The 66545-nt window shown below is 37.6% G+C and overlaps 1 pseudogene; it reads right to left on the reverse strand.

Annotated features, from left to right (window-relative positions):
- Nucleotides 1-27196: 27196 nt before the first annotated feature.
- LOC143412090 (squalene synthase pseudogene) lies at nt 27197-57020 on the reverse strand (annotated as a pseudogene).
- Between the last annotated feature and the right edge of the window lie 9525 nt (nt 57021-66545).

Here is a 66545-nt window from a genome sequence, read left to right on the forward strand (position 1 = left end):
ATACACTGATTCCTCAAAATAAAATTTCCCAACTACTACCTATCAAGCACTATGTTTCCTTTGGAGTAGATTACAGAGGACTTTTTAAACCAAGCCAAATATCTTGGACCTTGAAGCAAGTTATCAGATTCTGGTTCAGCCATGGAGAATTTGCATATGGATGGGCGAAGATTCACTTTTACTCACCCATGAAATGGAAGCAGGAGGAATATCTACCCCAATGGGAGTTTTGTGGTATTTGAACAACAGAATGTATGAAAGTGGCTTAGCATAGTGCTGAGAGCATGGAGTATGGTCTATAAAGTCCAGTCAACAGAAGTGAAATGTTTCTGAGACGCATAGAACATAATCAGTGAGTCTGGAGTGGGGAGAGAAGGAAGCCATAGGAGCTAGACAGAAAGCAGTCTTGGCACATGGTGTAAAGGAAGGAAGGCGGGAGGGGTCAGACAAGCATCTGGTTGCAATACTGTATCCTGCCCAGTGAACTGGCCACAGTTCATGTTGACTGGTCAGGTACCAGTTTTGATGGAATGCCACATCGTTACATGCCTTAAACATCACTTTCTAAGCATAGAAAAATGGACATATGATTAACCACTGTGAATCTCACTTTTCTTTCATCTGTAACATGGAAAACTAAAAAGAATTCATTGTTATTACCCTGGAAACTACCTATGTAGCATAGAAGTAATGTCCAAAAATATCCAGCCTATGGTAGATACAGAACCAATAAACAATTAGTATATTAAAAACATGTTCTACAAGAAATTCAATCTACCAAGTATTATAGTGCCTTTCTATCATGTTACACCAAGCAAGATGCGTCAGGCAGTCTTCAGTGAAAGTTCTCAGCTTCTTTTCCCTTCCATTTCACCTATAGAGACCACGTGTTCCCATCAAAATCAAATTATAAGCAGGGAATTCTTAACGTGCCCCCTCCTCTAACACTGCCCCAATCCATCACTTGCTTCAGAATAAGTCAAGGATTAACTTTAACCTACAAAAAAATGAAATTATCACTTTGAAATCATTTAGGTACGTGTGTGTGTGTGTGTGTGTGTGTGTGTGTGTTCCCTATTTTATAGCTAAGACTTCCGAGGAAATAAAATCTGATCTAAGCATTTAAAAGCTAACAAAAGAAAGTGATTAGCTTTACTCTGCATCCCAGAAGTGTTTCCCAGGAGCCCCACAAGATGAGCAATAGGATGTGCAGACTGGTTTTATGAGTAATGAGTCCTGATTCAGACCCAACGCCAGGCAGGCAGGCTCAGAAAAGTTGAGTTATTTATTAAAATGCCACCCAAAGACGATTTAAGATTACACCCAGAGCTGGGATAGTGTTCTCTCACATCTCTTTGTGTCAAAACTAGAAAGAACTAGAGAGACCAGCCCTCCCAACTCCCCCCCCAATGCTCCTGTGTCCCCCGAAATAAATCCTAACCCCAATCTTTCCAAAAAGTGCCTGTGAAGGGAGTTCACATATTTTTAGTATTTGTGAAATTTCTGATCGTCAGGAAGATTTTTTATTCCAAGAAGTCAAAATTCTGCAACCCTGAAAATTTTCACACAGGGAGTGGTCCTGAAGACCTTTCTTACATATTTCCCCTAAGTCTTCCTTTTTCTAGTTTATCATCCCTATTTTCTTTTTTTTTAATTAATTTTTATTGTTGGTTGTTCAAAACATTACATAGTTCTTGATATATCATATTTCACACTTTGATTCAAGTGGGATATGAACTCCCATTTTTACCCCGTATACAGATTGCAGAATCACATCAGTTGCACAACCATTGATTTACATATTGCCATACTAGTGTCTGTTGTATTCTGCTGCCTTTCCTATCCTCTACTATCCCCCCTCCCCTCCCCTCCCCTCCCCTCTTCTCTCTCTACCCCCTCTACTGTAATTCATTTCTCTCCCTTATATTTTCCCCCCTTTCCCCTCACTTCCTCTTGTATGTAATTTTGTATACCCCTGAGGGTCTCCTTCCATTTCCATGCAATTTCCCTTCTCTCTCCCTTTCCCTCCCACCTCTCATCCCTGTTTAATGTTAATCTTCTTCTCATGCTCTTCCTCCCTACTCTGTTCTTAGTTACTCTCCTTATATCAAAGAAGACATTTGGCATTTGTTTTTAAGGGATTGGCTAGCTTCACTTAACATAATCTGCTCTAATGCCATCCATTTCCCTGCAAATTCCATGATTTTGATTTTGATTTGCATTTCTCTGACTGCTAGAGATGGTGAGCATTTTTTAGTGCTGAGTAATACTCCATTGTGTATAAATGGCACATTTTTTTTATCCATTCGTCTATTGAAGGGCATCTAGGTTGGTTCCACAGTCTTGCTATTGTGAATTGTGCTGCTATGAACATTGATGTAGCAGTGTCCCTATAGTGTGCTTTTTTTAGGTCTTTAGGGAATACACCAAGTAGGGGAATAGCTGGGTCAAATGGTGGTTCCATTCCCAGCTTTCCAAGAAATCTCCATACTGCTTTCCAAATTGGCCCCACCAATTTGCAGTCCCACCAGCAATGTACAAGTGAACCCTTTTCCCCACATCCTCGCCAGCACTTGTTGTTGTTTGACTTCCTAATGGCTGCCAATCTTACTGGAGTGAGATGGTATCTTAGGGTGGTTTTGATTTGCATTTCTCTGACTGCTAGAGATGGTGAGCATTTTTTCATGTACTTGTTGATTGATTGTATGTCCTCCTCTGAGAAATGTCTGTTCAGGTCCTTGGCCCATTTGTTGATTGGGTTATTTGTTATCTTATTGTCTAATTTTTTGAGTTCTTTGTATATTCTGGATATTAGGGCTCTGTCTGAAGTGTGAGGAGTAAAGATTTGTTCCCAGGATGTAGGCTCCCTATTTACCTCTCTTATTGTTTCTTTTGCTGAGAAAAAACTTTTTAGTTTGAGTAAGTCCCATTTGTTGATTCTTGTTTTTAACTCTTGTGCTATGGGTGTCCTATTAAGGAATTTGGAGCCCAACCCCACAGTATGTAGATTGTAGCCAACTTTTTCTTCTATCAGACGCCATGTCTCTGATTTGATATCCAGTTCCTTGATCCACTTTGAGTTAACTTTTGTGCATGGCGAGAGAAAGGGATTCAGTTTCATTTTGTTGCATATGGATTTCCAGTTTTCCCAGCACCATTTGTTGAAGATGCTATCCTTCCTCCATTGCATGCTTTTAGCCCCTTTATCAAATATAAGATAGTTGTAGTTTTGTGGATTGGTTTCTGTGTCCTCTATTCTGTACCATTGGTCCACCCACCTCTTTTGGTACCAGTACCATGCTGTTTTTGTTACTATTGCTCTGTAGTATAGTTTGAAGTCTGGTATAGCTATACCATCTGATTCACACTTCCTGCTTAGCATTGTTTTTGCTATTCTGGGTCTTTTATTTTTCCATATGAATTTCATGATTGCTTTCTCTATTTCTACAAGAAATGCCGTTGGGATTTTGATTGGCATTGCATTAAACCTATAGAGAACTTTTGGTAATATCGCCATTTTGATGATGTTAGTTCTACCTATCCACGAACAGGGTATATTTTTCCATCTTCTAAGATCTTCTTCTATTTCTCTCTTTAGGGTTCTGTAGTTTTCATTGTATAAGTCTTTCACCTCTTTTGTTAGGTTGATTCCCAAGTATTTTTTTTTTTTTTTGAGGATATTGTGAATGGAGTGGTTGTCCTCATTTCCATTTCAGAGGATTTGTCGCTGATATACAGGAATGCCTTTGATTTATGCATGTTGATTTTATATCCTGCCACTTTGCTGAATTCATTTATTAGCTCTAATAGTTTCTTTGTAGACCCTTTTGGGTCTGCTAGGTATAGAATCATGTCATCTGCAAATAGTGATAATTTGAGTTCTTCTTTTCCTATTTTTATGTCTTTAATTTCTTTCATCTGTCTAATTGCTCTGGCCAGTGATTCGAGAACTATGTTGAACAGAAGTGGTGAGAGAGGGCATCCCTGTCTTGTTCCAGATTTTAGAGGGAATGCCTTCAATTTTTCTCCATTCAGAATGATGCTAGCCTGAGGCTTAGCATAGATTGCTTTTACAATATTGAGGTATGTTCCTGTTATCCCTAGTTTTTCTAGAGTTTTGAACATAAAGGGATGCTGTACTTTGTCGAATGCTTTTTCCGCATCTATCGAGATGATCATATGGTTCTTATTTTTAAGTCTATTGATGTGGTGAATAACATTTATTGATTTCCGTATATTGAACCAACCTTACATCCCAGGGATAAACCCTACCTGATCATGGTGCACAATTTTTTTGATATGTTTTTGTATCCGGTTCGCCAGAATTTTATTGAGGATTTTTGCATCTAGGTTCATTAGAAATATTGGTCTGTAGTTTTCTTTCTTTGAAGTGTCTTTGTCTGATTTAGGAATCAGGGTGATATCATCCCCGTTTTCTTTATCCACTCTTCAGAACATGTATTTTCCAGGCTCTTCACACTTTGGATCACCTGCATCTGAACTTATTTCAGTGTGTCAACAACAATTCTCTGGATCTGCAAGAGGGTGCAGTAGTAGGTACCCATTCTCCATCCTCCTACAAGAGTAATAACAACAAGCCACTGCAGGAGTGTGAACCTGTGCTCCCCGCTACTCTGGAGGCTGAGGAGGAGAGTGGCTTGAGCCCTGGAGTCCACAGCCAGCTTGGGTTGTAATAGTGAGACCCCATCTCCAAAACAGACAGACAAAAATAACAATTAGAACGCTACCTATCCATGAAAGGAAACAGCCCTGAGAAGGCTCAGGAGTCCAATTAGAAACCTGGAGTCACATAGCAGAGCTGAAACACAGACACTAAACACATGGAAAAGATCACTGGGGACTTCTGCATAGCTGAGACATCTGGAGTTTCCTAGGAACAGAGTAGAGGCCTGGCAGTCGGCATCACCCATGAGATGGGAGCCACCATGGTTTCCAGTGACTGGATGGGTGGAGGACATCAGAAGCCTTAGTCACTGAGGAGTCCAGCAGCCCCTGAGGCATCCGGACACCCTGGGGCTTTCACAGTAGAGGATCCCTTAGTGTGAAAGGGGCTTGGACCCCAGGCACCTGCTCAGCAAAAGACACTGCATAGCAGCTTTCTCCACTGAAGTAACCAACAGGGTCCCCAGAGAAGGAGGTGCTACTGGGCATCCCCAGGATGAGGGCACCACCATTGCCCAGAACCCCAGTCCATAGCAGTGGTGCTCACATGGCCATGGTACAGAGATGACTCTGCTGCTTCTCTGCCCACCCTAGTGCCTCACAATGGAGCCACGGCTGCTGCAGACTACCCCTGCTCAGACCCTAGCTCCACAGTGCCCAGCAGGGCCTGCACTGAGAGAGACAGACAGAGAGCCACCACCACACAGACAGAGAGTCATCATGACAGCAAGCAACCACCAGAGACCCTAAAGCCACCACTTCTGCACACATGCCCAACTGTTCCACAGGCCTCTGTACCTCACAGACTGCTACCAACACTGCAAGGCCTACACCCCAGAGAAGAGATGCTACCACCATCCCGTACCCAGAGCTGCATTCCTTTCACTTCTGCAAAGAAATATCTGCACTCCCACATCCATTGTGACATTATTCACAGTAGCCAAAATGTGGAAACAACCTAAGTATCCATCAGCAAATGAACAGATTTTTAATTTAATTATACTCTACACACAAACTGAAATACTTACTACACACCCTTTAAAAAGAAAGAAAAAAAAAAAAAACTTCTTCCATTCGTGATTACTTGGATGAATCTGAAGGACTTTATGCTAAGTAACATAAGCCAGAAAGAAAAAATAAATATTTTGAAATACCACCTGATCCCACATACATGTGGAATATTAAAAAATTGAATTCATAATAACAGGGAGTAGAAGAGAGGTTACCAGGGACTAGGGGTTGAGGAAAGGAGAGAGGTCCAAGTTTATAAATTTTCAGTTATGAATAAGTTCTGGAGACCTAATGTACAGCAAGGTAATGTAGTTAATAATGATGTGTTATATACTCAAAATTTGCTTAGATCCCAAGTGTTCTTATCCAAAAATAAAAATGGTGACTATGTGAGGTGACAATATGTTAGCTTAATTTAATAATCATTTCATAATGTATTTATACAACAAAACATCACATTGTACATCTTAAGTATTCTTATTTGTCAATCATACTGCAATAAAGCTAGAAAAAAGGCAAGAATAATAATGATGATGCTTGCTCTGTATGTCTAACCCAGAGATGAACACAATATTCTAGAAGTGATCTGACTAGTGCTGTTTCAAACTCTTCTCTTGTTCTGGAGATGCTCCTTCCATTATAGCTTAAGAACATCATCTTTTCAGCAGGCCATGATCAGTTAATTCAGGTGAAGTTCACAGTCAATGAAACCACCCTCAATCCTTCCAGAGAAAACTCTATTACATAAATTACCTAAGCCATGAGTTTAATCCTCTCCTTACTTTGATGCAGAGCCAGTCAGAATTGTGGCAGAAATAGTCATGGTTAGCAATTCCAGAGATTGATACACACAGGCTATAGCATAAAGCTGGGCAAAAGACAAATGTCCAGAATTGTGAACAATCTGAGATGTTACCCTGCTTGCAAGTAAACAAGTTCATTGCCACAGTACTGTGCAGAAGGCACAAGACTCCTGGGTCAGAGACATTGGGTCTTACTGCTCACAGCATGAGCCGGGCCACATAATAGTATTTGTTTCCCTGAACCCTGATTCTCACAGGGCAACACAAAGAGGCCCAGGTGATACCTTCACATGAGGTGGGGTGCATTCCAGGAAACAAACTCTCATCTTATGGAACCTGAATCTTTTATACTGGACAATAAAAACACCTGCCTTTGATCCAGAAGACAATACTTGTACCTTCCAAGTCAGTTGGCTGTGCAAACACCCTTAAAAAGGTAGTCTGGAATAAAAACCATGTCTCCGCAACATATAAATAAATGTGAGACCCGTGTGGAATTGTCTCCCAACAATAGAGTACCCAGCATGTGACTCAGAAAACTGGCTATTCAGAAAAATAATGGCATTTTAAAATTTGCCTCTATTAGAAAATAAATTCTAGACATAACAACTAAGTGCAATATATGATTCTTGATTGGATTCTATACCAGGGGAAATTATGTTGCTATTAAGGAACTATAAGGAAAATTGTCTAAATTTGAATAAATCTATATATTAGATCACTGTTTTATCACGGTTAATTAGCTAGATAACTACTTTACCAAGTTTAACTTCTTAAATTTGATAATATTATTATGGCCCTATTTGTAATATTATTCTCACTTCTGGATTTAGATATTTGAGAGAAATATCCATTCACCAAATCATGTTCAGATGTGAGTAATCAAAATGGCAATGGGCTTAGATAGTATGTGGTTTTTTTAGGAAATACATAATGAATTATTTAGAGGTAAAGAAACAAAGGATGTTCATGTTCAACTTGCTCTCAACTACTTCAGAAACATATTTTATATACATTTGTGTGTTTCTTTACAGGTTGAGATACAGAGCTTGAGGGAGAAAAAGAAAAAAAGATAAAATAAATGTGTGAAAAATTATCTTCTGGGGAATCTGGATAAAGATGTAGAGAATCCATTGCTACTTTTCAGTAAAACTGATGACTTCAAAATAAAAAGTTTTTTTTTAATCATCAACAACTAGAAAAAATGTTGAAATAAACCAAGCTCCATGGTTCACACCTGTAATCCCAGCAGCTCAGGAGGCTGAGACAGAAGCGTTAAGAGTTCAAAGCCAGCCTCAGCAATGGCAAGGCACTAAGCAACTCAGTGAGACCCTGTCTCCAAATTGAGCTATATTTAGTTAATTTTAGGATGCAAAAGATCTTTCTAATTATGTAAAAGGAATGAAAATTTCCCAAAAGACAACAAAAATTTTCAAACTCTAAATGTCAAAAAGTCCATTAAAAAAAGCAAGTTAAAAGAAAAACAGTATAAAATTTTGCCATAAGTATTGTGAAAAAAGCATTAGTGTCCATAAATAAAAAAGGTTTTTATAGTTTAATAAGAAAAATGAAACTCTGTCAAAGAAAAATAGTGGAGAAGTGGCTAAAAAGAGAAATTTCATTCAAGAAGGAAAACAAACTAGAGAAACAGGGCTGGGGATGTGGCTCAAGCGGTAGTGCGCTTGCCTGGCATGCGTGGGGCCCTGGGTTCGATCCTCAGCACCACATACAAATAAAATAAAAATGTTGTGTCCACTGAAAACTAAAAAATAAATATTAAAAAAATTCTCTCTCTCTCTCTCTCTCAAAAAAAGAGAGAAAAAAATCAATTTTAGTAGTTACAAAATTGCCAATTAAAATAATACCTGTCAAATCAGCAAAGACTTCAAAAGATGATGCACACGGCCCTAGTACAGATAGAGTGAGTCTCAAGAACTACCGGAATCTCATTTCAGAAAAGCAAATTGGCAATATGCCCAAAATGCTCTTAAAATATTCATACCCTTTGAGGAATTGAAAGACATAAATGGGAACCTGGGCCCTCTGAACTCCAGCCACAAGTTCCCTTCCACCCCAGTTTGGGCAGCAGTTAACTCGGCACTGCAGTGACCCCAGCGCACGTGCCCATCAGCACACTGAGCCAGCCAGTGGAGCTCCTGCCCTCCGTGGTCTCCACTTGCTGTGTTCCTGAGCCGGCACCATTCTGATCACAGCAGGAGAGAGAGAGCCTCTCCAGCGAAGTGGAACTTCTATTTGAATCCCTTTCATCTCTCCAGCCCTCACCCCACCAGCAGGAGGGAAGGGGCAGGAAGGCAGGACCCTACCCACCCCCAATCATCTCTCTCCTGCCTCCACCCACCTCCCTCCAGCTTTCCCCTTGTTCCCTGCATGAGCAGGAACTTTCCACATTTTATATTCTGATTTCTCTCCCTCTGTGTGGTTTGTAGTAAAATTCTGATTCAACTCTCAATTTGACCTTTGTTATGCAAAAGAAAAGTTATTTAATTTGAAAACTCTTTTTTTTTTCCCCTCCCTCAATAAAGCCTATCTTTTGAGACTGTCTTGTCCTAGACTTGGAGATCCTATACTGAAAGCCAAAAGTATCTTGGACTTTCTGGTAAAATAACGGGAAAGCACATGAGGTATTTTGGCACATTAGGCATTTGGCTGAATTTTGGATCAATGACATAAGTATACATGAACAAGAAAAGTGTATTAGTGAGTTTGGGGAAAAAAATGCATTATACTTGTTACCTTGCAATATGATTGGAAGAAAATAACACACAAAGATGAATGGTAATAGTAATGATTACTGAGCAGGGATTAGTGCTGAGCTTCTTGTCTGAGCTTTCAGAATAATACAATGTGCACATGCTACTTCTAAAATCAAAGGCAAAAAAGGCAGGACCATGATCATCTGTTTATTTTATACTGGTTCAGTGATCATATCAGGGGGAATGGATCTATTTAAACACACTAACATAGTCCCCAACTAAATGGGGACTTTCTTCTACTGATGATCTCTAATCACCTTGGGTTAGTACATTAAGATTTTATCTGTGATTTTGATTATTACAAATTCCTAAATTAGCTTTCAAGTCAAATATTTCTCTGGATTATAATTTCTGCAAAGATACATTCTAATAGGAAAAGAAACTATCTCATTTTTACTCCTTCATAAACCATTCTTCTCAAAGTCCTGAGTATAATTTAGGTCATATTCTTAACCATGCAGTACTGTTGTGAGTGGTCAGATATTGGAGGGGAAGGAAGGAAAGAAGGAAGGAAGGGAGGGAGGGAAGGGAGAAGGAGGGAGGAAGGGAAGTAAGAAAGGAAAGGGAAGATGTCACAACCTGACAGCCAAACCTCAAGAAACCAGCAAGAGGCGATGGAGAATTAAGAAAGACAAATAAGAGAGAAAGCTGGAACCAGGTAGAACACTGAACTCTAATGGAATAACAGAGACCCAGAGCTGGTATAGCACATTGATTATACAGGTTTTATCATCAAAAGGTTATTTGTGGGAAAGTTTCTGCAAAGCAGACAGGCTTGAAGGTGGCACTGGCGAGACATTGGGGTCATCTTATTATGTCCAGAATTCTTTATCCCCAGCAGCTGGTGTCTGAGCTCAGGGTCAAGACTGATAGAGTTCCGTGCCTTTACACAGAGCCTCCTCGGGCAGGACATCATGATCACAATTGGGCAATCCTCAACTGCACCTTTACACAGGAAGTTCCCAGCGCAAGCACAGCCACAACCACGAGGCAGTCAGAGACCATAATCCAGGTCACCAGTCTCCACAGGAAGGGAAGGAAATGGAGGGAAAAAGGAAGAAATTAATTGAAACACAGAGACCAAAATTGGCCCAAATAACTGGTCATTGGAAAAAGGGTAAAACAGAATGTGAGTCTCTTAAACCTTTAATGAATACCCTGGCTACTTAGTCTCACTCTTGCTCCAGACAGAGCTTTTGAGAACAACTGATTGAAGCTTACTAATCAACTGAAATCTATTCTGTAAGTTGGAGAAATAAAAGCAAAACACACACACACACACACACACACACACACACACACACAACACTCCACCTTTATCTGTGTGACAAATTCTGTCCCAGGCTCTAAGAAACGTAAACCCCTGTTCAGTGACTCACTTGTGGTTCCTTTTCCTCTTTTCTCTTTTACTTTCTGTAGCATTAACTTTCCTTCCTCAGTAACTGAATTCCTAAAATGGAGATGGAAAATAATGCTATGGCCAGAAACAGGAAATGATCTGTTTCAATTTCATTCTGAACACCAGTTCCCAAGCATCCTAATTCATAGGTTCCAGGGAGCAGGTAATTTAATCAAACTTTGTTAGTTACAGAGACCTAGTGCAAAGCTTTACTGGAAAATTTCAAACTGAGACCTGAACTCTTAGAAGAAAGCATAAGGATAAATATTCATGACCTTGGATTTAGCAATAGATTCTTAGCTACAGCACAAAAGCTTTCAATGAAAAAAAATTTTTTGATAAAATTGAAAAAATTTACCAGGTGTAGTGGCACATGGCCCAGCAACTTGGGAGGCTGAGACAGGAGGATTACAAGCTCAAAGCCAGCCTTAGCAAGTTAGCAAGACCTGTCTCAAAATAAAAAATAAAAATGACTAGAGATATTGTTCAGTGGTAAAGTGCCCCTGGGTTCAAACCCCAGTATAAAAAAAAAATTAAAGATCTGAGCATCAAAGCATGTTTATTAAGGAAGTGAAGAAACAACCTACAGAAAATACTTGAAAATAATATATATGATAAGTATCTACTATCCAGAATATATAAAAAATTCTTACACCTCAGCAGCTAAAAGACAAGCAATGCAGTTTAAAATTGGGCAAAAGACTTAAAAAGATATATGAATAGTTATTAAGCACATGAAAAGCTGCTTTGCATTATTAAGTATTAGGAAAATACAAATCATCACCACTGTGAGATACCACCTCATGCTTCCAGGGATGGCTATAATCAGAACATGGCAAATGAAGGTGAGGATGTGGAGAAATTGGAATCCTTACACATTGCCTGTGAGAAAGTAAAATGGTACACAATGGTAGAAAGCAGTTTGCTGGTTGGGTTAATCAGTTTTTCATTACTATAACAAAATACCTGAGACAATCAATTTAGAAAGAAAATTTTTATTTGGGCTGACAATTTTAGAGATTTTAGTCCATGATTGGTTGGCCATGTTGCTTTGGGCCTGTTAAAAGCAGCACATCATGGTACAAGTATCTGCCAGAGTAAAACTGCTCACCTCATGATCAAGAAGCAAAAAAAAAAAAGACAAAGGAGCTGGGGCCTCACTATTCCCTTCTAGGACATGTCCCTCATAACCCAAGACATTCTCAGAGGCTCCATCTCTTAAAGGTCCCATCACCTCCCAATAGTGTCACAGTGGTGACCAAACCACTGAAGCCACATAGACCTTTGGAAGACACTTATCCAAAGGATATCAGTGGTTCTCCAAAAAGATAACTAAAGAATAAACATGATCCAGCAATTCCATTTTTAGATACATATCTCAAAATATTGAAAACACAGGTATTCACATAACTATCTGGACACAAATGTTCATAGCAGCATTATTCACAATAACTAAAATGTGGGTATTCCAAAAGTCCTTCCCCAGATCATTAGATAAATAAACTGCAATATATACCCCAAAATGAATATTATTCAGCTATAAAAAGGAATAAAGTTCTGAGGCATGTTACAACATAGATGAACTTTGAAAACATTATTCTAAATGCAGGAATTCCACTATAAAAGGCCACATATTGTATGATTCTATTTACATAAAATATCCATAAAAGCTTAACCCATAAAGATAGAAAACAAATTGCTTCCCCAAGATCTGGGAGAAGAGGAGAACAGGAATTGACCAGTTAATGGGCCTGGAGTTCTCTTTGGGAATGATGAAAATGTTTTAAAACTATTTGGAGGTTACAGTTGCACAACATTGTGAATGTACTAAATGTCCCTGAAATGTAGAATTTAAATGGTTAGTTCTATGTTAAATGAATTTCATCTGAATAAAAATAAATAAAAATAAAAAACTGAAGCCTGCATTATTGTCAAAGTGGACCTGTAGTGACCAGGTCAATTGTGGCTACCTTATAGTTCTTGAACAATATTTCCATACCTTGACAGTTTTTCGCAGCATGAGTCTTTCCACCCCACCCAAAGAATATACACATGGAGCCATGATCGTCTCCTCCACAACATTGCAATATAGATGCAGAGGAGTGATGTGCATTCTACCAATAGTATGCACCTATGCCAGGCATGAACAAGGAAGAAGAGACGGGAAGGAACAGCCGTGTGCAAGGAACTCAGTCTTCTGGCCACCGTGGCAGAGTAGGTTTTGCTCCTTCCAAGACAAGTGTGCTAGGTATCTATCCTCTAGTTCCTCCCACGATCATTGTCACAAGACACTCAGTGACTGCAGCTGGGTTGGGTTTTCAATGGGACATTCATACTATAGAGTGGAGCATTATTCCTGAATGGTATTACAGTTAAACCCTCATCACTAGACTCTGATTGCCTTTTTTAAAAATCCCTTTCTGCTTAACTATCTCGAGTGAATTTCATCATTTGTGACAAGAACATTGGCCAATACAGTGATTTGTGTCAGAAGTGGGATGGTAGTATGAGTGGCATCTGTCAGTACACCTCGAGTCTGTCTGTCAAGTTTCGCTTCTCATGCCCATGACTCTGGGCTCTGTTAGTGTAGAGGTGTTGGCATATGTACAGGACATAGTTATACAGAATACACTGGTGATTCCATCAAACTGAACTTTGACATTGCTTCTAGGATCTACAGGGCTATCAAATCACTAGACAAATGGGCTACAAAATGGGATTGTAATGTGGATTGGGGTTTCTGTCCCAGGTAGCAGAAATATGGCTTACAAGATGCTATTTGAGCATTGGTAAATAGAGAGGAATTCAGGAACTCTTCTAGAACATTTCCATCTACTATTATGTCCAGTGGTGGTCTCACAGAAACTATAGCAGCCTTCTAGAGGCAGTACCAACAAGTGCTGAGATGCCTCATGAAGATGTGGATAAAAGTAAAGAACACGGACCTGTTGAAGTGCTGCATGAGAGCAAATGGAAAATGAGCAAGAAATTTATAAATACCATTTACAGTCTCAGGACCAGTTGTAGAAAGAGTACTAAAATAGCTTTCCATATATTCATATTTATATATGCCAACTACTTTTTAACATACATTCATATGTGATAAGTAAGTTTCCTTCATTCTCTTTCCCTCTACCTACTGTTTTCTGTGAAGTGTATCCGAGATGGTAAACTCTGAAGTTTCAAGCTTAGATTACAAAATACCAAGACAGACTTGCAACAAAACTACAATACGAAAGAGCCAGATTTCATAAATCTACACTTAGAAATGAGTCTAGTATCTGAGACTTTGAAAGCCCTCTTTTAAGGAGAGCAATAATTTGCTTTTACTTGTATAATGGACAGTTGTGTCTGTCAGGCAACAGCAGATAACAGAGATTCTGTTTTGTTTCTGTTTTTATTTTGAGGGCTTCTTTTATGTCATTTCATTTTGTATTGTTTTGGTTTGGGTTTGGAAGCTGATATAAGGAAGAATGATAGATTAATGTAGGGTGGGCTCTTCTGATCTAAATTTTGAATGTGTTAAGAATTGGTTTTAGCTTCAAGTATTATAAAATTCAACCAAATAGTGGTTTAAACAAATTAGAGGTTTTATTTTTCTTACAGAAACATATATAAGTCCAGAGGTGGATATTGCTGAAATATAAGGATGGGGTGCTTAATATGCATTGAGGGAGACAACCACAATATCAGCATAGTGATGAGAGATCACTAAATAGAAATGATCACGTCCTGGGTTCAGTGGCACATGCCTGTAATCCCAACAACTTGGGAGTCAAAGCCAGCCTCAGCAACTTGGGAAGGCACTTAGCAACTCAGTGAGACTCTGTCTCTAAATAAAATACAAAAAAAGGCGGGGCTAGAGATGTGTGGTCCAGTGGTTAAGCACCCCTGGGTTCAATCCCCAGTACCAAAAAAAAAAAAAAAAGAAGAAGTGATCATCTACGTTATATGAAGACCACATTCAATTTCTGCATATCCTGAATGACTGACATGCACCAAGCATTCTTCTTGGCAATTGGCATAATATTTTAAAAATCTACCGTTTATAGAAAATTCATTGATTGTTCTTTGTGTTTTACATGCAGTAGTCTTCATCTGAAATTAATCTATATACAAAATTAGCTCTATCTATGTTTTACAAGTGAGGAAACTGAGGCTCAAAGAGACTGAGCTACTTGGCCAAGAACACATAGCTAGTGAGTGGATTCGGCAGTAATCCAGGCAGCCACTTTCTTCTTTCAAAAGACAATTTTAATTCATTCACATTGTGTAGTCAATGAAGCATCGTGATTTCTGAGCTTCTCTGTATTTCAAATCCAACAAGCTCAGTAAACAAATTGAGTTTACAAAACGAAAGCTAATGCTTATTAGATGAAAATAATAATGAGGAAGAACAGAAGGGAAAAAAGGAGTGAAAGAAGCTAAACAAGAGTACTTCCTGAAAAACAAACAGTGCTGGGCGAGTGGTACACGTCTGTGATCCCAGCAGCTCACAAGGAGGACCATGAGTTCAAAAATGCCAGCCTCAGTAGCTTAGTGAGGCCCTAAGCAACTTAGAGACATCCTGTTTCTAAATAATATATAATATATATATATATATATATATATATATGGGGGATACTGGGGATGGGGCTCAGTGGTTAAATGGTCCTGCGTTCAATCCCTGATACCCAAGGGAAAAAAAATTGGTAACCTTTAAGAAAGATATATGGGACTTCCATTTTTAGCACACAGAAATTAAATATCCTGAAAGCTACTGGTCATAAAAACATCCAGAAATGCTAAATAAGACAGTTGTAGCTCTTTTAAATACATTACTGAGCTTATAAGAAATTAAGACAAATCTCCAGATTCAAAAATAAAGTAAAATCATGAATATGAAAGCCAAATCCAGCAGCTGACAGTCTCCAGAATATTGAACTTTCAGTTTTATTAACTGGCTTTTTACATATAAATAGAAAACTAATAAAGAAAAGAGGGGGCAGAATGTGTAGCTTAGCATGCGTGAGGCCCTGGGTTCAATCCCAAGTACTGAAAACAACAACAAAAAAAAAAGAATGAAAGAGAAAGAAACCACAGTGGGAATAAAACCACAAATCAAAACAGAACTCTCAGTTATGTGCAAATAAATATAAAAACATGGATGAAATGAATTGCTTTTTAGAAAAGTTGAAAAGCAATAAGACAATTTCTGTTGAGTCAAGGGCAAGACTAGATGATTGTCTATTACCACTGTTTCATTTTTTTTCAACTTATTGTCTTAGACCATTTCCTGTTGCTATTAAAAAATACCTGAAGCTGAATTATTTATAAAGAAATAAAGTTTATTTTAGTTCACAGTTCTGGAAACTGGGGAGTCCATAGCATGGTACTGACATCTGCTCGGCTTCTAGTGAGGACCTCATGCTGCTTCAGTTCATAGTGGAAAGCAGAAGGGCAAGCTGGCATGTGCAGAAGAGAAAAAAAATACAAGGGACAGCCTTGTTTTATAACAACCCACTCTTCGTGGTAAGCAAACTAGTCCCATAAGAGGGAGAACTCTCTCATGTAAGAAAGGCATGAATGCATCCCCAAGGAGTCCAGCTCCAAGAACCAAACACCCCACACTAGGCTTCCTCCTCCCAAAACTGCTGCACTGGGAATCAAATGTCAATGTACGTTTTGGTGGGGATGAACAATATTCAAACCATGACATTAACCAATGCAGTGCAACAAAAGAAAGACCAGGTAAAAGCAGAAAGGAGGAGGTATCATTTAAATTTTTTAAAGATGAGATGCTTATAAATCTGGAAAATCCAAAAGAACCTCCAGAAAACTACCATACTGCAAAAAAAAATGTGAGAATTCAGAAAAGAGATTGAGTTTAGAATTAACTCTGAAAAAGTAGCTAAAACCAGTTAGAAGACATACTAGAGGGGAAGACACATACTGCAACTAGTATCAAAAAGATAAAATTTCTAGAAATGAACTTACTCCAAATGTAATAACTACATGTGAGGAAATATTTTAAACATTACTGAAAGACACAATGTGAGACCTTAATAACTAAGAGGATCAGTCTCATTGTCAAATAGGAAGATTCACGATTTCAAAGATACCAATTCTTCCCTAAATGAATATGTAATTTTATTGTAATTGCCGTTAATATGGAATTTTTTAATAATTAGGCATGATTATTCTAAAATTTCTATGGAGATGCTATAGGGAAATCCTGAATTTTAAAATAAAGAGCAATTAAAACAGTATGAGGTACTACAGCATCCAAAACACACTACGAATGGAGGAGAAAAAGGTTCAGAAATGGAGGCAAAAACATTGAGGTCTCTAAAGCATGATAAAGCTGCCATTCTATTCCAGAACACAATGATGCTATTACTGAATACATTCATTTTAATTTTATTTTTATTTTTCAATAAATAATTCAGTATTAACAGTGTTTCCATATGAGGAAAAATGACTTCATTCTTATTCCTTCTATCCAAGCAAATATTAGAGGGAACAATTATTTAACACATCTTTTTTAAAAAAGTTAAAAAAAAAAAAAAGAAGAAGAAGAAGAAGAAGCCATGAAACATTAGCAAACATCAAGGGAAAAAGTTCCTTAACTTTAAGGTGAAAAGACCTTTCAAAATATGACCAAAAGATGCAGGAGCCAAATAAGAAGAGATTAACCAATTCAAATACATGAGAAAACATGAATTTCTTCATGGCAATAAAGCAAACAGGAAAAAATATTTGCATCAACATGTCATGATCCATTAATATCAAATGAATTTCCATGAAGGTCAACATACCAATAGAAAAATATCAGCAGATAATATGAACAGATGATTCATAATATAGTAAAAATGGGTCTTAAACATTTAAAAGATGATGGACACTTCACTCAAAATAAAAGAAATTCTAAATAAAAATCATAAGATGCAGTTGATTATCGGCTGAAACGTTTAAAAGATGTTGAACATCACTAAGAATAATGGATTTTCTATATAAAACTACAAGATAAAATTCATTGTCTTGTTTGCTGCCTTATTATACTAGAAATCCAAAAGTTTGACCAATTTATAGTAAGGTCAGGGTTAAACAGAGCCTCACTGTCTTCACTGATGGAAATTAATGCTACATTATGATGGTCATCTGTCGAGGTCTGTCATTTGCTCTATTGTTAAAGTCACATTGGTGACTTCATTCATTATAATTTTCAACACTTCTAATAAGCTTCTTAAGAATTTAGCAAATCACATAACATAGCAAAATGGTTTTAATTTAACTGCATTTAAAAAAATCTTTTGAATATTTCAAATACACATATTTAAAAAGAAATGTGCATTATTATTCCACCCAACTTCCAATTAAGAGGCTCCACAGTTTCTGGAGTGTGATGTGTCTATCTTCCTAAATAAAAATTTCTCTAAGCTTGCTTTAGCAACTCACATGTGAGCAATTCTCTGAGATGATCATATTATCTGCATAATAATGATCATTTTATTGGCCAAAGTTTTGTTTTTATAATTTAAAATGCCTATGAAACTGATCTGAAGGGATAATGTGATTTTAGAAAATATCATGGCAATTATTTCCAATATGTGACAATTCTCAAAGCTCACAGTATAGAAAATAAACATTAAAATATAATAAATTTTAATAAGATAATGTTCAGGGGATCTATTAATGAAAATACAAAATTTCTTAAAGAGAGAAATGCAGCTGTGTGGTTGATCACCTAAAATTATGAAATTATCATGTGGGAAAACTTACTAAGAAACATTCCATAAATAGATTTTATTATTCCATTTTTTCCTAGACTTTTTTTTTAAGTTTTCATTCTCTTATTTTCTACCTGTTTTCCACTGTGAACGATCTCAAAAAATGGAAATGAGAACTCTCATGAATTTGGCCACTTCCCTCTCCCAGCTTAACTTCTAAAAAATAACTTTAGTAAATAATCCTTGAGAATGTCAAAGTAAGCAATCAAAAAATTTCAAAGATTTGGGGCTGGGGACATGGCTCAAGTGGCAGCGCGCTCGCCTAGCATGCGTGAGGTACTGGGTTCGATTCTCAGCATCACATAAAAATAAAATAAAGATATTGTGTCCACCTAAAACTAAAAAATAAATATTAAAAAAAATTTCAAAAATTAAAAAATATCAACCTATGGATTTTACTAACATGTGAACTATGAATATATGCTGTGGGTTATTATTACATCGTGGTCACTGTCAGTAAAAAAATATCAGAACCAAGTGAGAGACACACACACACCCAAATGAGAGAATTTCTATTATTGAGTGGGGCAGGCACTACAGGTATAGAATTCTGTTGGAGTCCAGAAGAGGCAGGGATCAAAGGAGAACAAGATAACCTGCAGAGCCTAGAGCCTTCTGCAAGTGGTGATAAACAGGGAAGAGGATAAAACAAAAACAACTTTAATCTGAGTAAGAGTTATGAAGATAGAATTTTATGGAACAGGACAGAAATCAGCTTGATACCTGCAAAAGCCTTATGTTGGGGTGATGGGGAGGGGGAGAGTAGAAAAGAAAAATGAGTAGAAAGAGGAGAGGCCGTGGGAACTTTAGAAACCTTCCCAAGACCAGGCAGCCAGTGAGCACCCGAGCCAGGATGCAGCCCACACAGAGCTGTCTATTATTATTTGTTCACACACCTCCACCTCAAACATATTTTCAAAAATTTGCAAAGTAGAAAAATATTATTTTCTGAACAAAGAGCAGTTTGGGTAGGTTAACTTATAGGTTCTATCATCACGAAAACACTTTTACAACTTCATTCCCGTGTTGTGGATTCTCTTCTCCAGTCAGACCTTCCTCCAACAAGTTTCCACTGGGTGAAAACACTCCCTTCCTCACTCCCTTGCCTTTGTTGATTGCTGCTACACTAGAGAATATGAACACTTTCCTCCTTCCTTCTGAAGTAATTCTACCTGCCTTACAATACTAAACTTCTAGAACATTCCACATCTGTCTCGGTTCCTGTAAACCCACACTAATACCTCCTTTCTCGGAATCTCTTTAAACCACGGTTGAGCTGTTAATTATAAGCTTTCCTGTATTGTTCTCTAATTTTTATCACATTGATTTAAAGTATTTAACTAAAAACACCATATGTATAGGAATCACGTTGTGGTTTTTCTTTCTGTGTCCTGCATAGCTCTAGCTACATTCTATCTTTATTATTCTTTTCCTTTTTCCTCAGTACAGCTTTACTCAAAAGGAACCATGGGTCAGAAATATTGAGAAGAGTTTCTTCAATACCCTCTCCTGGGGGAAGAACTGAATAGAACACAAACCAGGAAGATCTTGTAAATTTCCAAAACATTTAACCTTTTGGAGATGACCTCACTAAAAACCAAAGCAGGTCAGACACAGAGCTAAAATAATAAAGATGGCATTTTTCCCCTCTAGTCTTTTTTCTGTTTGAAAAACAGAGAGATATGAATTATAGGCTCTAAAAATCTGAAACATTTCAATTCACTCACTTCATAAAAATAAGCATATTAAGATGCAATGTTTATTTGAAAGATGTATCCTGTTAGCATCCAATATCTAAAATCCAAATGAGTCACAAATCTATCTTTATGTTTAATTCAAGGACTAGCACTAGCCAAAGGTCAGCTAGAAGCTGAGTGGCTGCAGACTAATATGCAAAATGGTGCCATCTTTGTAAATTATTGTGCTCTATCAAACAATAAAGTAGTATGGGGTTACTCAATTAGCAATGGATTAATTTGATAGTAGAGTAGTTATAATTCAAAATACTAAGGGAAAGTATTGACTAAACTGTTAATCATTGCTATTCTTGCAAAACAATGTGTGGTGTACTTTTCTATTTTCTCTTGGAATAACTTTTGTGTGCACATGTGTAATGGTTAAGGTGATTGAAGAGGAGGATTTTATAATGGAAACAGGTGCTTTCTTAAAATTCTTCAATTTAAGATTGACATTTAATATTTTACTATAGGGAGCTATAATTCTCTTCTTTATTCCCAGATGATAATTGGTCATCTCAGGAGATAAAGAAAAAAAATCAACAGAGAAGCATACTTCTCTACCTCACCTCTCACAGCCTCGGAACAACTCCATAAATCATTCAATGTTTGTGGACCACTGCAAACAGTAGACTCTGGAGAGCCTTATAATGGGAATTAAGAATGGAAGAGGATATACCTGGAATTAACCTGCTTTCAAAAAATATTTCAACCAATTTGGTTTAAAGGTCTGACTGAAGGCTGAAGATGTAGCTCAGTGGCAAGGCTCTTGCCTAGCATACATGAGGCTTTGGGTTCAATCCTGAGCACTTCCCCAAATAATAATAATAATTAATTAATTGGCTTTTCTTAGTGATTCATGACTCAGTAATCATCCATCTAAAGATTTTTTTAAAAAGCCCCTTTAATGACATGAACAGAGGAGGTGGACTTCCTAGACAGAAAAAGGCTAAAGAAAGCAAAAGCAAGCAACAGAGGATTGGCCTTTACAAAATTCCTTTCCTTACAGGGTTAAAACAGAGAGAACATGATTATCATACTGGATCAAGCAAACTGGGCCTCTTCCAATTGCTGTGAATCCCCTGTTTTGAAAAACTGGACAGTTTTAAAATTGGATGTGATAAAGTGGCCCCCTAGCATGAGAGACTCCATTCTGGTTTGATCTGGTCTGTTGGAGCATAGTACAGGAGCTCAGTCCAAAACAGTGACCTCCCATACATTTTATTTAACACTGCTCAGGACACTTCATTAAACAGGCAAATCCTGAAGTCTGTGGCCCCCTGAACACGATGCTAAGAGAGCAGATGGATCAATAGAGGTCTTGGAGGAAAAAAAGAATGTAATACAACAAATGAAAGAGGAAGCCATTGTTTCTCTCTTCAAAGAATATATATTTTTCTTGTCTTATGTAAGACAAGAAAAATGTATAAGACAAGAAAATGCATAAGAAAAAAATATATAAAACATGCATATAATATATATAATATATATAAATATATAAAACATGTATTATATATATAATGCATAAGACAAGAAAAATATATATATATATATATAAAACAAAGTGCTCATGTGCTTACACAGTAAGGAATGGTCAGTTTAGGATTACACATATACAAGAATATCTACTTCATTCTATCACCTTTCATTTACTACAGTTACTACAAGTTCAAGGATGTAAGCACACTTCTTTTTTTTTCACACTTCTTAATTCTAAACAAATCATGTTATTAATTAAATGTCAATCTTAGTCATTAAAGACCTCTAAAATAAAATCATTCCACAGTGAAACCCATGAGCTAACAAATTCCTCCCATAAAACACAGTTTCCAATCTATTTTAACATCCTAGTCTTTAATATGAACAGCTTGGAATCATCTAGCATATGAGGGAGTTCTCTATTGTCAAAAACAAAGACAAAAATAAACCAAAGAAAGCTGCAAAACACAGACTGGCCTGCAAGAAGGAAATTTAGAAGAAGACCATCCCTGAAAATCCCCAGCAAGGGGCTTCCCAACAGGATGGAATAACTGTAACTGGATTCTTGGATCTTCCTGTCTGAAATGCATCATAAGCTCGTATGAAGTAAGGTTTCTGACACTGCACGGCAGGCAGGACTGTGGTCTCTGAGAAAAAGATGGCCAGCACAGTGGACCTGCAGTGGGCCCAGAAGGAGACAGGTTCCAGGCTACAAGGCAGGTAGGAAAACCTACAGAGAGCCCAGAGTTAAGGAGAGAAAGGGGCTGCAGGAAGGCCTGGGTGGTTGGAATTTGCAGGACCGAGTAAAAGAGAGGAGAAGTTGCAGGTAAGACAGAGCACCTGAGCCCTGGAGACCCAAGGCTGTCGACTGATTGGCAGATGCCTATGAGGTGAGAAAGAACTATCAGGAGGGAGCAGAACAATTCCCAAAGACCACCCAGGGCCTCAATAGCTATATTCCCAACTCTTAGGCAATAGGAAAACAAAGCAGCCAAGTGGCTTGAGAATTGTTCAGGGAATTACTGTTTCTCCTGGGAGGTGTTGGAGGACTATTTGACTGTTGAAACTATTTGTCTACATGACTTTAATTTAAAAAAGAAAAAAAAAACAATGTTTAAAAACACCATCACAACACTATTCACAATAGCTGCTGTGGTTTGGATCTTAAATGTCCCCCCAAAGCCCAAATAATACATTAGTGACAAATAAACAGCTCTATTTCTAGCTTGTGGGTCCATGGGTAGGTGGTGGAGCTTTTAAGCAGTGGGGCCTAAATGAGAGGTCCTTCAGTCTCTGGGAGCATGCCCACAAATGGACTCAGTCTCTTCTTTCTTTTAGCTTCCTGACCATGAGGTGAGTGTTTGCTGCACTCTATCCTACCGCCATGATGTGCTATCTCACCATAGGCCCAAAAGAATGAGGCAAATCATGTATTGAAACCTCTAAAACTATGCACAACAAAACCTTTCCTCTTTATAAGTTGATTAATTAAGGTGTTTGTTACAGAGATAGAAAACTACCACAATAGCCAAAAGGTAGTAGGAATGGCTCAAATATTCATCAACAGACAAATGGTTAAACAAAAGGACACAAAAGGACATACATTGTATGAATCCATTTATATAAATTATCTAGAATATATGTATCCATGGAGAAAAAAATGCAAAGTAAGGGTTGGGGCTGTAGCTAAGTGGCACAGCACTTGCCTAGCACATTTGAGGCACTGGGTTAGATCCTTAGCACCACATTAAAAATAAAATAAAGGCATGCTGTCCATCTACAACTACAAAAAAAATTTTTTAATGCAAAGTGAGGGTTGCTATGGGCTGAGGAAAACTAGGAACGAGGATAACCAGCTTAATAAATAAGGGGTTTTGCCAGGTGCAGTGGTCTACACCTGTAATCTCAATGGCTTAGGAGCCTGATGCAGGAGAATTGCAAGTTCAAAACCACCCTCAGCAACTTAGCAAGAACCTAAGCAATTCAGTGAGATCCTATCTCTAAGTAAAATATTTTAAAAAGACGTGGGGATGTGACTCAGTGGTTAAGGCCCTCTGGGTTCAATTCCCCAGTGCCAAAAATAGATAAATAAATCAGGGGGGTTATTTGGAGTGATGGGAATGTTTTAGAACCAGCCAGGACTGATGGTTTTACAACATTGCGATTATACTGAATGCCACTGAACTGTTTGATTTAAAACAGTTCATTTTGTATTATGTGAATTTCACCTCAATAAATTATTCTAAAAGCTACCAACAAAAACAACAGATGCCATATGTAATCAAGTTTTAGATGTGAATTGCCAATTAGTTGAGCTCTAATTAAGCTTTGTAGTAACCAACACAATTTATTTTCTCCAGAAAGCTTGACAGAAAGACTTCCAAAAGACTAGATCCCAGTAAATGACAGTCATCATTGTTGAAATACTAACATAACAAGCAAAGTTGCAAATTTGTTTGTAATTTACTGAACAAGCAAACACAGCCAAGAGAGTGGGGGTGGTTGCTGATGCTAAATCTCTGCCACATTTGGGCAGGGAAGCCTTGAAGCACCTTCACTCTTTAACAAAATACAAATTGCCTTTTGATTTAACACCACTACCACAATGAGTAGGAAATTTCTACTAATTTAACCTCAGCTGAAGAGAATTGTAGCTAAGTATATAATGAATGCGAGCTACTTAGAAAAAAAGAATTTAAATGGCCTGTCCCTTGTGGTTATATTTTTTATCCAACAGCTTATGCATTTGACTTTTCCAGCTTATAGTCATATTTTGATTCTGATGATTATATCTGGGTCTAGGTTTCACATATTGCAACAGGATTTGACACTGAAAAACCTGGAAGATATGTTGATTTGAGGTTTGGATTTCTTTTTGTTTTAAAAAAAATCAAATGACATGAAAGTATCACAAACACATTTTTGCAATCCTACCTTTACCTATATTGTTAACAACATCAACAAAAAAAAAAATAGCAGTCTTCTTTTCCCTTGGATTTAAATATAGAGGCAAGGTGATATAGGAAAAAGCAAGTGGGGGAGTCAAAAGGTCATAGATTCGGGGCTGGGGCTGGGGCTGTAGCTCAGTGGCAGAGCTCTTGACTAGCATGTGCGAGGCACTGGGTTCGATCCTCAGCACCACATAAAAATAAACAAAGACATGTTGTCCATCTACAGCTACAAAAGAAATTTTTTTAAAAAAAGAACATAAATTGGAACCCTGGTCCTGCCCCTTATAAAATGACCTGTGTGGCAGTGCCTGTGGCAGATGCTCAACACACGACAGGTGTGATTATTATCATGATTCCAAAGGAACAGAGAAAAGAAAGGATGAATAAGAGAAAGGAAGGAAAAGGGGGAAAATAGGCAAAGAAAAAGAGCAAGAATGTGAATGGAATCTCATTGCTGCACATGCTGAAATGGGACTCCTGTATCTTTGCCTGGTTCTTCCTCTGGTTTTCCTATTGGGCTCCCAGATTTCTTTGGTCTTGTTTCTCTCTCGGGATGTTGGTAAGTGTCTCATCAGTTCCTATCTCCCCTTGGGTAGTACTCTATGATTATGCAAAATTCACTAATGGGGTAAAAGAACAACAAAACAGTGAAGTCAATGAGATTTATGGAGACAGATTTTAACTAGATCAGAACATAATGGAAATCTAGTTGGTTAAGGCAAAATAAATAAATAAGTAAATATTTCTCCTGAGGGATATTTTCTCTGGATATTAATAATATATGATCAACCCAGAGAATTTAGAAACATTGGAAATTACTAAGAGATTAAAATCACGGTGAGCATTTCCACCCAGAGATAACCAATTGATGTGGGTTTTTTTTTTTTTTAATTCATTCCAGTCTGTTGTTTCTAGCCTTGTGATCTCAAGCTATAGTATGATATTGTCTCCCCATTTTTTTAAATTTTCATTTATATCATGAACATTTTCCTTGTCTTTATTTCCTCAAAAATATTGTATAGATATACCCTAATTCATTTAACGCTAACAACACATTAATGATACACTTTCTATCCAACCCCTACCCCATCCTAAGTGCTTCTTCTCAGAAAAGCATCACAGTTATAAAAGAAATGGTAAATGCAAAAGGTAGCATTAGTGTTAAGACTTGTCTTGTGCATCATAGTTTTACAAATAAAAATTAAAAGTATATTTTAAAAAAATCAAGGAAGTTAGAAAACATTGAGAAATAATGTTACTCTTCCCCAAATACATTGTTACTCTTCACATGACACGTGTCACTTGTATGTCAATTTCCATAGTACAACAGATTCTTCCTCTCAAGTCCTTTTCCAACTTGAATTTATGACTTTCTTTGGAGTTGAGAAGGCCTTGTCCTCCAGGATACAAAGAGATCATTCTGGCTATGAATGTGAGCAGGCCTTGGCCTTTCCTTATCAAGGAGACAATTTGCCAACAAAATTGACAAGGTCATGTCTCAGCTAATTTCAAGTAACTGGTTTTCCCTAAAATTTAATCGCACCCACCCCAGACCTGACATAAAAATTAAAAATAAAAATAAAACTTCAATCAGATGCCAGTGAACTTCTGCTTTATTTATTTCAAACAAGAAATATTGAGGAATGGGTTTTCTTAAATCTCAAGACAATAATCAAAAAGAAAGATCTAAGTATTTCAACCTACTAACAAAGTACTAGGCACTAACTAAGTATTTGTTGATAAATAAACAAATAATTAATAAATTTTAGCACTTAATGATGTGGAGAAATCAGAAAGCAGATCAAGAGTTGACAGTCATGAACTTCAGCAGTAGAGAAAGTGTGTCCTACTACCTCTGTTCACTAGTTTTATTTTTGTGTAAGACACTGTGCTTTTATTTCTCCATGGGGAAAAAAAATATATATCTAAGCCTCATTTTTCCCATCTATAAAATAACATTGTAACAGTTTGTCTTCACAGTCTTACATGCTGAATAGTTGAGATCATACTTGATCGCGTATGTTATAAACAGTGAATGGACTTCAAGGACCAACAGGTTTCAGACTATGAGAAAAAATTCCAGAACACACAGAACTGTTTTGCCAGCCTGGACATGCAGAAGGTAAGTCTGCATTCTTAGAAACTTGGAGATGTTACCCAGAGTGATACATAATCCTATCTACTACATTCAAACCAGTTAAAACTAACTTATGAGAAAAATGGGATCCAGACAAAAAGAAAAAGCATTTCATTTTCTACTACCATAGGTAAATGAAATGCGTTTAACCATGATTCCAGCCATTAATTCCCCCTGAATGTGATCTGTGACAGTCCCACAGGCAACCATTCCCTCTAAACCGCAGCAGTGAGTGTCCTGTTACTGACCACAGAGGCAGAAGGGACCACCACTCACAGTACCAGGTGGCTGAGGATGAGGCATCCTTTCCTGTTATTTTTATTTGTTTCTAGCTACACTTCACAGTTTCTAAAGGTCTGAGCACATAGAATTCTATTGGGGATTGAACTAGGAGAAAAATAATAAAGGGAAACCAACATCCATCTTTTAAGATAAATCCGTTTCACAGCAAACTTCAGATTCCAGAAAAAGTCAGATCAATATTCTCTGGTTGAACATAGTCTTCTGTGTCGAAGAAATGCTGCCCAGATACTTCCAGTTCAGGGCAACCAAGAGCATGAGAAATGTCGGATAAATGGGGAGTCCTGGCTTTGGGAGATCAGCTGACATTTATTTGGGAGAGGATTCACCTTGTTTGAGTGGAAAATGGGTCTGAGTTGAGGATTCTATGATAAATCTCTTCATATACTGATCTTTTAATATCATTGACAACTTACAACTTTGACAACTGGCACAAGGTGGCATTCATGGCTTGGGTTACTGCTTGCCCTTTCCCAATCTTCACTACCTGGTTGAACACCTGCTGATTACTAGCAGCCAAAGCAGCAATGCCATGAGTACACAATAACAGAAGTTAAGCACCCTCTGGTTTCTGAGTCTGGAAAGGTAAATAACAACATCTGGAATGTGGTACACGGCATTGATTATGAGTTCATTCAGGCAAATGAGTCGATATTCTCTGGCTTAGCAAAATGCTCCAACTTCTTAATGTATCTGCTTCAAGATCTCTTGAAGCCCAAATTCTCCCTTCTTACTGGTCCTCTGGAGAATCATGCATGATATTAGTTTTCTGAAAAATAGACCCATAGACTTGGCAGGCTCTAGGTCCTCACCAACTAGCAACTCCTAGTATTTGACTTCAAACACATTTGATAGATGTTAATTATGAAAATTTGTGTTCAGACTTTAATAATTTTTATAAGAAGTTTAAAGAACGAACTTCAGAACTATAGCTATGTTTTACTAATAAAATTATTACCAGCAGATAACATGATTTCAAGGACAAGTTTTTTTTAAAGTGTGTAACAAATACCAATTATAATGTTGAAGCTTCTAAATTAATTTATTTGAAATATTTTTTGCTTCTATTCAGTTCCTTGCAACGTGAACTTTTGTTTTTCAAAATGTAGGGGAATTAAGCCCAGAAACCCTCCTCCTCAAAGAGTTACTCAGGAGAAGCCATGTGAACATTTGTTAAAAAAAAAAAAAAATCAGTGCAGAGTGATAGATGATGACCCCTAAGGCCTTGTGATAGTTGATTCACATATCATACAAGACACAATTTTTTGTGATGGCTTACATCCAGTCAGCTGCCACCAATACTTCCCTCCTTCAACAAGCACCCTGTTCCCCATCAAGGAGTGAAGTCTTTTCCTCCCCTCTCAAAGCTGGGCTAAGGTGAGACACCTGCTTGGCCAATACAACATGGAGAAATTGAGGTTCTCAAGCCAACAGGAGTAAGCTAGAGGAATTTTAAATTATTTTAATAAAATATATTTTATTCACTACAGTTTTACAAACTAGAGAGAATTGAAGCAAAAAGATCTATTCAGAAGTGACAAAATAAAACTGTGTCCTAAATAATGCCTGAATGAATGTTACATACTTACCTGTCCTAAAGTTATCTTTTATCATACCTTAGTATTATAATATTTATGCTTTTATATTCCCTTTTTATTGAACTCCTTTATCCTTACTTGGAAACTACTAATTAAAAATTAAAAGACACTGAGTTTTCAGCCAGGCACAGTGTTGCATGCCTGTAATCCCAGCAGTTCAGGAAGCTGAGGCAGGAAGATCAAGAGTTCAAAGTAGCCCCAGCAACTTAGGGAGGCAATTAGCAACTCAGCGAGACCCTGTCTCTAAATAAAATATAAAAAGGGCTGCAGATGTGGCTCAGTGGGTAAGCACCTCTAGGTTCAATCCCCAGTACCAAAAAAAAAAAAAAAAAAAAAAAATTGAGTTTTCAGAACTTTTTCCCACCTTACATGTCATTGATTAGTATAAATATTTATTGTTTTAAAAGCGCTAAAAAAAAATCCAACTTTATTTAGAAAACAAGGAAATCTGTCGCACAGTTAAAATAAGTGTCACACATTAGCCCACAGATTCTTTTTGTTTTTCTTGTTTGTTTTTCAACAGATTGTCGTTGTGTTACCCTGAACTTACAGCCTTCTCAAGTATCTGGAATTACAGGTAATCAACACCAAGGCCAGCTATCTTGTGTTTTTACTTTCATGATAATCTTTTTTTATTCTTGTATTCAATTTCAAAGGTCATTTGATCATATTTTAAACACATATTAAAGAAGAGATAAACCTGAGTGTGAGGCGATGGGTTAGTTGAACTATGTTAGATTTGTGTTTTCCCAGTCTTTTTTATCTGCAAAACCACATTTGCAAATTAAACAGCTGTTTTAATCCATGCTGCTCAAAAGTAAAAGAATCTCTAAACTTCCTTTTATAACACATTTTACTAACGCCAAAATCTTAAACTAAACCACTTGAATACTGTGTTTATTGGCTTAAGTTCTTTAGAGCTTGATGGAGGTACTATTTGTCACTACAAATTTCTTCTCTATCATGTGTGAAGCACGAGAGAATAGACATATAATTCTCTCTTTCTGAAAATCGGTCTCAGGGTAGATCCACTTCAAAAGCTTAGAGTCCAACTTTGAAGTTCTCTCCACTTCAAAAGCTTTGCCTTGAAGTGTGTTGTGGAAAGAAATGCACGGAGGGACGTCCTGAATATTAAGATTTATTAAGAATTACTTCCTGTTGTGAAAAATAGAAGCAAAATAATAAACGGGATGTCATTCTGAAAGGAAACTTGAAGAGATATAGAAATCAAATTCTCCTTTACCAAAAAAAAAAAAAAAAAGTTTATTTTTAAGGGTGTCAGCATGCTTTTTCTTCACAGCTTTATTTGATTAGCAACCAAAAGGTACAAGTTATTCATCCTAAACAAGACAATATTGCAAACGGTTTAAGTATTTTTTAATCCTAATAAAATTTAAAATTGCATTAAAGAAAAGAACTGTACATAAAGCCAAGGGTAAAAAAAGAGTAGTGCTATTTGTCTTTGTCATCAAATTAGTTTAGAAATATTTAAAATATTTAGAAACAATTGAAAGTACTACTTTATGAGATATGGAATAGCACAGAGATAGTATAAAAGAATATATGCCATTTATTCTTTATTTAGGAGACACACTTAACCTGTAGTAGCTCCATAAATACAGAAGTATTTCTTTGTCCATTGATATGGCTCTAAATTATTGAGTGCCAGCCACGGTGTAAGTGCTCAGGACACATTTGCTAAAGAAATGAATGAATCACTAATAAACCAGAGAGAATACTGAAAAAGGATAGCAGAGTGATTGCATAATAGAACATTACAGTTGTTCACAGATCATGAACATCTAGACCTGGAAGAAACCTCCAGAAATTACTGAGATCTTTGCTCCTCAAAGTGTGGTTTGCAGACCAGCAGCAGCTACATCACCTGAGAGTTTGTTAGACATGCATATTCTCAGAGCCCATCCAGATGGCTTGGATCAGAGTCTGCATTTTGGCAGGTACAATAACGTTTGCAAAAGTCCTGACTTAAATTATTCTGGCCATAGCCCTACTATGGGACATAGGCATGTCTGATCATTTATTATAGCACAGGACAGAAATGAAAGAGGCCTTTGGGAAACTGATCCCCTAATTGATACTGATAACGAATAGTTTCTATGAGGAGTAGGCACAGGACAAAAGAAAAAGGAAGACAGGCTTGGTGACACATGCCTGTAATCCCAGGGACTTGGGAACTTGGGGCAAGAGGATCACAAGTTGAAAGCCAGCCTGGTCAATTTAGCGAGGCCCTAAGCAACTTCGCTAGACCCTGTCTCGACATAAAAAAATTAAAAAGTCTGGGCATGTAATTCAGTTGGTAGAGTCCCCCTGAGTTCCATCCCCAGTGCAGTGAGAAAAGAGAGGGGATGGGCGGTGAGTCTCTGGTCATAGCCTAGGTAACTATCAACAAAACATGGTTGAAGACCAAGTAGAAATATTTCACAATAAGGAAAAATAGCAGTGGCCCCATCAAGCAGGTTTCTTATCAGTTCAAAAGGAGGTAGGTACCCTCTAGTTCCTTGGAAGGTCCATATAGATAGATCACAGCGCTTCAGACACTGCACTGAAATATTAGAGAAGGACTCTGGGATTGGTGTGATAAAAGGAAGACAGAAAGGAAGGAGTAAAAGAAGATGGGAGGGAAACAGGTAACCAAGGGAGAAGCAGGGAGAAAGAGAGAGGAAGGATCTAAAAAAAGGTATGGGAGTGGGGGGAACAGAAGTAACCTCAGGAACCAAGAGAAAAAGAGGAAAAACTGTTCTATTAAAGATCTACTGTGTGATAGACACTGAGCCAGGTGCTTTGAATATAGTATCCAATTAAATCCCATACCGTATTCATTATTATCTGAACACTGAAAGTGAAAAGGTAAAACTGAAGCTGAGAGAACAAAAAGAACATAAACAATCACTTCACAGGAATCACATATGAGCAATAAAAATTCAAAGAGCTCAGGTTTATGAGAAATCAGGGAAATACAAACCAAAACCAAATGAGATCCCATTTTCTGCATATGGGTTAATAAAAATGAAGATTACTGACAATACCAAAGATAGCAGATGCAGATCAGTAGGAACTCTTACATATTGCTTGTGGGAATATAAATTGGTATAATTGTTGCTATGGTTTAGATGTGAGGTGTCCCCCCCCCAAAAAAAAAGAACTCATATGTAAGACAGTGCAAGAATTTTCAGAGGTGAGATGATTAGATTGTGAAGTATAACCTAATTATTGGATTAATCCACTGATATAGATTAACTGGGTGGTAAATTTAGGCAAGGTTGTAGCTGAAAGAAATTAGTCATTATGAGCATGCCTTTGGGTTTACATTTTGTCCCAAGGGAGCAGAACTCTCCCTCTGCTTCCTTATTGCCATGTCCTGAGCTGATTTTCCCCTCCATACCCTTCTGCTGTGATGTTCTTCTTCACCTTGGGCCCAGAGTTATGGGGTCAGCCAACTGTGGACTGAACCTCTGAAACCATGAGCCAAAATAATTTTTCTTCCTCTACCTTGTTCTTGTCAGGTCTTTTGGTCACAGTGACATAAAGTTGACTAAAACAATCACTTTGAAAATTTTAGCATTATCTTGTAAAGTCGATGTTCATATCCTTCAACCTAGCAATTCTATCTTTAGGTGTATACCTTAGCTAGAGACAATCTTACAAATGGGAAAAGGTGAGATTGACAAGAATCTCCATAGCCACATTGCTCATGACAGAAAAAAAAATACTAGAAAATGTATGTTGAATAAAGAGCAGATAAATAAATTGTGGTACATTCATACAATACAATACTGTGGAGCAATGAACAGGAATGAATTGGAGCCACATTGAGCAACTTGGATTTATTTTTGCAGCATACTGAGAGTAATAAGCAAGTCTTAAACACAACATATAATATAAAATCTTTGCTTTAAAGATCACAAGCAATGCTAAAAGAAATGTTGAACCTAATGTGAGTGCTAACATTCCCAACATATAACCCCACTGGTTCAAGGAGCCACAAGCCAAGATATTGTAAACTGAGCTGTGATTTCCTGTAAGTACAGTATTATGTAGTGAGTTTTCATATCACACTCAAGGAAATGACAATAATGTACAAACATGCATTTTTACAACCATGGAATATGTAAAACAACAAAATATAAAACTACATTGGAAATGTTCCTTTGTGGGGGTCAGTTCTGTAATCAATTTGCTCAATGTGGGCTCTATCAAATCATGTCCAAGGATGTGTCTCTTTCCTGATGAATCTCCCTCTAAAGAAAACATTCTTTCCTCCAAGGAACTTTGATCTGCCTTCAAAATGAAGGTCATCCTTTCTGTAATTCCCATTGCCCATGTGATGCACATGAATGCCTCCAGCTTTTGAACAGTAAAATGATAAGAGGGTTAGGAAGAGAACAGAGGGGAGGAAAAATCAGTTTCTATAGTGACTTCTTCAGAGTGACCAGTAGCTGCAGCAGAACAGCTCTTGAGCCTGGGGTGCTTTCTTTAGACTCATTCATAAATAAGAGTCAAAGTCAGCATAATAAATGGCATAAAAGCAGCAGTGGAGTGGGATGGCTGGGTAAAATGAAGGTTAAGAATGTCTTATGTCTGTTCGTGACATGAGGTGCACCTGTTTATCCATATCCTCGTCTCTGGATTTAAAAATTAAGAAACAAGGGCTGGGGTTGTAACTCAGTGGATGAGCGCTTACCTGGCATGTGAGGCGCTGGGTTTGAGTCTCAGCACCACATGAAAATAAATAAGTATAAAATAAATAAATAAATAAAGGTCAATCAAAAACTAAAAAAAAAAATTAAAGTAAGAAACAAAATGGGATAAATCCATACATAATTATACATTCTAAAGACCTAGAAAGGTTAGAAATATGACTCCAAGTTTATCAAGTGATAAAGCACAGAACTTATTTGAAGAGAAAGGAGTTTCAAAAAACATCAGATGTCAGTGATGTAGCCCTACGCATAAAGCTATTGGATATAAAAATAAGGACTGGTGGCATGTATTAGTCTAAGTCATTTACCTCCGTCGGGCTAGCCAAACAAATCAACAGAGAGCTGGAGTCAGCCTGTACCACTGGTTTTCCAAGCCTGCATTACAGCTTTTCAGCATATTTCCACCATCATGGAAGGAAAGGAAAAGTTGATCCATGTCTACGTTGACATGGGAGCTGCATGGAAGTGAAATATAATCATCTACTTCTAGTTCTTCCGCTTTTGTTCCACAAACCTCTTCAGCTGAACAATTTATAGGGTCTGAGCTTCTTGAGAGGAGAATTCTTTATAGTTTGGCATAAAGATTCAGCCACTATAACCAGTAATGATGACATTGTTACATAAATATAAATTTAGTAATTTTTTTTTACTGCAGTTTGAGTTGATAGAAGTAGGAAATATCTGTGCTATGTGTTGTAAGGCAATGAGAAGCACAGCATGTCTCCCTCAGGGAGCTTATGGTAATATAATATAATAATACAAAAATAATATAAAATACAAAAGCTGTGATAATATAATATACAGGTGATAATATAAAAATACAAAAGCTGTCACATCTGGAATCAAAGAGATATTCTAAAAGGTAATATTCAAATTAAAGAAGAAATTATAAGGGAAATTATAAAATTTCCTAGACCTAAATAATAATGAAAAAACTGTGTAGGACTCCACTAAAGTACTACTCAAAAGATATTTTATAGTTTAAGTAAAAAAGATGGAAAATAAGTGAGCTACATGTTCATCTTGCAAGGGCAGAAAGAGCAACAGAGTGTACCTGAAAGAATAAGGAGGAAGTTTGTAGCTATACAGGCAAAAATCAATGGATTAGAAAATTTAAAAAATCAAAATGTGATAAACTATAATGGATGGCATTGGACAAGATAATGCTAAGTGAAGTTAGCCAATCCCAAAAAAACAAATGCCAAATGTTTTCTCTGATATAAGGGGGCTGACTCATAATGGGGTAAGGAGGGGGAGCATGGGACAAATAGATGAATTCTAGATAGGGAAGAGGGGAGGGAGGGAAAGGGAGGGGGCAGGGGATTAGCAAGGATGGTGGAATGTGATAGACATCATTATCCAAAGTACATGTAAGAAGACTCGAATTGGGTGTCAACCTAGTTTATATATAAACAGAGATATGAAAAATTGTGGTATATATGTGTAATAAGAATTGTAATGCAAAAAAACACACAAATACATGTATAATGACATGAATTGGTGTAAACATACTGTATACAAAGATATGAAAAAGTGTGCTCTATATGTGTAATAAGAATTGTAATACATTCTGCTGTCATGTATTTAAAAAAATAAAATCAATAAAAAAAAAACTACACAAATGCCAGAGAGTCTAAATAGTTCTATATTCTTCTGGAATGATGGGGAAAAAAAGAGTTGAATAAACTAAATACATAATAAGGGGGGAAAGTAACAAAAATATATCAGAGAGCTTAAAGGTAAAGACAATATGAACAATATCCACTAATACATCTGGTAACCTAGAAAAAATGGATATGATTTTGGAAAAATATAATTATAACACCAGAGTTGGAATAAATAGAAACCTTGAACAGACATGAATTCTACGCAACAATTAAACTAACTGATGGCCTTTCTATTATAGTAGTTGTTCCAAAACACAGAGTAAGAAAGGTAACCTACTTTCTTTCATAATGTTAAAATAATCTTGATTCCAAAATTAAAGTTCAAAAATCTGGAAAAAATATATATGTGTGTGTGTGTGTGTGTGTGTGTGTGTCTGTGTGTGTATGACTTTAGATTGGAGAATTATCTCACAAACAAAACTTAAAAAGCATAAATTCTAAGTCTACATAGTGACACAGCTGAACAGTTTCTTTTCAACAAAAGTTAACCATGGACAACATTTCCCAGGAAAGAGATGAGGAGAAAGTACTCATGATTTCCAAAACAATTAATGTAATTAATATCTAAAATATACCAAGAACTTTTTTCTATTCAATGAGAAAAAGACAAAAAAAAGATAGGAAAAAAATTAGTAAATAATGTGAAGAGGCAATTTACAGAAGGAAAATCTCAAATGAATTATAATTACCTTATTAGTTATGAAAAATGCAAAGTAAGACAAATATTTATCCTCATCAGATTGCATAAATTTGATGTAACATAATGCAGGTGCTATAGGAAAACAAGATTTCCATGCAGTGTTGAAGGAAATAGAAACAGATGTGACTACTCTTGAAAATAATCTGATAGTCCTTGAAGAAACATATCATGCCTGAGGGTATAGTCTAGCCATCCTACTCTTGGGTAACTATGGATATCCTGGAAGAATTTCCTACAGTTCTGTGTGTATCCTACAACACTTCTAAAGTTCTAGATGCTCATGCCAATATTAGCTTTGGCCAGAGTTGAGTCAGCCTTGGGACCATCACTGAGGAAGTAAAATAGGTCAAAAAATTTATAATACCATTCAGTAAGTAGTTAACATAGAACACTAAAAACATAGTAGGGAGAAAAGCATTTTGAAAAGCAGATTTAGTCTGTGGCACCATAACACAGAAATTGACAAGACAAATCTTATTTCTCAAAAAGTATATCACAGAAATATTTCAAACCTGTTAAAGTAGATACCTTGAGAAAAAAGGGAGGTAAGAAATTAATGTGGATAGGGAGTAAAGATTTTTTCCCAAAATGTAATAAATTTTTAAAAAGAAGTCTTTCATGAACCAATCATAATACTATGAATTAGTTAAGATTAAATCTGAGCTTGAAGTTGAGAAAAAAGAATGATATGCCAAAGCCAAAAATAATTTTTCAACACATTCATTTGCACCTCTCCTATGTGTCCAACAGTAGGCACAGGGTCCCTGGGATGAACAAGACCTTGCCATCATAAAGCTTACCCTCTGGTGTCAGTGGTGGACAATAATCAAGTAAACATACATTATAATGTCAAGTTTGAGTTCTATGAAGAATGAAGGAGGGGGAAGAACAAGGAGTTAGCAATCATTGTATCTCTCATAGTCCTATAGGTCCTGTTGTGAGTACTTTGTTTATTCTCTCAATCATAACTGTAGTTATCTGGCACCTGCTGCAAGAGAACTAAATGTGAGCACTAGGAACTCAATGAGGTCCTATCTGTAATTTGAAATCACCAGGGTGGGAGTATTTACACAATGGAAATTGGCACACTCACAAATCAGGGCTGTTTCTCTCACATGCCCACAGAACTGTTAACATCCTTCATACCATTAACAACACTGTTAGTCAGCAGAGATGGAGCTCTTCACATCACACAGCCAATGAAGTGGAACCCAGGCAATCTAACCATAGATTCTAGATGTTTAAACCTCCGTATACTGAGATATATGGAACTGAAGACGGTGACAGGATCAAGGAAAAGAATGTTGTACCAGAACACTTGATATGTTTGGAGACACACACACACACACACACACATACACACACCAAAAAAATATATTTTTTTCAATATATATATATATTTTTTCAATATATATATATATTTGAGAGTGTATATATATAATATATCTTTTTCAAAATATATATATCATATAATATATATATATGAATGAATGAAGGAGCTGCAATCTCACTCTGTGATTACAATACTATAATTAACAACACTGATTTTACTCACAACCACTTCCTTCTCTGGACAAGGATCCCTACTACAATTTGCATACCTGTTCCCTGGTCTGTGTGGCTCTGTGCCAGTGGCAGCCCTAGTGGAAGAAGCTGGCTTTATTTACTTGACTGAGTTGGCCTTGCCTGGAGGGAGAAATGATTAGCAAAATACATTCAGTAGGATGATGAATATTTGCACTTCTTTTGACCACACAGATGAGGCCCCTCAGAAAGAAAACCAGAAATCTGCCCTCAAGGAAATGTGTTTGTAACCAATTTGATTTTATCTAAAATAATTATAATAATGTATTCCAATCTTCACGGTGATTGCTTCCTCGAGATTTTCTAATACTCTTCATGTGATCTGAGTTCAACCATTTTCTGGTAACCAAATCAGAAGCAAAGGACATTTGTGAAATGAAAGTTCTGTGGTCTGAAAAATGATACAAATGGTGGAAAAATCAGGTCAACTCTACTTTCCCAAAGATTTATTATAACTTCTTCATCTAGAAATTTTTTATTGCCATGATAAGATATAAAATATAATTTATTGGCATAATAACTTACATACTTAACAGTACAGTGTGATAACTTAATATATATACATATATACTTTATATATATATACATATATATATATATATATCTGTGTATATATCTGTGTGTGTGTGTATATATATATATATATCTGTGTATATATATATGTATATGTACATATATAATTATAAGGACCAAAACAGAGTAATTAGCATTTCCATCTCCTTAAACACTCACCATTTCTTTGTTTGGGGAGCCTTCGGGCTCCTCTATTCTAGTTCTTCATGAAATCTATGATGAATTATTGACAACAGTAGTCACTTTACTGTGCTATAGACATTAGGACTTACTCCTTCTATGTAACTGTATTTTGGCACCTTGTCCAACCTTCCTCTGTCCCTCTTCCCCTCCCCTTCTGGCACTAACTTCTTATACATTGAGACTATCAGCATTCCTGTGTTTGGTTTTTTTTTTTTCCTTGTTTTGTTTTGTTTTAATATGATGAATGTGCAGGAGTAAAATATTCATAATGTATAAAAATTAAATCGAAATCTACACACTCAAAGCACACATGCCAAAAAAATAGTCATAGATTCTTTATGAGATCTCAGTATAGAATTGATGTTTCCAGCATTTGTTTAAAATTTTCCTTTGAATGACAGTCAGTAGGCACCAAAGAGTCTTATAAGGAAAAATAAATTGGGATCTGTTAAAGTCAGCTCATCTTCTTGACAAAAAGGATCCTTGAGGAAAGAACTGCGTGCCTGCAGTGATCTGGGCTTCCCTCCCTCCTGACTCTTTGAGATTGTTCTCCTTTGTAATAGTGTCTCTTCCACATGAGTGTGTCCACATGGTGTTGATTTTCAGCTGGTTGTTGGTGCGTGGTGTTCTTAAAAAACACAGCCCCGGACACTACCTGAGACGGCTTCGGAGTCAGCCCAAGGTGTGCCCCAACTCCTCTCCACAGGACAGTGAGATGCCTTTTTCTTTGGGATTTATAATTTTAAGTTAAATTTTTACTTTATTTATTATGTGCAATGGTTGGCGTCCCTGCCTTTTCCTGGGTGAACAAAGAAAACCCCTGGAAAATAACCCCCAAACTCTGCCTGGCTTTGTGTCTTTTATGTTTTCCTTCAACCAGAGTGAGCAAACACAGAGACAATTACCGCACACAGTAAAAGAAATAAATGACTGTTTTGTCCTGCTTTTCCCTTTATCTCCCAGTTGTGCGTAGTCAGTGCTCCATATTTGAGAGCATTATGTAGTCTGTGATGTACTTCTTCCTCTTAATAATACACCAAAGATATCATATTGGGCCAAAAAAAGCAGCTCCAAGAAATTCTGATATTGAAGGCTGTATGATTTTTAAAACTTACATTGGCTCATTGTGCCAACAACCGGAACAACTAATTCCAGAAACCCAGCTACATTTCAAACAGAAAGCATTGGCTTTGTTCCTCCCTGTAGTATGTGGGTTCATAAATTCAAACCAGTTCCCAAGTGATAAAACAGGTACAGCATACAGATCTGTCTATAAGGAAAAAAAAAATTTTTTTTTTTCTTTTTGTAGTACTAGGGATTGAACCCAGGGCCTGGTGCACACTAAGAAAATACTCTACCCCTGAGCTATATCCCAGCTTTCTCTATAGGAAAATAAAACTCAGAGCTTTCCTGAAATGATACACTCCAAAGAAATATCGCAGACCCCATACCAGGATAGGAATAGATGGGAGTCACAGCTCCTTTTATTGTAGTTCTACATCTTTCTGTGATTGTTTTTTTTTCTGTGTCTCATGCTTCTTTGGCATGGAGCCAGTCTGCCTTTTATACTTGCTGCAGAGAAGCATCTGTCTCTCTGATTTCAGTCACTTGAAGTTTAGATCTGAGTAGCACCCTCAGCCATGATTTACATGGCCATACTTGTCCTGTTTGGTTTGTAGTTTACAGAGGTAACTGCTCTTTCTGTGGTGTGGTACTGGTTGTAGCTCCCTGTCATGCGGGGAGTGGCTGTTCTCCCTTGCTCTGGACAGATCCATGCTCTCCAGTCTCTAAGCACCCGTAAACACATCTGTGCACACAGGTGCTGCTAGAGGTGGGTGTAATTAAAGGTTTGATAGTTGGCCGGTTATTGCACTGTTGAGAAGAATTCACTCTTTTGCTACCTATGCTGTGGGGTGTAAGGTCTCTTCCCAGCATTGTCCCTAACACCTACCACACTGAGGGCAGTCCAGGATTTTGCCATTTAAAAATATCTTGGGGGGCGGGGGAAGCTGGGGTTGTGGCTCTGTGGTAGAGAACTTGCCTAACATGTGTGAGGCCCTGGGTTCGATCCTCAGCACCACATATACATAAACAAAGTTAAAAATCCATTGGCAACAAAAATTTTTTTAAAAAAAAATATCTTGCCCGATATATTCAGCCTGTTTAAACAATTTGTATAGATTGGACCATATGACATTGTCAATACCTGACCTACAAAAGATGGCAATACAAATACTGCCCTCCAGGATAGTGAAATATACAGCTAGTCTAAGAAATATTCATTGTCAGGCTATCAACTACAATCGTACCATTATTTTCTCCCACAATTCAATACTCAAACACATATCGTTATTTTTATCTCATACCTACCTCATAACATGAAGACATTTCGTGAGTATTTCAGACTCTATAATTCGGAAAGAAATTTTCCCATCCTACTATAGCTAACCCACTCATCTGTTTTTCTTTTATTATCGCTAACAGTCTTGCATATTGCATTAGCAACTGTCTCAGAAAATAGGCAGGAGAAGGCAAGCATAAATCAAATTCATTTTACTGATAGTTTATAGTTCTGGTAACTTTTTATTATGAACAAAGATGAAATGAAGTTTGGAGACTAATGTGGTGCCTATGTCCTCTTTCTTCAGAGAATATCAAATGCCAATTGCAGATATAGTGGGTGAAATAGATATCTACATTATCTTCCATAAAAATTCCCAAAACTTCTAAGGTAATTTTCATCTAGTCAGATACAATATCATGTGATTACATGAAGCCAGTAATACCAAAACACACAATAGAATCTTCTCAAACACTTCTCTGAGGAAACCAGATATGCTGTGAATTTTCAAGAGCATTGTGTCACAAAATTAATACTATGTATAAAAAGCATATAAAAGACTGAAGGTACCTTGGGAAATAGGAAAAGTAAGCCATAACTCTAAGAGGAAACTCAAAGTTAGATAATATTTCTTTCTTTATGTGGGGCCTAGTAATTTGATGCAGTTAGTAAATTACAATGTGATTCCATTATACCCTAAAAGAACGTGTAACGCTCACAGAGAGTATTCACCTCAGCTAGATTATTAGAAATTCTAAACCTTTGAGGGGAAATATTACCTAAGTACTTCCAGTGCTTTAATTTCATGTATTTTTGTGCATTGCACAATAGTAATAAAAATAATCTACAATTCTAGTTTTAAAATTGTCTCTAGCATCTCCAAGATATCTCTTCTAAATTGATCATCATCTTCCTTTGGCTTATAAATATATTCAATTTTTCATTATAACTAGAGATATCATGGTTAAGACTAAAAGTTTCTAAGAATTGTGTATATCTTTTAAAGTTCCTATCGAATCAGGTATCCCTGAAATGTCACTGATATGTCACTAAATTTTTCCTTAAAACTTAAAGCTTTGAATCCTAAAATGTTCAGCACCTTTATAATTTCATCATTTTGTTTGAACCTGAACTCGTTGATATCAAGTTTCATAATACTAGTTTTCAGCCACTTGTAGTTCTTTGTGGGCTTTTCCTTTGCCTGTATTAAATTTGTTTGTTTTCTTAAAAATTTCTACTTGATGAAAATTTCAAAGGAGAATAAAAAGAAAACCTGCAAAGTGGAGTAAAATATTTGCAAACCACATATCCCACAGAGGACTATGACATAGAATATATGCATAGAAATCTCAAAACTTAACAGTAAACAATACAATTAGAACATCAGCAAAAGGCACTTCACTGAAGATGAAATAATAACAATAATAACAAATAATAACAATAATCATAACAAATAAGTTCGTGAAAACTATTCAACATCAGCAGGCACTAGAAAAATGCAAATTAAAGTCACAATGAGAGATCACTGCAAACCAATCAGAATCACTAAAATGAAAAAATAGTGAGAACACCAAATGCTGGTGAGAATGCAGAGAAACTGGATCACTTGTACGTTGCAGGTAGAAATCTCAGAAATTACGGTCATTCTGGAAAATAGTGTATCAGCTTCTTCAAAAAAAACTAAAATCTCCAACTATCATATGACTCCATATTGCAATCCTGGATTTTTATTCCAGAGAAATGAAAACTTGTGTTCATCCAGAGACACTAGCACTTACAATAGTTCTAGTTATAGTAGCCCAAAACTGGGAGCCACCTGAATGCCCTTCATGGAGTGAACAGTTAAGCAAACTATGACATGGAATAAAAAACTGTAAATACACACAATAGTCTAAAAACGTAGATGAGACTTCAGAAAATTATGCTGTATTAAAAATAATACAGCATAAAATGTTACATACAGTATTATCACACTCTTCAATATCATTGGAATCACAAAATTATACAAATGGAAAACAAATTAGTGATTGCAAGGGACTAAGGTAGTGGTAGAAAATTCGGAAGTGGGTGAGGTTATCAAAAGGTCTCCAAAGTTTCCTTTTGGTGATAGAAATGTTCTGTATCTTGGCTGTGTCAATGTCAATATCCCTGTTGTGATATTGCATTGTAGTTTTGCAAGATATTACTATTGGGGGAAACTGAGTAAAGGGTACACCTGATCTCTCTGTCTTGTGTGTTATAACTTCAAGTGAATCGATACTTATCTCAAAATAAAAAGGTTAGCTAAAATTTTTTTAAATGAGTAATTGGTTTTGTAGTCAGTTCTGTCAGTTTTTTTTTTTTTCCTTATAATTTCTGGTGTTGTGTCTGCATGGGAAAGCCTCTTCCTCTTCAGGATGACAAAAATACCCTCCTCTATCTAATGCTTTGATAGTTTTATTTGTAACAGATGGAACTTTTCTCCATCTGGATGTTTTAAAATCTAGTAAGCCCTAGTATTCCTCATTCTGAACCATTCCATGAGTCTCTTGATGAAATACTACATGCAAATTTGTTCTTTCCACACCACACGCTTCATGTGCATTCTCTAACAGACAATGCTGGCATGTCTGCCTTTTCAAATGCCCCAACCTCTGGTTTTGTCAACCATGATGGATTTTTTGGTAAGTTTTTAAAGGAAATTTCTAATAAAATACTTAATATTTTTGATGGAACAGAAAGTGTTCAGAAGAAGAATATAAGGGACAAGGCCTTATAAGGAAGGTAGTTGCCAATACTAAAAGAAGGCCAGTAAGCCTAAGTTGCAAGTTAAATTTCTTGTTGCACCATTGTCCTGGATAAGGCCGCAGCCAGTGATGCTGGCACCCGCGACTCCACATAGCACCATGAATGTGGACTGCAGCCTGTACAAACTTAGAAGCAGCACTTTTCATCAGACACGCTGAGATCCTTTCCCTCTGCTAGTTTAACAAGTCAGGGGGGCTGCAGAACATGGCTCTGTAACAGAAGAAGAAAAAGCTTCTGGGTGAAGGGAAGAAGGTCTACAAATAAAGGTGATAAGAAAGGAGAGGAGGGGATGGAGTGGCTGAGCTTCTCCCCAGAACCCTGATCAAGCATCTCACTATACTGAGAGATGCAAAGAAAAGCTCCTTTTCTCTACATTTCCACCTCCCAAGCTCTGGCTGTCTGAATCTTGAGTAAGAACATCAAACAGCAGCCTGAACTCCAGTGACCTAATAGAAAGAGAAGGAGCCCTACAGGAAACAGATGCCGGGCCGGGAGGTAACTCAAGGGCTTGACCTGCCCGAGACCACAGGGCTCCCTGACATTTGAAACACAGCTCCTCTGACATTCTACAGCCCACAGTTTAGAAGTGCAGCCTGGGGGAATCAAAGAAAGTACAATAACCCCAGGCTTCTCTGGTCAGCAGCAAAGACATGTGATTGTCATGAGCAAAAAGTGGTCACAAATTTGGAGTCCTGTTGAATGCATTAAACATCCATAAACATGGAGAGAATAATTTAAGCTTTTTCTTCATCATTTAGCTTCCTTGGGTAAACAAGAAAAGAGCCTCATATCAAGTATACATAGTCAAAAAAGGAGAATGATCCAAAAAAAAAAAAAAATGAAGCAAGAGCATGGTCTCAAAACACTTAATCTTCAAGATGAATTATAATAACAGCGAGTTGTTGGATGCAGCACCAAGACTCAGTATTCTAAGACTATTCTGAATTGAGATGTAACCTTGTAGGTGGTGTATCAGCTTTAGCACCTCCATACACATTAAGTGAATGGGTATACAATTTAACCAAAGGCATAAATGTAAATGGAAGAATGTCTAGCTTTCTCATCCAACTTATCATAGAACTAACTACAACTCTGCATTTCTAAAGTAATCCAAACGAATTTTTTTTCAGCAAACTAGACACTGAAAATTTTACATTAATTTTTTGTAGATTTAAAATTGTAATATTTATCTGTGTGAGGAGAGGGAAAGTCCAGTAGAGTGTGGTTGGAATAACACCAGCGCTTTTGATTTGCATGATGCTTTCAGTACTGTGCCTTTGTGGGAGTTGCTTCACGTGCTCATAAATCCAGGTACTATTGGGATTCAAACCGTTCCTCCTGTTCGCAATCTGAATGATGCTAGAAATTACTTGCAATAAATATGACTTGAGATAACAAGGGAATGAAAGTATTCTTATTTAATTTTATACACTTTTTCTTAGTTTTCCTTATAATGGAATTACATCCAAAAAGTACACACAAGTTACAACACTAACTGCAACACACACACACACACACACACACACACACACACCAGTGTGTGTGTGTGTGTGTAATTTCTAAAAAGTTTAATTCTCCAGTACGAAGTCCACTGTTTTTCTATGACTTAAGCTACTGTTACTAGTAATAATAACAGAGTACCCAGAAACCCATTTGCCCTACCATTTTGCATGTTCATGATGTACCAGATATTTACCATCACATACCTAAAAGTTATGTCATCTTCAAAACAGCACTGTTAAGTAGGAACTACTGCTGTCCCCATTTTAATTATAAGGAAACTGAGCCTTTGAGAAACTGAATGTCAACTCAATAAGTGAAAGAGGCAAGACTTGATCCTGATCCATCTGCCTCCAAAACATGTGCTTAAGCCACTAAATTGGATTGCTATTCCAAATGGGTGCCTCCCAGTTTTGTATAATGCCAGGAATAAGGAGCCACCTCTCAGCTCCAGGGTACTAGGGTTCACTTCACATTTCCTGAAATACACTATACAGTTTTCTTTGGATTGTATGGAAAGATGACTCTTTGTTAACCAAAGAGTCCCTAAAAATGCTTCATCTACTCCATAGACAATGCATCACCCACAGAATTAATAATAATAGCAGACTCATTGAAACTACTTATTGTGTGCCATGCACTCTTCAAGACGTCTTATATTAATTCATTCAACGCTTAATAATTGGTACTATTGTTGTCCCAATTTTACAGCTGAGGAAACTAAGGCACAGGGAGAATCTTTAAAACTTTCTTGAGATCACATGACTAGAAGCAACAGCTGTTGCAACTAGCATTTTTGAGCATGAGCTATGTACTAGATTCCATACTGGGCTCCACGGAAGGCACTGTGAACCAAGCAGATACTGTCTCTGTCCTCCTAAAGCTAACCAATGGTCGGATGTGGGATAGAGAAATGAATCACACAAATATATGGACAGGCACTGCACAACACTTCAGTCATTGATTGATAAGATTTTAAGGACTTGAAAATTCCTATTGCTCAGTGACATCATAACCATCAACCTGACCATCATACCATCTTGTGCAGATAATGATTGATAGATAGATAGATAGACAGACTGTCTACACAGTCTACAGACTGTGTAGCCTACCCTATGTAGGTTTGTTTAAATATATTCTATAATATTTGCACAATGACAAAAATTCTCTAGTGATGCTTTTCTCAGAATGAATGTATCAATACATGACTGTATATGATGACAAACTATAATAATATTTGCAGGAACAAAAAATATCAAGGACCTGCTTTAGATTGGATGAGCAAAGAAGTCCTCTGTGGAAAAATACATCTAAGCAGAGATCCAAAATGGAGGTTCCAGCCACATGAAGCCTCTGAGCCAGGAAGGAAGTGTGTATTTGAATAGGGGAGAGTTGGAGGTCTTCCTGATAATCCCAACTGATTTCTTTATTGTAGCATTTTAAAGTTGTAAAAGGATGACTCATTCTGTCTCTGTTTGATCTTCTCATAGTCTGACAACAAAATAACAGGACCCAAGAGCTCCCACAGGACATGAAAAAGGGTATCCAGAAACCCATTTGCCAATGCTTAGCCTACCACTAATCTCAAGAGTACAGTAGAGTTGCTTTGCAAAGATAAAGAGCAAGCATTTCTCCTGGGAAACTGTAATTATGCTCTGTACCCCTCCCTTCCCCTGTCTCTCCCACAAATGAGAAGAGTGTTGTTTCACCCCCACACTACGTATGAGACATAGTGGTAATGGACTGGTGTCTGCTTTGGCTGAAAAACTGTCAAGTGTGAGGCCGTGACTGGGCCATGCTGAGGAGCACCATTCTGGAAAAGTGGGTAGCATTGGGGTGACATGTGCTTCCAGGCAGGCAAGGATACAGCAGAGGCTCCCGTCAGCCAGGGGCCATGTGGGTCTTGTGGGAGCCAGGCTGGAGCCACCTTCAAAGACGCCTTGCTCAAGAGGTTTACCAGAGACAGTCTTGTGGGGTTGAAGGCCAGATGCCCAGACACAGAGTTTGCATCATTAAGTGACCAGCCATATTCCACATCACAGGACTAGTCACTAGAGGTTCCCAATGGGGAGTTTCCTGGAATCCCATAAAATGTATCCCTAGGGGAAGACCTAGGTTTACATTTGCCAAGCCTCATGAACACTGAGGACAGATTATGAAATTCCAGTCTCTGTATACGGTACAATTCCTTACTTCCTTCTTCCTGGTTCCAAAGGGGTCAGATTTCGGGGTTGTGAGCTGAGTTGGAGGAGCAGGACCAGGTGGGCATATAGATCTGACATCATCCATGTTTATTCCTCATTTTGAGATGCAATATCCAAGAGAGAGGGAAACACTTTCAATCTGAAGTTCTGAATTTTATTATGCACAAGGAACTGGGTCTTTTAAAGCACTGAAATAGTAGTATCCCTATGCTGACAAGTGTCCTAGGGCCTTTCTATCACTCTACTGTAACTGGAACAGGCAGAAGACCTATTCAAGAATGTGTCTATGAGCAGAAGAGAAAACAGGTAGACCTCAATGAGCAAGTTCAAAGATTCTTGGGTGGATTATAAATACAATTGGTTTTAATCATTCAACAATATTTACTGATTGCCTACAGTGCACCATGTGTAATTCTAATACTTAGAATGTATCAGTGAACACAATAGCTAAACTGTGGAACCAACCTAGATGTCCTTCAATAGATGAACGGATAAAGAAATTGTGGTATAAACAACAATGGAATATTACTCAGCATTAAAAGAGAATAAAATTATGGCATTTTCAGGTAAATGGATGGAGCTGGAGGACATCATGCTAAGCCAAGTAAGCCAATCCCAAAAAACCAAAGGCCAAATGTTCTCTCTGATAAGTGGATGTTGATCCACAATGGGGGGTGGGGCAGGGGAGGACATGGGAAAAATGGAGGGACTTTTATTGGGCAAAGGGGAGGGAGGGGGCACGGGGGCAGGAAAGATGGTGGGGAGTGGGGCATGGGTGGCAGGAAAGATGGTGGAATGATATGGACATCATTACCCTAGGTACATGTATGACTGCACATATGATGTGAGACTACATCATGTTCAACCAGAAAAATGAAAAGTTGTACTGCAATTGTGTACAATGAATCAAAATGCATTCTGCTGTCATACACACATAATTAAAATAATTAATTAATAAAAAAAGAATATATCAGTAAACAGATAAAATATCTTTCCTCCTACAACTTGCATTCTCTGGGGGTGAGGGGGGTGAGAGACAGTCACATAAATAGGTAAATTGTGTGTCCTAGCTAATGGTGATTAGTGCAATGAAAATTTGATCAGTCTAGATTCATTGAGAATGTTGAAGGAAGTGTTATCTTATAATTTTAAATCAGGTTAACTTATAATTTTAAATCATTGTGGGCCTTATTGGGGCAGGTGATATTTGACAAAGGAGACTGTTTCAAAACATAAGACACGTCTTGTCACTCCTCTGTTCCAAACCCTGAAATGGCTCTTATATTCTGGCTGCTGGATCCAGAAATCACAGTGGACAAGAATGGAAGCAAAGAAAACTTCTAGGAGATGATTGCAACAATCATAATGAGAGATTATGGGTGGCAAATATTATCCGTGTAGGAGGCAAGAAGTGGTCCAACTCTGAAGATAGTTTGAAAAAGCCTTTTCTGACCTGGGTAGATAACGTAATGTGGGAAAAAGAGAGTTAAGGTTGGCTCCAAGGATTTTTACCTAAGCATCCTGAATATTGGAATTACCAAAAACAGATATGGGCAAAACTATTGTCAGAACAGATTTGGAATTGAAGAACAATTTTGAATGGTGTTTACTCTCTGAGGTCCATTAGACCACCATGTGGAAAAGCTGTGGAAATCATTGGATATATAGTTCTGGAGTTCAAAAGAGGTCTGGGCTAGTTACACATGAGAAAGTGGAGGCTGAGAATTGCCTATAACTTGAGCAGAAGTTGTAAGATCCCCAATACATAGAAAAGGCACCCATTGTAAATAAATGTGAGTGATTGATAAGGTGAGAACCTAGATGGAAGAGAAAAAAATTTCATTTACACAAAACTAGAACAAAGATTTCTAGCAAATCTCATTATTCAAAGAAATCACTTGTAAAGTTATATATATATATATATATATCCATATTTTGGTGATTTGTAAATTTTTTTCATATTAAGTTTTTTTCATATCTTCTCCTAAAGATACTATAAATATTTTTGTTTGTGTTTTGTTTTTGAATTTTTTAAAATAGGAAATACCCACTTATTCTTCCATACTGAGAGAAAGGGCAGGCTGCTGAGGGTGAAGGATGGCTAGACAACAATGGGGAAGAACCTCTTTACTATTAACACAGAGAATATTCTCCCATCATATCTCTCTCTCTCTCTCTCTCTCTCTCTCTCTCTCTCTCTCTCTCTCTCTCTCTTACTTTGTCTATTCATCTTTACTCTTAATTGACATCATCTGTCAATCCCACCATTAGATCGCTGGTCATGGGAAGGTAAGCATCCCGCCATCCTCCTAAAAAGTAACCAGGGTATGAGATAGCCCCAGCCCACGTTCTCAGGGCAACTCTTTCTCATGCCATCCTAATAAGCTTCATCAAAGTTCAATCCAATTTGGCAACAGAACAAACACAGCATTTTTCTAGTGGAACCAAATAAACATCCAAATTATTATTCTCAATAAAACTGAATTTATTGACCGTACATCCATAAGGTCCTTCTCCAGAAATATTTTTTAATTTAAAGCACCAATTTTCTCTTCATATTTTCAGAGAGGAGTATGTTCATTTCTTTAAGCCAACCAGCCAAGAATATTTGCCGTCTCCTCTGTCTGTAAAGTATCACTTAGCTATCCATGACTGAAGAACTCAGAGCTCCATTCCCACCACTGTTCCTTGGTGAGCCCTCTAACCACAAGAAAAGGGAAATGTAGTCTCCCTCTCTGTGGCATAGACCAAGATTACAACTAGAGGTCAGAGGAGCAAAATAAATGTCACTCTGACCCAAAGATTTGGAAAGAATGTAAAAATTCCATTATGAAAAATGAAAGGGCAAGAAAAATGGTGGTCATCATGGCTAGGTACATTCCAGGACTGATTATGTTCCCAAGAAGGACAGGGACACTGCATGCAGCAGGTACAGACCGTCTGTTCTGTTGAACCCAAAACTGGAGTTTTCCTAAATTGTTCCCCAGACTCGTTTAGATTTTGTATGGGGATCGTAGTTTAGACAGCAGAGACAAACTCAACTGTTGGGTCCTTCACAGTCCTGTGGCTCTGAGACAATAAGGGAGTAGGGGTACAGAAAACAATGAAACGGACACTGAAAAACACATAGAAGTGAAAATAAACATAGCCCAGCCAAAAACAAAACAAAACAAAAAATGTAACATATTTCAACTCAGAGGATTTAGCCTGAATTTAGAAGACAGTGGAAGAACTGCTTCTAAATTGGCTGGGAGGGTTCTTTATTTTGCCTTATTCAAGTCCTATCTAATGATTCTAATGACTTTAATGTTCCTAAGTTATTCCCCAGACTTGTTTAGATTTTTGTATTGGAATCGTAGTTTAGACAGCAGACACACTGACGTATTTAGCATACAATCAACACAACTCTCAATCTGCCAACATTTTCTGGCCCTCTGTCAATACAGTGAGTGTTGAAAATCATACTCTCACCCCTAAAGTATTTCAAGATTATACCATTCCTTCAGAATTATGAAAATCCACTTTCTGAGTTCACTGCATTGGCTTCTTATCCCCACCCACCCCACCCCCCAACCCTCTCTTAGAGATGGGGTACTTAATTCGTCTCACTCTCCCATCCAGGAGAACTTTCTATGATGACACATTCTACACCAGTGCCATCCAACACAGTAACGACTAGCCACACCTGCTACTGAGCACTTGATAAAGCCTACTCTACCTAAGGAACTGACTTTTCCTTTTATTAGTTTAACCTGAATTTGAGCTTGATAATGAAAAGCCACCTGTAGCAGGCTGTAGGCAGACCAGCTGAGGGACCCCTTACAAAGGAGGAGTATGCGTTTTCCCAGGACTGCCTTAGCAATGTTTAAAAGTCAGGATAGCTGGAAGCAGGAGAGATCTATTACTCTACAGCTTGGGAAGCTAGAAGTTAAAAATCAAAGTGCTCACCGAGAATCCTGTTGCCTCTTGAAGCTCCTGGTGTTTCCCACCATCCTAGGCAGGTGTTCTTGCCTTGTAGCTACATCACTCAGGTCACATGGGCCTCTTCTCCCTGTGTCTGCGTGTCAACTTCATCAGTATGTGTCTGTGTCTGTGTCTTTCCCTTTTAGGGCCCATCCTGATAACCTAATGACTTTCTTTTAACTTGATTGCTGCTATCAAGCCACCACATCCAAACATTATGAAGTACTGGAGGATAGGACTTCACTCTATTTGGGGGGGAGTGACTAAATTCAACATATAACATTCGGTACACTAATAAGCTCCTTGGAGACCTGGTTCCTTTCCCAATCTAGTCCATTAAAGGCAACAGGACCAGGTCAAAGATCCTGTTGGGCTCCCACTTCCACCTAAACAGCGTGGACCACAGAACTGTGAGCGGGAGATCTCGAGCCTCTGCATCCACTCACATCTAAACTTCCCAGTGTCTTCCCCTCTCATCTTGTTGCAGGTTTGGCTGTGAATCCAGGAGAACACTTGAACGGGATCCAAGGTATGGCTCTTCCCCATCTCTCTGGTCTGGCCTGCGCTGGGCTGCCATCTGACCTCACCACTGCTCACCATACTCTTAGAGCCTGAGATGAGAAAGCCTTGCCTTCTAGCATTCAAAAGAAAAAGTACACGTGGCTTTCCTCACATTTCCCTTTGCTGAGTCAGTAGGATGCTCCTTTTTGACAAGCAACAGCCTTCTGTTACTGGGTGTGGCATTCTACAATGCACCTCATCCTTCAAGGAACTTGTTTTTTTTTTTTTATTGGTTGTTCAAAACATTACAAAGCTCTTGACATATCATATTTCATACATTTGATTCAAGTGGGTTATGAACTCCCATTTTTAACCCGTATACAGATTGCAGAATCACATCGGTTACACATCCACGTTTTTACATATTGCCATACAAGTGACTGTTGTATTCTGCTATCTTTCCTATCCTCTACTATCCCCCCCTCCCCTCCCCTCCCATCTTCTCTCTCTACCCCATCTACTGTAATTCATTTCTCTCCCTTGATTTTTTTTCCCTTTCCCCTCACGTCCTCTTATATGTAATTTTGTATAACAATGAGGGTCTCCTTCCATTTCCATGCAATTTCCCTTCTCTCTCCCTTTCCCTCCCACCTCTCATCCCTGTTTAATGTTAATATTTTTCTCATGCTCTTCCTCCCTGCTCTGTTTTTAGTTGCTCTCCTTATATCAAAGAAGACATTTGGCATTTGTTTTTAAGAGATTGGCTAGCTTCACTTAGCATAATCTGCTCTAATGCCATCCATTTCCCTGCAAATTCCATGACTTTGTCATTTTTTAATGCTAAGTAATACTCCATTGTGTATAAATGCCACATTTTTTAATCCATTCATCTATTGAAGGGCATCTAAGTTGGTTCCACACTCTAGCTATTGTGAATTGTGCTGCTATGAACATCGATGTAGCAGTATCTCTATAGTACGCTCTTTTAAGATCTTCAGGGAATAGTCTGAGAAGGGCAATAGCTGGGTCAAATGGTGGTTCCATTCCAAGCTTTCCCAGGAATCTCCATACTGCTTTCCAAATTGGCCGCACCAATTTGCAGTCCCACCAACAATGTACAAGTGTACCCTTTTCCCCACATCCTCGCCAGCACTTGTTGTTTGACTTCATAATGGCTGCCAATCTTATTGGAGTGAGATGGTATCTTAGGGTGGTTTTGATTTGCATTTCTCTGCTAGAAATGGTGAGCATTTTTTTATGTACTTGTTGATTGATTATATCCTCCTCTGAGAAGTGTCTGTTCAGGTCCTTGGGCCATTTGTTGATTGGGTTATTTGTTTTCTTATTGCTTAATTTTTTGAGTTCTTTGTATACTCTGGATATTAGGGCTCTATCTGAAGTGTGAGGAGTAAAGATTTGTTCCCAGGATGTAGGCTCCCTATTTACCTCTATTATTGTTTCTTTTGCTGAGAAAAAAACTTTTTAGTTTGAGTAAGTCCCATTTGTTGATTCTTGCTATTAACTCTTGTGCTATGGGTGTCCTATTAAGGAATTTGGAGCCCGACCCCACAATATGTAGATCGGAGCCAACTTTTTCTTCTATCAGACGCAGAGTCTCTGATTTGATATCAAGCTCCTTGATCCATTTTGAGTTAACTTTTGTGCATGGCGAGAGAAAGAGATTCAGTTTCATTTTGTTGCATATGGATTTCCAGTTTTCCCAGCACCATTTGTTGAAGATGCTATCCTTCCTCCATTGCATGCTTTTAGCCCCTTTATCAAATATAAGATAGTTGTAGTTTTGTGGATTGGTTTCTGTGTCCTCTATTCTGTACCATTGGTCCACATGCCTGTTTTGGTACCAGTACCATGCTGTTTTTGTTACTATTGCTCTGTAGTACAGTTTGAAATCTGGTATCGCTATACCTCCTGATTCACACTTCCTGCTTAGAATTGCTTTTGCTATTCTGGGTCTTTTATTTTTCCATATGAATTTCATGATTGCTTTATCTATTTCTACAAGAAATGCCGTTGGGATTTTCATTGGCATTGCATTGAACCTATAGAGAACTTTTGGTAATATCGCCATTTTGATGATGTTAGTTCTGCCTATCCATGAACAGGGTATATTTTTCCATCTTCTAAGATCTTCTTCTATTTCTCTCTTTAGGGTTCTGTAGTTTTCAATGTATAAATCTTTCACCTCTTTTGTTAGGTTGATTCCCAAGTATTTTATATTTTTTTTGAGGATATTGTGAATGGGTGGTTTTCCTCATTTCCAGTTCAGAAGATTTGTCGCTGATATACAGGAATGCCTTTGATTTATGCGTGTTTATTTTATATCCTGCCACTTTGATGAATTCATTTGTTAGCTCTAGTAGTTTCTTTGTAGACCCTTTTGTGTCCTCTAGGTATAGGATCATATCATCCGCAAAGAGTGATAATTTAAGTTCTTCTTTTCCTATCTTAATGCCTTTAATTTCTTTTGTCTGTCTAATTGCTCTGGCCAGTATTTCGAGAACTATATTGAATAGAAGTGATGAGAGAGGGCATCCCTGTCTTGTTCCAGATTTTAGAGGGAATGCCTTCAGTTTTTCTCCATTTAGAATGATGCTAGCCTGAGGCTTAGCATATATAGCTTTTACAATGTTGAGGTAAGTTCCTGTTATCCCTAGTTTTTCTAGTGTTTTGAACATAAAGGGATGCTGTACTTTGTCGAATGCTTTTTCTGTGTCTATGGAGATGATCATATGGTTCTTATCTTTAAGTCTATTGATGTGGTGAATAACGTTTATTGATTTCCGTATATTGAACCAGCCTTGCATTCCAGGGATGAATCCTACTTGATCATGGTGCACGATCTTTTTTATATGTTTTTTTATCCAATTTGCCAGAATTTTATTGAGGATTTTTGCATCTAAATTCATTAGGGATATTGGTCTGTAGTTTTCATTCTTTGAGGTGTCTTTATCTGGTTTGGGAATCAGGGTGATATTGACCTCATAGAATGAATTTGGAAGTTCTCCCTCTTTTTCTCTCTCCTGAAATAGATTGTAGAGTATTGGTATTAGTTCTTCTTTAAAGTTCCCTTGAGCAGTATGTAGTGTCCTTGTTTATACCTTTTGATTAACTTTGGCTTGAAGTCTATTTTATTTGATACAAGTATGGACACCCCTGCTTGCTTCCAAGGTCCGTATGAGTGATATGATTTTTCCCAACCTTTCACCTTCAGTCTGTGTATGTCTTTTCCTATCAGATGAGTCTCCTGTAGGCAGCATATTGTTGGATCTTTTTTTTAATCCATTCTACTAGCCTATGTCTTTTGATTGATGCATTTAAGCCATTAACATTTAGGGTTACTATTGAGATATGGTTTGTATTTCCAGCCATATTTGATTATGTATGTTACTTAACATGACTTGTTTTTCCTCTATGATTAGTTTTTCCTTTACTATACTACCTCCCGCTGTTGGTTTTCATTGTTGTTTTTCATTTCCTCTTCCTGTAATGTTTTGCCAAGGATGTTTTGAAGAGCTGGTTTTCTAGCTGCAAATTCTTTTAACTTTTGTTTATCATGGAAGATTTTTATTTCATCTTCAATCTTGAAGCTTAATTTCGATGGATACATGATTCTTGGTTGGAACCCTTTTTCTTTCAGCGTTTGAAATATGTTGTTCCAGGATCTTCTAGCTTTCAGAGTCTGTGTTGAAAAATCAGCAGTTATCCTGGTTGGTTTACCCCTAAATGTAATCTGCTTCCTCTCTCTTGTGGCTTTTAAGATTCTCTCCTTATTCTGTATGTTGGGCATCTTCATTATTATGTGTCTTGGTGTGGATCTCTTATGATTTTGTACATTCGGTGTCCTGTATGCTTCTAGTATTTGGATTTCTTTTTCATTCTTTAAGTCTGGGAAGTTTTCTAGTATTATTTCATTGAATAGATTGCTCATTCCCTTGGTTTGGACCTCTATGCCCTCTTGTATCCCAATAACTCTTAGGTTTGGTTTCTTTATGTTATCCCATAATTCTTGGATGTTCTGCTCATGATTTCTTAACATTCTCGCTGAGCTGTCTATGTTCTTTTCAAGTTGAAAAACTTTGTCTTCATTGTCTGAAGTTCTGTCTTCTAAGTGTTCTACTCTGCTGGTAATACTCACATTTGTGTTTTTAATTTGGTTTATTGTTTCCTGCATTTACAGGATTTCTGTTTGTTTGTTTTTTATATCCTCTATCTCCCTATAGAGTTGATCTTTTGCTTCTTGGATTTGTTTATGTAATTCATTGTCAAAGTGATCTTTCATTGTCTGAATTTGCTGTATAATATCTTCCTTGAGACTCCAGATCATCTGAAGCATGTATATCCTGAACTCTTTGTCTGACATTCCATCAGCTGCAGATATTACCTCATCTAATGTTTAATTGACCTGTATTGTTTGTGGTCCTTTCTTTCCTTGTCTTTTCATACTGCTCATGATTCTTTCTAGCTTTGTGAAACTGTTGTGTTAATGTTTTTCCCCTTATATATTTGTATTGTTCTTGTTTAGCTCCAAAATCCCTCTTTTGCAGAGAAAGACAATGTTAACAGTTCCCAACAGTACATCATCTAAGCAAAAGTTTTCATTATTAATACATTTATAGTTAGATTCTAAGTCTACAGATATTGGTTTTAATTATTACTTAAGAATATATTCATTAGTTTCATAAAAGGCATACCATATCTGGTGGCATATAGAAAACTTAATTTCAGACGAAGGGTGTTATACTTAGAGGGAATGGAGTGAGGGTATGAGGTTAAACTAACTTAGCGTCTTTGGAGAACTCTAACCAATAGACTGGTAGTTTATGGAAGAATGTAAAGACTGAACCTCCTATCTGTATTTAGATAGTTACCCTATGTATAGATAGCAAAAGTTAGGAGATTGAAAGTGGGATAGAGAGAATATGAATGAAAAAAAGAAAAAAAATAACAAGGAAGAAAAGAGAAATAAGAGAGAAGGAAAAGGAAAGTAAGGTAGAAATAAAGAAAAAAATGGGGGGAAGATGGGGTATATGCAATTCCTCTATATTATATTACTTTGGTAATTCGGTTGTTCATGCACAGTTCTTGGTTTCACATATGTTGAAGTTGTGGAAGAGAGAGAAGAAAACAGAGAAAGAAAGAGGAAAAAAAGTTCTCTCAGAACACTGTTTTCCTTGCTTCCAGTAGGTGGCGTTCTCTATTCCTAGCTTGAGCCTCTGTATTCAGGGTGGTGGGAATAGCCAGTGTGAAAGGAAATGAGCTTCCACCTGTATCTTCCCTACTCTAGTCTCTGAGGTAGAAACCAGGTGCCTGTACAGTTGTTGTTTTGCGTTGATAGCTACAACCCCCAAAAGCTTGTGGGAAATATTTAGAGTTATCACAGCTAAGGGTGGGGGAGTTGGAAACCGGGTACCTGGATCAGCCGCAGAACCGTGCTGGCAGCCACACCCCCTTTGATGGGTTTTAAGGGTTGATGAACTTCCTCTGGAGTAGCACACGGGGCCGGGTGGGGCTTCCTCCCCCGGTCTGGCTTGGCTGGCGCCGGGCGGCTTCCTCCTCCTATCTCAAGGAACTTGTTAACATAATGGGCCAGCCAAGGGTGATGGCCACGGATCTCCCCAGATGAGTGTGATCGCATTAGTGGTAGATCAGAGCTGGGTGAAGGGGGAGACCTGAGACTAAAAGAGAATAGAGCAGCGGGAAAAGGATTCAGATTGAATAAACAAGTCTACAATCCACAAAGAGAAAAGGCTGGAGATGGAGGCACTGAGGAGTCGGGTGGTCCAAGGTAGCTCAATAAGGACTTTGAAACCCAGAACATGAGCTAAGCCCTTATGATGGAAATTTAACATGTCCACTCAACCCAGCTTAGGGGATGCCCAAATAGCTAGTAAAACGTGATTTCTGGGTGTATTTCCAGAAGAGAGAAGCATTTGAATCAGTAGACTGAATAAACATCTACCTTAGCAATGTGGCTGGGCATCATCCAGTCCATTAAGAACCAGGAAAGAATGAAAAGGTGGAGAAGGTAAAATTCATCCTCTCTCCTCTTGAGCTAGGAAGCCATCTTCTCTGCCTTTGGACATCGCACATCCTGATCCTCAGACCATCAGCTTCAGACTGGGAATTACATTGGTTCCCATGTTCTCAGGCCCAAGGACTCGGACTGAATTACATCACCAGCTTTCCTGAGTCTCTCTTTCCTGAGTCTCTAGTTTACAGATGGATTTTCATGGGACTTCTCAGTCCCCTATAATCATGTGAGCTATTTCCCATAATAATAATAATAATTTCTCTGAAGAATCCTGAAGGTCATAGCCATAATGTAAGATGCTGAGAAAACTACTATGGTGGCGTGAGGAGAGTGATGAAAGAACACAAGAGAAACAGACATTCAATTCACTAACTCTGTCAGTGGACAGTTGAGTTTACACAGTATGATAATAAGTAGAGTCTGTTTTCTTTCCTTTTTCCCCCCAGGGGGACATATGCTAGACAAGGGCTCTGCCACTGAGCTACATCCCCAGCCCTTTTGAAATGTTATTTTGAGACAGGGTCTTACAAAGTTTCCCAGACTGGCCTAGAATATATAATTCTCCTACTCCAGCCTCTGTACAGCTGGATTACAGGCATGCCACCATACCTGGCTGTTTTATATCCTTCTGTACTAGCCCCTAGCACAATACCTGGTGCATGGGAGTTGCCCAATAATAATTAAATAGATTTTTAAAAAGTAGATGACTCTTGGAAATTAGCATGTAATATCAAGGTCAGGTTCTGATAAGCCAATTGGAAGAAGAAGATGAATAGTTTAAGAAGAAAGATATTAAGAACTAAATGATGATGTGTGAAGAACAAACATAGTCTTCAGTAATATTGAATGAATAAATGATGAAATGGAGAAATAAATGAGGAGAGAAGTCAGAAACAACTGAGGTTTCTTACCTGAGTCACCAATGATATAAGACTTAAGATAAAAACCTCAGTATGAAGTCTTATATGGTAACAAATGCCCATGACCATCCTACAGGTGTGTTTTGTTTCACCCACTCAGGGTTAAAGAAGAGATGTGAGAAGAGATATTCCCAATGGACATAATAGTTCATTGCACTACAGCTAATACTGGGTACCAGTGACACATCTGCTCAAGATCACCTGTGAGAAATAGACAAGTGTGAGGAGTAGACATCTATTTCTTCACACACTGTGTTTCACCATGCAAGAAGGGCTGATAATCTACTAGTACACACCAGGTTAGCCAAACATATTGTTAAAATATTGAAAGAGTTTAACCCAGGCATCATGGCACATGCCTGTAATCCCAGCTACCTGGGAGGCTGAGGCAGGAGGATCACTTTTTCTAGTCCAACCTAAGCAATTTATCAAGGCCCAAAGCAACTTTGGAAGACCCTGTCTCAAAATCTTAAAAAGGCCTTGGAATGTGGCTCAATGGTTAAGCACCCTGGGCTTAATCCCCAGTACCAAAAAATATTTAAGAATTGAAAGAGTTTATATTGGTTGGTAAGCCAGCATTATTTTATGGCTTACAAATGTATCTCTGCTTCTCCAGCTGTCCCAAATGCACTCCACAAGAATGCTTCAGACCTCCTTACCATCCAGAAAACAAGGAGAAATGCCAGTGGCCTGGGAAGGGTATGGGCCCTCTTCTGACGGGGAAGTGCTGGTGCCTTATCAGTATCCCTGCATGTTTGCCACCTGGCCACTCCTCTCGGGTGGCAGAGTGTGCCACCTCGGCTGGAACCTCAGATGCTTCCCATCTTCAAGCACACAGGTTCGTCTACAGTTCCTGACTTTCCTCTGCTGCCCTCTGCATCTCAAAATATCTGGCTTGTTGACATTATCCTTATGTGACCTTTAGAAATGTGGCTTTATTATAGCCCCCTTCCCACGCAGGCCCTGAAACAACTTCTATGCTCAAACTCTCAGCTTAATCGACCTTCTAATCCTCTGCATTGCTGGCTGTCAATTTGTTTGACCATGTCCCCCCTTCTCTGGGTTGGTCTCTCGTTGCTGTGGATGGCTACATTTGAATCCTGAATTCTCGAGTACTCTTTGATGACCAAAAAGGTAGGTAAAGTAAAGTAGGAAGAAGATATTATTATAGAAAAAGTTCCATTAAGTAAAAAGATAAGGTCAGTTTCCTAATAAAATTCAGATAATCAGAAGATAGGGAAGAAAATCAGAAACACTTTTCTGTGCAGCTTCCTTAGTGTTTCTGCCTCAGTTAGCAAAACATCTGAAGTATTAGGAGTTCCATCTCAACAGTGGACTCCTGTGGTGGCCAGAATTTGGCCGCATTTCAAAATAATAAGCATTTGGTTCAGAAGGCTGTTTAAAGGAAATAAAAAGGCATAAAATCTCCATTATCCAATATGGTTTGTATTAGAATAAATTGATTATCCAAAACCTAACGTGATCACAGCTCTGCCAAGAGCCTGGCAAGCAGCAATTGTTGACATAACCCAAATTCCTAATCAGCTATTTGTAACAAGTGATGACTTAATAAACAGTCACATCCATCTTTGCTCCTTGAACCAAATGGAGGAAGAAAAGAACAGGAAGAACCCTCCAAGGGAATAAAAAGAGTACCGAGTTGACTTTTTCTTCCCCTTTGTGAGCCTAAGAAAATGTGTCCATAGGCAAAGAAAAATTCAATATTGTAGTCAGACTTCGCACAGCAAAATGTAAGCTGTTCTTTCCATCCCCGAAACTCTAAGACAAACTAAGAATAAGAACACCAAATGAAGAGACTCAGTGTCATCTTGTAAATTCTTTTTTGTTGTTGTTGTTGTAACGTGCAAAAAAAAATGTATAGAATTATGAGGACAAATATAGGTTCAAGAAGTCCTCCATTCTTTCTTAGTTGTACTTTATTGAATAATGAGTCCAGTACTTGGAGCTCCTGAAATTCCTAAGGCAAATTTTTAATCATTTACATTGAATAATGATAAGCACTGCAAATTTAAAGAGAAAACTTAGAACATCATGTATATTCATGATTTTCTAATAGACAATAAACTAAAAAAAATTACAGCTGTTTTGAACAACAAAAGTAGCATGTTTAACTCTGTTCTATCACAATAAAGAATAAAGAAAAAAAGATCTTTCCTCATTTTTTACTAGACCGACTTTGGTAAAAACATTTAATGTTACTGGATTGACTATATAATCATTTATATGCTTCCTAAGACACTCTTCAACTTCCAAGTTACGATCCTAACATACGATAGGAAAGAAAATATTTTTGTAACTCTCTGAAATATGATAAAACTGTCAAAGGCACATGGGATTGTTTATATAAATCTTGAAATATGTCATAGCACTATTTGTTCTTTAGTGGAATTAATCTTCAGCAAAATAGGTAAACTTATAAAACTTTCAAAATAAAGCCAAGGGGAAAATCTATGCATGTTTGGGTATGGTGGAAAATTTTTAAATATAACACCAAAAGTGTGATCCATGGAAGCAAACATTGTTAATTTAGGCTTCACTAAAATTAAAAACTTCTGTTCTGCAAAAGATACTGTTAAGAGAATAAAAATATAAGCCACGGACTGGAATTTTTATCTTTGTAAAACACTTACCTAGTAAAGGATCTGTATCCAAAATATACAAAGAACTCTTAAAACTCAACAATAAAAAAATGTTTTCAAATAGGATGGCATACATAGAGATAAGAGAGAATGTCAGAGAAAGCAAAGATAGAGATTGCAGTGGTATGTCAATAAGACAAGGAACACCAGAATCTAGGAGAGAGGCATGAGACAGATTCCCTCTCAGGGCACCCAAAAGGATCCACTGCTCCCTGACACACGTTGTTTTGTACTTCTGACCACTTGAACTATGAGAAAGTAAATGTCTGCTGTTTTGAGAAAAAAGAAAGTTTTTAAAATGAGCAAAAGATGGGGCTGGGGTTGTGGCTCAGCGGTAGAGTGCTCGCCTCACACGTGCAAAACCCTAGGTTCGATCCTCAGCACCACATAAAAATAAATAAGTGAAATAAAGGTATTGTGTCCAACTACAACTAAAAAATAAATATTTTTAAAAAATGATAAAAAGATAACAAATAAGCATAAAAATGAGGCCCAACATCAGTTAGCATCTGGGAACTGCAATGTAAAACAAGAGACACCACCATATACCAGTTAGAATTGCTAAATTCAGAACACAAACAATACCAATGCTGACAGGATAGCCATAGAGATTCTCTTTCATTACTGGTAGGAATGCAAAATGCTACAGCTATTTTGAAAGGTGGTGTGGCAGTTTTGTAGCTAAACATAATCTTACCATATGATGCAGTAATTGCTTTCCCAGATACTTATCCAATTGATTTGAAAAACACGTCCACACAGAAAACCTGTCCACGCCTGCTTTTAGAAGCCTGACTAATGGTTAACAAATCCAGAAGGAATCCATGTCCTTCAATAGGTAAATGGATAAACCACATATTACATCCATACAATAGAGTATTATTCATCAATAAAAAGAAATGAAATTTCAAGACATAAAAAGATAAGCAGGAGCGTTAAATGTATATTACTAAGTGAAAGAAGCCAGTCTTTAAAAAGTGATGTGCTGTTGATTCCAATTATATGACTGCTAGGTTTGGATGTGGTTTGTCCCCCAAACGTTTCTGTGTTGGAAAAATTGGTCTTTGCTGTGACAATGTGAGAGCTGATGGGACCTAGAACTGGAGTCTAGTGAAAGGACCTTAGGTCATTGATGGCTCTGGCACTCCCCTTAGAAGGGATTAAGTTAATTCCCATGGAACCTGAGTTAGTTGTCCCAAGAGAAATTTGTTAAGAATGAGCCTGGGGCTGGAGATGTGGCTCAAGCGGTAGCGTGTTCGCCTGGCATGCATGCGGCCTGGGTTCGATCCTCAGCACCACATACAAATAAAGATGTTGTGACCACCAAAAACTAAAAAATAAATAATAAAATTCTCTCTCTCTCTCTCTCTCACACACACACAAAAAAAGAATGAGTCTGACCCCCAAATCCCTCTTCAGCATCCTATATGACAGTGTGATTTCTCACTCCCATTCATGCTTCCACCATTATGTTCCCATCCACCAGGAAGCCCTCACCAGAACCCAGCCAGATATCAGTGTCATGCCCTTGAATTTTCTGTAATCTAAATTAACTTCTTCTCTTTTTAAAGTTTGCTTGCCTTAGGTCTTTTATTATAGTAACAAAAACTGGGGGCTGGGGTTGTGGCTCAGTGGTAGTGCACTTACCTTGCATGCATTGGGCACTGGGTTCTATCCTCAGCACCACATAAATAAATGTTTTTTAAAAAGGTATATAAAAAGTGGACAACTACTATAGGCTTCTAGAAAATGCAAAACTATAAACACAATAAAAATATTAGTGGCTCTCAGTAGTTCATGAGTAAGGAGAAGAGATACGTAAGTAAAGGACCCAGGATTTTAGGGCAATAAAACTATTCTTTATCATACTATAATAGTGGAAACATGTGTATTTGTCAAAATCTATTGGAATTTATGATACGAAGTATTAACTTTCATGTATATAAGTAATTTTTAAAATCATTTAAGAGAGATTGAGCTTGTGGCTCAGAGGTAGAGTGCTCGCCTAGCATGTGTGAGCCACTGGGTTCAATTCTCAGCGCCATATAAAAATAAAATAAAGATATTGTGACCAACTACAACTAAAAATTAAAGGTTAAAAAAAAACATTTAAGAGGTAAGGAGATTCCGGGAAGGAATACATCCTATGACAAGAAACCCTATCTTACATACATATAAATAATCTCAGTGAAGACATGAGGAAAAGGTGCTGACTTTGGAAATGAGTAACTATGGAAATAAGTCAGAGTCTATAAGAGTAAATTTTAAATGAACTACATATGAGAAATGTACTCTAGTTGACACAATTGTGGCCTGTGAGAATATGAATTAATGATGCCAATACTGCTGCACTGTACTAGAATTGAACAGTTAAGTAAACAAATGATGGCTGATGGAAGTCAGGTTTCTTACTACTGGAGTGGGAGTTTAAAGATAAGTAAGGAGAGAAGCTATAATAATGGGGATATGTCAAACTGGCACAGGAGCCAACTGAAAGAGCTCCCAATATCCAAAGCTGGAATCATTTAAACAACAACAACAACAACAAATGGTATTGGATTAGAATCTAAATATAAAATAAACACCCAGAATCCCAACTAATATAAATAAATGATTTGGTGAATTAATAAATGGAAAGAAGTGATAAAATTCCCATTCAAAAGAATTCTAAACATTTTATTTAGATACTCTACCCTAGAGGAACAAGTTAAGTGGGGGCTGAGTATCGTGAGCTCCTGCAAAGAGCAACGTGTGGCCAAGATGAGGGGAGTAACTTCAAAATGAAGAAACCCGACAACCACTGCCTAAGGTAGGTGGTCAATGGACATTTCTAGAGCAGTCATTAGTCATCATCAGTCCTTCATGTGAGTGATTGATGATGATTACTATCCCTTAATGAGGAAAAGAGATGTGACAGGGGAGCCTAGGTAGCAATCAGGTGATGAAGAGCAACATGTACCTCTGGGCATTGAAGTGCTCAAGGGAGAAATTTTGCATTGACCTGAAAATAGCCAACTTCAACCCAAAGCATCTATCCCTAAAATCCCTCTGCACACATGCTGAGCAATGTTGAAAGGAACATTTAAATCAACTCCGCTGCTCCCATGGGGGCTACTCCTCCCCCTGGCGGACATAATAAAGGGTCAGGTTCATCAGCATCCTGGGGCTGATGATTCTTTGTGTCTCCATCCTTTGATTTAGAAGTGTCTTGAGAGAGGGACTGACTTACACATTCCCATTCCAAGTCAACCCCTTTATTCCTGAAGATTCTGAGCAGTATCAATTCTCACCTCCTAGAAATAGAGATTTGGGTTTTTGTTGTTGTTTGGGGGGGTTTTGGTTTTGATTTTTGTTATTTTTTTTTATTTGTTTGTTTGTAGTAGCACCAACCCTGATGAGTAGATTATCATGGGGGTGGGGGATGGTTTCTAGAAGGTGTCCCTAATTCAGACACATTTGGTAGAAAAGTAACAAAAGGAAAAATACTCATTAAAGAATTTATTTTTATTAAACTCCAAATACATAAGACAGCCAACATGATCTTCCTCAGTCAAGGTCCAGGCAAGCAAAAGAAATCCTTTCTATTATTTAAATACAGTGAACTTCATCTGAAGAACTAAGTTGGTATGGAAATGAGAAGGAGAAAAGAACACAGCACACACAGAGAAGTTGCAACTGCAATAAGCAGCGACCATTTTTAAGGCCAAAGGGAAGAGGTGTAAATTATTAAAACGTAAAAGCCCGGAGCAAGGGCCTCACTGTTGCTGGTTCTCTAAGGGAGCATGACGAGGCTGGGGCTTGTCGGGAAAGTTGTAAACGGAATCCAGATGCTGCTACTGAAATAAGCTGCCACTGTCAGAGTAAGGAAGAGAGGCTGAAGGCAACGCAGACAGGAAGTAAACAGCAAGTGGCTGGTCCCCTAAGTTTTCAGTGACCCTCCAACCCCTAATTACCGAGAAAGCCAGGAGCCAACCACACAGGACTTCTTCCACAAAGCACGTACGGAATAGATGGGAAGCAGAGAGAAAAGAGCTCTTTTGATGGTATTTTATGGCAAACCATTGATGGGAGAGGGAAAGACTTAAAGCAAATAATAAATGTCTAAAAAATAAAAATAAACTTTAAAAGTTACTGGCTTAAACATTTCTCTAGAGATCTTTACTGAATTCCTTTAGAAAACCTATTCTTTCGAGATAATGCAGAGACAGAGTCTATAAGACATTCTCACAAATTCTAAACTCATGAAGAATAGGTTTAGGTTCTACTGTAACTCGTAGAGTCATATGAGATAATCCAATTAAAAGGGAAAAAGATGAAGTGTACACAAACCTGCTGGGCTCCAACTTCCTGACCTTTCTGTGATTAGATCTTTGAACTGTATGCCATCTCTATTTATCTCAATGAAAGATTGAGAACTAGTTGTCCTGGATGGCAAACAAATAGTCACCAAACAAGTGGGAGGAAAGTGCTCATCTGGGTAATGACAGTAACTCTGGATAATAAGAATGGCTCTGTGGATTCCAGGACAGATTAATCACATGGGAATTTTCCATGAGATGTTCACCCAATTCATCAGTTAAAGCAACTGTGGGCAAATATTTGGTTGTTTATTAAGATGTGTTTGGTCTGGTCTTAACAAAAACGAGCCCTGGAAAGTGGTGTTCTCATTCCCAACCCCGGGCTAACGTTTACAAGTTAGTTCATTTCTATCAATCTCCCATCCTTCCTGTATCCTGGCAAAAGAAAGAAAGCAAATGTCATCCCAGCAATAAGCATCAATAAATATTTACAGACTGGACCCTGTATTTGAATGGGAAATATAAAAATGTAAAATGCTCTATTGTCCCCAAAGAGTCTTCAAATTCAGATGAGGAGGTAGGAATATATACATTATTATAGCACATGTTACACTGTGGTGATTAAAATGATAACCAAATGAGAAGTCACCAAGTTCATCCCAAGACAAAGCAATCCATCAAGGAGGTGGTCAGGAAAAAACTGTACAGAGAAAGTGGAGTCACACTGGGCATTGGAGAATTAAGTAGGACTTAGGATTGGGAAGGAGTCTAAGGAACGGTGAAAATAGGTTGGAAGCAGGAATAAGAATAGGTGAATTAGGGAATCATAAACCATGTAATTTGGTTGAAGTGAATGTTAGTTCTAAGGTATAGTAAAATATAATGTTTTGAGAAATGATTATAACTACAGCAGCTTGAAAAATAAAATTCAATTAACACTAGAGTTTTCTTCTTTTTAGAAAAATCCAAAAGACCATAATTACATTATTTGGTTTTCCATTTGGAAAAAAAAAAATCACATTCAGGCTGTATTCCATTTTTTTTCATTCATCACTCAGCTATAGTGAGTAAAAGTTTTCTCCATGAAGGGCCCTGTACTGGGGATTACCAAATCTGCCAAGAATTTTAAGATATGTTTCATTTGGAGACATTGGATATGATAAGCAATAAAAAAAAATTAAGGCAATGCATGATGAATAGAAAATGAGTTACATGGTATTAATGATCATTGTGTTTTGTAGCCTGGAATGG

Source organism: Callospermophilus lateralis, chromosome 13 (assembly GCF_048772815.1).
Source record: "Callospermophilus lateralis isolate mCalLat2 chromosome 13, mCalLat2.hap1, whole genome shotgun sequence".
Taxonomy (NCBI): Eukaryota; Metazoa; Chordata; class Mammalia; order Rodentia; family Sciuridae; genus Callospermophilus; species Callospermophilus lateralis.